General features: G+C 35.9%; 1 protein-coding gene across 1 annotated transcript; it reads left to right on the plus strand.

The window, feature by feature from the left end:
• The first annotated feature begins 25994 nt into the window (after positions 1–25994).
• LOC131856284 (acyltransferase GLAUCE-like) lies at positions 25995–28807 on the plus strand. Its single transcript, XM_059207850.1, has 3 exons — positions 25995–26481; positions 27245–27744; positions 28068–28807. The coding sequence occupies exons 1-3, from the start codon at positions 26029–26031 to the stop codon at positions 28489–28491; spliced, it is 1377 nt and encodes a 458-aa protein (XP_059063833.1). The 5' UTR covers positions 25995–26028; the 3' UTR covers positions 28492–28807.
• Positions 28808–72089: the final 43282 nt, after the last annotated feature.

The raw sequence follows: 72089 nt of genomic DNA on the forward strand, positions 1-72089 counted from the left end.
CCACCATCACTCGCATCACCCTCTACTAGAGGCCTAGCAAACTATATAAGGGTCTGAGTGAGTGAGCTAATCGAGTCTAGAGTTTCAACCTTAATACTCTCCTTCACAATGGAAGGAATAATAACATGCTCCACCATAGGTCTGGCCAAGGGTCTTGGTGGGAGATTTGGGTCCCACTGTGCACCCTCTCTATCATGTGAGGAACCCCCACCTCTACCTTGGAAATCTAGAAAATCAAAATAGTTTGGGATCTCATTAAGGACAAACTCATAGTATAGTTTTCTCAAAAAGTATTGGGGTACCTCATGATTATTGCATGGGGATTGATCAAATACCATCCACCACCTATCCCAAAATATTTTTTTAATCCGTTCATGATGACACCAATGAATAGGTAATCTCCTACATCCAGGGTGTAAAGGTTGGTTCATTCGGGGATCCGTAAAAAGAGCAAACAAGTCAAATTTATTAATTTGGTTTTTCTTCACTGCCGCATATGATAATTTGTCAGCATAAAATTGCTTTTGTTCTTCCTTCTTACTGGACCAAAAATTTATTTTCCCACTCATAGATTGTATGTGAGATACAATAGATTGCAAAGAACTGGCAAGGTTTGTCCTATGGGAGTTTGTTCCAATGGGATCTTTTAGCCTTGTGATTAAACCTTAAAGCTCTTTTTGGCTATTTTCTATTTGACCTAATAGGTTTTCTTGTGTACCTATGGGATGTCTAGGGATTGTAGGAGGTTCTTGATGTGCTTCTTCTTCAGTATTGTCTTCATGAGGAAGTGATTGATGTGCTTCTTCTTCAACATGGTCTTCATGACGAGGTGATTGAGTGTTTTCAACATTTTCTTGTCTAATCTCATTTCCTGATAATGAAAATAAATTTAAATCAATAAACCTAGTTTAATCTTCAAATTAATTAAAAAATGACAATAAGAAAATAAAAATACATACCTCTTTGATCTCTTCGATGGCGTGGTGGCATTTTGATGAGAGATGGACAACTTAGTGCCCAATATCAAGCTTTCACAAAGGGTGAGCGCAAGAAAATGGCACTCGAAATCGCCAAAACGTGGGTTTGGGAATGCAAAATGCATCCAAAATGCGGACATGGGTTTTTTCTAAGTTTTAAATGCTCATAAGGCATGCGCACTATAGGGTGCGTTCCCTATAGTGCGTGCACCTTATGAGCATTTTTTTTTTTTTTTTGAAGTGTGGCACCTTTTTGGTACCACAACTTCATGCACACACACAACACACACACACACACACACACACACATATTCATTGTAATCAACTTTATAGTCTATTGTAACTAAAACAATTTCCTTACGTTTTTTCCAATCTCTTGGCTCATGTATTTATACATTTTGTCAAATTAAAAATTTTAGTATCTATTAGGACTATATTGAGCAAGTTGAATTAATTAAATAATAATCATGTGCAATATGTGTATTTTGTTATTTTAATATATGGAGGTCCTTACAATGAAGGGCCAAGTTCAAATCTCAAAAGGACATCTAATATGGAATTCTAAGTTGTGAATCTTGATCTTCTATAGTGAATCTAAAATAAGTAGATTTTTAAGTTGCGGCTCTTGATCTTGCATAAATGACCTCTATTTTAGTTGCTCCAAAAGAACTAGTATCATTCATCGTTACGCTCCCAAACATTTATATTAATCTATGAATAAAATATTTATAAATAATTATCAATAAAAAATGTGTTAAAATAGAGATAAATCCATTCGAATATGGTGCCTTGGCTCTTAGAACTCTGTAAATCATTGTCTCATGGATGGGTTTGCCAAAAAGTTTCACATAAATGACCATAAAAGGAGAACCAACATTTGTCCCAATTACTGATCAAACTTGTTTGAAGGCTTGAACTCCTCTCCAAATAAAGTACGTGCATGAAGAATACATAAAGCCTTGAACTAAAACTACCTCAAATATGATTAGTTTGTCATTACTAATGTGAAGAAACAAGAAGCTATGGTACACTAAAGTGGCAGTCAACATTACCTTGGAAAAGCATGTCTGCAAGTTTTTTTTGTTGTTAGCGAAAATTATTAATGCCCTAAAAATGAAAGTGGCAAATGGTTGTTAGGATTCCCACAGATATTGAGAGGGGGGGGTGAATTAGTATCTAACTGGTGATATGATTTTCTTAACTTAAAACATGTAGAGCATATTAATACTGTGTAAGAAAGAAGTAATGCAATAAACAGAGATAAAAACAACCACATGAAAAACACACCATAACACAAGGATTTAACGAGGAAACCCGGTGTGGAAAAAACCTCAGTGGGATTTGTGACCCACAATATTCACTTACTGGCCAATAAGAGAATATTACTACTACAAGAGGGGCCTACACATGCAGGAAGTCCAAGTGCCTAGAGCTCATTGCTCAAATACAAAATAGGAAATCTCACTGACTTACAAAATGGATTATATATATCCAGTGTCTTGTACTGCTTCAAAATAGCATCTATAATGCCAAATCCAATACCGGTTTCTGCTTTGCTTCTTACATAAACCCTTAACCTATAATTCACATAATAGGTATGCCTTATTTCGCCTAGTTACATTCCTCTTACTTTTATTAAATGTTCTACAATGATCTCTCTTATATAAGAGTCATTTTACAACTTGCCAAGTAGGCTTACAATGATTTTAAAATAATAAACAAAATATATTAACAACAAAATTCCTATCGACTTCTGTGTCGGTATGCTTCCTTTCACTGCCGGTGCTAGTGGTCTGAGTGCCGGTGTAGAGTCTGATCTTGCTAGTGCCGGTAGAATGCCTTGCCGGTGTCATAGGATTGTAAGGTTGCCATCAATGAAAAAACCTTCAATCACCTACAATGTCTCATTAGAGTGTACATATGCCAACAATGGCATGTTGAAGCACTGCACAAGTTTTGTCGTAGCACTGACACGTGTGGAGGGCGAAATGTTGATGGTGAGTGATTAAGAATAAATTACAATTGCTTCAATAAATAGAGGTCTTGGAGACATCAATAAATAGTTAACAGAAGTGAATCTTATGTAAGGTCATGCAAAATACAAAATCTCAAAAAAGATGAGTTTATTCGAATTGCAGCTCAAACTATAATTGATCTCATGCATGTGAGGAAATTACAATTCTAACATATGATATTTCCATCGTTCATCATGTGGTAGATATAAGGTATGAATTTTTTTAGTAATAAACTCTTCGCAAATAAATATGCAATTTAGTGGGTGGTAGTCAATCTTTGTGTATTATTAGGTCAAGGCTTGTTCCTCCTCTTCCAAGTAAATATTTAGGAAATGCAATGGCTTCAGCCTATGTCAAGGTCATTTTTAGATAATCAGAGGAAGACCCATTTGGTGAGATTGTGAAGGTGAGGATCGATTGACAAATGGGTATTTGAGGTCGTCGATAGATTAGGTGGAATTACATGGTGGAATACCAGTTTTGAAAAATGGATTGCATGTAACAAATTGGAAGAATTTGGGATTTGCAAACATGGAATTGAAAGGAGGTGTAAAGTCTATGCATGTTGGGCTTGTTCTTTCAAGAGGAGCCAAGGTTATACAATTTTTACAACACCCAGAGGATAACTAGGGTTGCAGTTATATATTGGTTTGGAGGCCTCTTACATGGACAAATTTGAGAAACTCATTGAAACTATTTGATCCCATCAACCTTGAGCCTTAGCACTATACTATTTAAAAAACAATTTATGTCTTTGCAAGTACAATTTGGTAAATATTTATAAGTTTATTGGCTTATTTTATAATTTTGACATTATAGCTCACCTACAACCATTTTTAGTAACTATTAAAAAGTGGAAGAAGACATGATTCAAGTGCTTGATTGACGTTACCTAATTCTATTTTGGGCTTATATATTTGGCACCCTCAATAGTATTTGCTCTCTCTTCCTATTTTCCCTTTTTGCCTATGGATAGTGTCGTTGATTGAAGACCATATTGTCAGTATTAATGTCAAGTGTAGATGAGATACATTTTGTGAGATAAGATACATTTTAGTTCTGAAAAATTCCCCCCTCATTTGGCCACTGATTTATTTTTGGATGCATAAATTATTGGAGGGTTCAATAGTTTGCAAAATAGGAACAAAGCCAAAGACAGGTGCCAAATATTATGGTGGGTATTTGGGTTTATATCCACTTTTCCAGAATTGGAACATGTTTGGACTCTCTTACTATAAGATTGTTTATATTTTGTGTTTTTCTGATTATGCTTAAATATTGATGTATAATCATATTAAGACATTCCTTAAAAATGAACTCTATATGCATATATAAAAATATAATTCCATTAATGTAAAATGCATGTTACATATAAACATTGAATCAAAGTAGTTCTTCTACTTATCATGTGAAGTACATATCCTGATAAAATTATGCTTATCAAAAAATGTATTATAATATAATTGTTGATAAATACAATAAAAATTAGATTGGATTTTCAAGTATCTTTATCTTGGATTCTTAAGTTTCCATTAAAAAATGCTATATGTAAATGCATTATCTTCTATCAATAAAGCAAGCATTGAGTTATTTTCATCTTCTTGCATAATGTCTTAATAGCATATTTATGATTATTGCAAGTATTTTGAATTTTGATATCTCTCGGCGAATTTTACATAGTTTTTTTAAAATATAAGTATACTAGTTTATGTATCATATGTAAATAGGATTTGAATGAAGGTTATTTCCCTATTTTTATATGTTGATGCATGTCTATAATATCTATAAAAATGATAGTCCTTTATATATTTCTTTTCATTAAGCTTTCATTTGTATTTGCTTAATTTTCAACAAGGAATTTTGTTTTAGAACAAAGTTTGCATATAAGATTTTGCAAGTTCATAGTCATTACAATAAGTTTTTCAAAAAATGATTTAGTTATTATTATTTTTTATTTATTTTTATTGATATAATATCATTAATAAAAAATAACCATTCAAACTCATTCAAACTATTTGATACCATCAACCCTTAGCCTAGTCCTATAATATTTACGAAACAATTTGTCTTTCCAAACATTAGATATTTATATTTTTATTAGATTATTTATAAATTATTTATTTAAAATAAACTCTACTAGCATGACATAGGGACATGTAAATAGGGTTTGAACAAAAACTATTTTCTTATTTTTAAATGTTTCATGTTTATAATATGCATAAGAAGGGTGGTTTTTAAGATGGAACTTTTTTGTATGAAGTTCTTTTGGTAGATAAATTGTTTATTTGTGTCCATTTAATTTACAACAAAAAGTTTTATTTTAGAATCAAGTTTGAACATTAGATTTTGTATGTTCATAGGCCTTACAATAAAATTTCCAAATTATAATTTGTAATAGATTTTATTTCATTGTTATAGTTTTTTTTTTTAATTTAGATTGATCTAATATCATCAATACAAATATCTTAAGTATAAAAAATTGATTATTAATTTATTTATTTTTGAAATAAAATATTTTGTTATTGTGTCTATATATATGTATATATGCATGTGTGTGTGTGTTGTGTGTATCTATACACACATACATACATATAATTTACACAAAATTTTAAAAATCATTAGTTGGCATCATCTTTTATTTTTTTTTAAATGCTTCTATAAATGTCAAATATAAATAATATGTTAATGGACCCTTGGTTTGCTAGTGAAATTGAATGCTTCTTAATGATACCATGGATCAAATCTTAATAAGTGAAAGACTCTGGCATCTTAGTTAGGATGCTCAACCACTAGATTTTTTTTCCTATCATTGATTCTACAATAATAAGCAATGCAATAATACTTAGTCTGGTCCCGTGAATTTTAAAGTTGTTGGTCCCATGTATTTTGTAGAGTAATTCAACTTAAAAATTTAAGCTCCAAAATTTAAGGAAGTTGGTGGCCTCATGAATATAATATATTTCTATGTGCATAATAAAAACAGGTAAAAATAATTCATTTCCTAATTTAAGGAAGTTGGTGGCCTCATATGAATATAATATCTTTGTATGTGCATAATAAAAACAAGAAGTAAAAATATTCATTTCCTAAAATTTAAGCTCCAAAATTTAAGGAAGTTGGTGGTCTCATGAATATAATATCTTTGTATGTGCATAATAAAAACAAGTTAAAAAAAAATCATTTCCTAAAATTTAAGCTCCAAAATTTAAGGAAGTTGGTTGTCTCATGAATATAATGTCTTTGTATGTGCATAATAAAAACAAGTAAAAATAATTCATTTCCTTCCAAAACTATTTTTCGATAGAAATTAAATTTAGATTTAGATTTTTGACAAGTGACAGATAACATTCCAAGTTGGTGGGGCAATTTCTAACCCCACCCCTTTTTCATCCCCTCATATTTGCGGGCCTAAAAACTAGAAGCTTCTATTTTTTCGGAAAATGTTTCAAATAATCCTGCAACACCATTTTTTTTTTCATGAGACCACCTCTTCCTTAAAAGTAGAACTTAAAGCTTCTATTTTTTATTTTTTAAAAGATTTCAAATAATTGGACAACACTAGTAAACTAAGAAAACATCATTTCAGAGACACCATATGACCCCTTAAGACACCATACAACCCATAACAACACCATATGGTGTCCTAAGGGGTCATAGGATGTCATATGACCCCTTGGGACACCAATGACCCATAAGAACACCATATGGTATTCTAAAGGGTCATATGGTGTTCTATGACGCCTTAGGACACTATTTGGTGTCTTTATAGGTCCTATTGTGTGCTAAGGGATAATATAGTGTCATATGATCCCTTAGGACACCCTATGACCCCTTAGATGTTGTTAGGGGTCATATTGTGTTCTAAGGGTCATATTGTGTCCTAGATTCTATATCTCTTCCTCTCCCTCCCCCCTCCTTATCTCCCTCTATCCCTCTCCCTCTCTCTCTCTCCCCTTCTCCCTTCCTCCATACCCCATCCCTCTCTCTCTCTCTCTCTCTCTCTCTCTCTCTCTCTCTCTCTCTCTCTCTCTCTCTCTCTCTCTCTCTCTCTCTCCTTCTTCCTTCCTCCATACCCCATCCCTCTTTCTCTTCTTCTCTCCCTCCCTCTTTCTCTTTTTTTGTGATTCCTATAGTTAGAATCGAGATCAGTCATATGGTGTCACGTGACCCCTTACGACCAATAACAACACCATATGGTGTCCTAGGGGTCATAGGATGCCATATGACCCCTCGGGACACCAATGACCCATAACAACACCATATGGTGTTCTAAAGGGTCCTATGGTGTTCTATGACCGTGTGCTAAGGGATAATATAGTGTCATATGACCCCTTAGGACACCCTATGACCCCTTAGATGTTGTTAGGGGCCATATTGTGTTCTAAGGGTCATATTGTGTTCTGGATTCGATATCTCTTCCTCTCCCTCCCCCCTCCTTCTTTCTCTCCCTCTCTCCTCCCTCTCCCTCTCCCCCCCTCTCTCTCTCTCCCCTTATCCCTTCCTCCATACCCCATCCCTCTTTCTCTTCTTCTCTTGCTCCCTCTTTCTCTTCTTCTATAATTCCTATAGTCACAATGAAGATCAGTTAAATGGTCTCTTGTGTCCTCTCTCTCTCTCTCCCTCTCTCTCTCTCTCTCCCTCCACCCTACTCTCCCTCTCCCTTCCTCCATACCCCTTCTTCTATCCCGCCCTCCCCCCTCTTCTCTCCCTCTCTTCCCTCCATCTACCTCTCTCACTCTCCTCTCTACCTTCCCCTCCCCCTCTCTTCTCTCTCTCCCTCTCCCTCTCCCTCTCCCTCTCCCTCTCCATCTCTCCCTCTCCCCCTCTCTCCTCCTTCCTTCCTCTCTCCATCCACCCTGCTCTCCCTCTCCCTCTCCTCCATACCCCTTCTTCTCTCCCACCCTCCCCCCCTCTTCTCTCCTCTCTCTCCCTCCCTCTACCTCTCTCTCCTCTCTCTCTACTCTTCCTTCCCCCTCCGTCTCTCTCTCCCTCGCCTTCCCCTCTCTCTCTCTCCCCTCTCTCCTCCCTCTCCCTCCTTCCCTCCCTCTCTCTTACTCTCCCTCCCCCCCCACCCCCCTCTCTCTCTCTCTCTCTCTCTCTCTCTCTCTCCTCTCTCTCTCCTCCCCCTCCTCCCCTCCCCTCCCCCTCTCCTCCACCCTACTTTCCCTCTCCCTTCCTCCATACCCCTTCTTCTCTCCACCCTCCCCCCTCTCTTCTCCCTCTCTCCCTCTCTCCTTCCCTTCTGCCCCCCCTCCTCTCTCCCTCCCCCTACTCTCCCCCCCACCTCTCTCTCTCTCTCTCCTCTCTCCTCTCTCTCTCTCTCCTCTCTCTCCTCTCTCTCTCTCTCTCTCTCTCTCTCTCTCTCTCTCTCTCTTCCTCTCTCTCTCTCTCTCTCGCTCTCTCTCCCACCTTTTCACGCGTATGGGGTACTAGAACTATTAGTTCACTACCCTGCCATAACTTTTTTATGGCAAAGGAGTGCATACATGGTACTTATTACTTGTAAGCACATACGGGGTACTAAGCCCATTACTTGCTAACCTGCGATAACATTTTTTAGGCTTAGGAGCGCATACGTGCTACTTATTAGTCCAGAATGGGAAAAAAGAATATTGTTGGGCTTGCCAACATTTTATGGACTAACAACGTGTACGCGGTTATTAATGTAGTGTGTACACGGTACATAGACATATTTTTAGTTGTTGAAGAGCCTTAATGGCCTCAAAAGAAGTTTTTGAGGTCGTTGAAGGCCCCATTGGAACTGTGTCTGCACTTCTATCACTGTTTTATACATAGAAGTAAGTGAATTTTTTGTTTTTGCATGATTTCAAATGATTGAATTGTTGTTCTTATTAGTTTTGTCAATAGTATTGTGATTGTTTAATAGTTTGATTCCAAAAAAATAGTGATAAGATGCATATTTATGGTTATTTGTTTGTTTATGAAATTTTGTTTACATATATATGTAATATGATTCTATTTAGGACAACCGATATCAACCATGGGAAAGAACAAGCAAGGAATGATGGAACAATGAGAGGCTCAAAAGGAAAGACAAAGGCAGTGTATGAAGAAATTGCATGACATAAGAACAATGTGGGAAGAAGGTATGTCATCCTCAACATCTCAATTTGATTTACCAAATGAATATAATGCACCTAATACAATTGAAGAAGAGACATTTGATTTACCATATGAACCTAATGTAATTGAAGAAGATACCACATTGATAATCAATTAAATGATGAACATATTACACATTCTCAACTTGATGAATTGAATGTACATAATGCACCGATGTTAACACCTCCTTGAATCATTCGTAGGAAACCAAAGTATCTAATTGACATTGATGAGAATATATTAAAGCCTATGCCCAATAAAATGAATGAACGATCTTGTAGGAGAATGGTTAAAAGAATATGGCAAAACTATTTTGAAAACTTAAATCAAACCGCAAGATGTCAATTAATTGTTCAAATGATTAAAAAATTGAATTTTAGAGAGACAATGAAAATTCTAGGCCTAAGATCATCTGAAAGTAACAGTGAAAGAACTATTGTGAGAAATCTATTTGATGCATATCAAGCTATTGGTTCAAAATCATGTACTAAAGATTCTAATGCTACACGACGTGTCATTATATCAACCATAATGAGCAAGAAAATAAAAAAAGATCGTTTGATAAGCAAAACAAGTAAGTCATTAAACATTAGTAGAACAACATTAAGTAAAGCATTAAAGAGGTGGGAAAAAATAGAGGAACCTAACAATAATTCTCTTTGGGCATTTTCAGGTAGGCTACCATGCAAAGACAAGGTTGTTGTTGATGCACTAAAAACATTAATTGAAATTTTTTGGCATGACAACACAAGAGTTTCACCCAACCAAAGAGATGTTGTTAGAAGGTGAATTGGGTCTACAAATTGTGAGCCACATGCCAAACACTATTTGGATATGACTCAAACTAAATTTTATGAAATATTCCTTCAAAAGTTTCCTCAAATAAGAATTTCTCAAAGATTTTTTGAAATGGCAAAACCTTTTTATATTAAGATTAATCATGTATGCACCACGTATTGTTGCAGGGTGTATATTGAATTTTCCATCTATTATGATATTTTTTGTCATATTTGTTCTACTTTACACACTAACGATATTTTGCAGGAATGTAATATACAAGCACCTCCTAAGTCGGTAAGAGAATTTATTTCAACTATGCTATGTAATAGACATGGTGTTTGCATTTATTATAAGATGCCTTGTTTGGAAGGTTCTTGTGCTATATGTGGTGGTTTGCAATATTTACCAAGATGTGTACATTTGGAGAGCACACATGAAATTGGTACGAAACTAGTTTCTTTCAAAAAATACAAGACAGTCACATATGAAGTTAAAGATGGAAAAGATTTGAAGAGATGTGAGCTAGTGAAAAATGATATATGTGTAGCTCAATTTATGAAAATGTTTCAAGAGAAACTAGTTTATGAGTACATAATGCATACACATAGAGCTCGATGGTTAGATGAGTAATTCAAGTTATGTAAGGACACTCTATCATTTATTTCACTGAAAATTATACACTACAACCTCAAAATGAAGTGCAATCCATGTATTATCACTCTACATAAGTTTCTATTTTTGTACACATAACATTCATGCATGTAGATGATAGCACATAGGAGGATAGAAAGGTTGTAAGAGAGTATCACTTCTACATAAGTGATGATCATACTCATTAATTAGAGTTTGTATAAGGATGCTTTAAATTTTTCTATGATAGTTTAAGGGAAAGGAACATATGATACTACCAACACTTAATATGGTCAAATAATTGCACCACACAATTCAAGAATGCAAGGATTTTTTATTGGTTGACAAGGATGCATATGACAAGCAGTGTACAACATTTTGGGAATTTGAAAAAATAGTAGAGGAGCCTCATGCGACCCCACAGGTTCAAACAGATTGACCATATGTGTCCTAGATTTGAAGAAATAGTCCATCAAATTTTGATAATATTTTGGACTCAGGGCACTTGAGAGATCGCCTCGATACTATATGACTCTCGATGTTGCAGTATTTTGGGATGCATGATAGGGGTATGCCTAGTGTAAACCTTCCCACCCAGATGTGCTCATGACATCAGTTTGTGCACATGACGAACCAAATCAATTCTAGCCAATCTTGCAACTTTGCATTGCATGCAACTGACAGTTTTTGCAGTAGGTGAAAAATGCTACCAATTGAAAATGGCTTCGAGTCATCAAAAACTGAGATAGACCATTATAGAGGAGCCTCATGTGACCCCACGGGTTCAAACGGATCGACCATATGTGTCTTGGATTTGAAGAAACCGTCTGTCAAATTTTGACAATTTTTTGGACTCAGGGCACTTGAGAGATCACACCAATATGGTATGACTCTTGACGTTTCGACGCTTTGGGATGCATTACAGGGGCATGCCTAGCATAAACCTACCCACTCAAGTGTGCTCGCGATGTCGGTTTGTATACACGATGAACAAAATTTGACCATTGCGAGCATGAGGGTGCTCTCACACCAAACACATATTGTTGTTTATATTCATATTGTTGATTACATATGAAAATATTCTTTTAAATTTATAAAAGGGCATCCACCAAATACAGCGAATACACAATAAGGAACTGAATACAAGGAGTTTTGTAGGGTTAATTCAACATTTTAGAAATTTTATCAAATCATATTCTACGATTGCAATGTTTTATATCATATATTTTTGTTGTTTATATTCATATTGTTGATTACATATGCAAATATTCATTTAAATTTATAAAAGGACAACCATAAAATACAACGAATACAAAATAATGAACTCATTTATTGGATCAAATATCGACATTTATATATATATAAAAGACATGTCTGCCAAGTCAATACAAGCATTACAAAAATGTGGCATATGTCATGTCTAAATTGATATACAATAAAAATGTAGAATATATCTACATGTATTGGTCATTCTATGACCAAAACTAACACTATATGATCCTAAACTTGTGGTGGATCATCAAAATCAAGCCTCTTTGATGCAGTACACGGCTCTGTAGATGGCTACAAAACCACAATTCAAAAGCCAAGTTAGAATTCTTTTGTAGAAAATAGTTCACAATTAACAACATAACTATGCATTTCACTTTAATTCCTTTGCAATTGAAATGTAGATTACCTCATCGGCTAATCTAGGAGCTAATGTCTTCGCTCTCCTCTCCTTATCACTCTTAGGAGTTTTCTTGAAGACATACTTAAATGGATCCACGTTATGACTGTATCACGAAGGGGTCTATTGTAGATTAAATGTACAATTAATACAATGTACTAACATAAATATATCAAAAACACTTAAAAGATATAATATAGAGAACAATGACATACCCGCGCCTGAGATGCTTCTCCAATGGACTGAGGATGGCTCACCATCGATGTAGAAACTGTCACTATTACCTATACAAAAAATGTTCAAAGATTAAATACAATTAATATAATGATAAGTATTGAGGTTAAAAATAATTAATTTTACATATCAAACAAAAGTGTACCGGATCTTGAGATGCTTCTCTAGTGCACGGAGGAGGGTTCACCATTGATGAAATAGGTATGGATATTTCTTGTATGAAAAAATTATAAGATTATAATATATTACAAGTTCACATGTACGCGTGCATATAATCATGAAATCAAGAAAATAAAGTAGAGATACATACCTCCGCCCTCTCTTGATTTAGGAGCGAATCAAGTGCATTCAACAAATCCACATAGCTCAATGACCGCTATACATGTAAAATAGACAAAAATACACTAATCAATCTACAAACCCCAACTAATACTTGATTTCAACATTTTCAAACAATTGTACATCTAAAAATGTGTTCAATTAACTTCTTCCCACATTTTGGCATCTTTGAGGAATTCTTTTTCTTAGGACAAGCCCTAGATGCAGAGGGGGTACCCTAAAAAAACAAAATTAACATGAGATATTAGTACAAATAATAAATTAAACATAATTTTTAAAATCTAAAATGAAATGACTTGCATATTCCATCAAAACAATACATAAAAAGGGTTGTACAAAATATAATACCGTATAGCCTTGTAGGCCAAAATCAATCGCTGAGAGCGTGGTGTCATCAATCTGGGACATTTCATCCCCTGTCAACACGTACAAACCAAAAATTGGACCAAGGATTAAAGATAGTTAGTATTGATCAATACTAAGAAGGGGGGGGGGGGTGTGAATTAGTATACTAAAAAACACTGTATTTAAATACTTAAACAGTCTAGTGATAAATCGATAGAATAGTTTAACAAACAAACCGGTTAACACACATGCAAACCAAAATGCAAATAAGACATTCACCCACAGGAGCAATAACACCATAACACAAGATATTTGACATGGAAACCCAAATGGGAAAAACCACAGTGAGATGAAACTCACAAGTAACTATCTGCAGAATAGGAACTAGACCGGTTAAGGTCATACAATGTTCTTTACCAGAACAGATCCTGTTAGGAATCTCAATCTATGTTAGGAGATAAGTCTGATCAAAGACTACCTTGCTAAAGGATTTTAGATCCACAGATGTGAACCACCTTGTTAGAGGATTTACAAAAGGCTTTATGGGCCTACTCAGTTAAGGGCTTAAGACTTGTCAAAGATGTGAGTAATCAACAAGTGATGGATCTAGAAAATAGCACAGATTGCTTGGTTAGATCCACTATGGCTCATAGCTAATTCATTTCAACATTACTTCAGTATTTAGTAACTCACACTTAGTTACAACTCACAAAACTTGATCTTCTCAGTTAAAATTGTACTTACAAAAACTCATCAACAACCTTAAACCCTAGCAACAACCTAAAACCCTAGACATGATGTCCTTATAAAGGAATCTGATTTCATGTCAGTCCAATAGGTTTACAATCCAATTGTCTAGGTTCAATGAATCTAGACATACTTGGTAACACGACACAAAAGCACCGCCAGAGTGTCGGCACCATCAAACAATCGATGGATGGTAACTCATCACAAAAAGTCAGTTGGTAACTCATCACAAAGTATTACCGGTTCACACAAAATATCGATTTACACAAACTATCAGTTGTTGGTTTGACAAAAATGAAGACTGGGAAATATGTATTTTACCGCTTTGATCCCTCATACCGCTTGAGATCCACAAACCACTTGGGGTCGACATATCGCTTCAGACCGATAAACACATTCTGCAAAACATTGATAGTCTAAAGACTATAATGCATCATACCGGTTGCAACAAATTTTGGTTGAGCTTTAACTCATACATATAAAAGTGATCTTAATGCAAGTGTGTGTCCATCAATAACAATCACAACATAATCATGAAAAATGCCAACAATCTCCCCCTTTGGCATTGATGGCAACACTTAGGAAAAAAAAAATTGACTTCTAAGTGTTTTACAACAAAATCATGCCATAAGCAAAATTGCTCCCCCTAAGCATATACACTATCCCTTTTCCTAATCAATACAATGTATAACTATTTGCATACAGAGATAGACATAAAGATATTCAGAGCATACATCAAAATTTTAAATACCAGAATACTTCTCCCCCTTTGCCAACAATGACAAAGTACAACTGAACAACCCCTATTTTCATTTGGTATTAAAATAATAAGAGTTTATGACAATAAAGAATAAAACTTGTCAAAAACCAATTTAAAGTCCTACAAAAATTATTTAATAGATAAAGACCAGGACTCAAGTAGGGAGGTGGCTACTTCTTTCTCTGTCTGCATCTGGGAGACCTGCTCCTCCATGGCATATATTGTGCTCATCTCTTGAGTCACCGTTAAGGCATCCAAATTGAGATAACATTTCTGAAGTATTTGTAGGCGTGGGAGTAGAACCAGTTGTAGTTCCTGCAAATCTTGTGATCGGGTGCTGATCTCAAGCTCAATTCTTGTAGACTAGACATGAAACTAGTGAATGGTTTGCCCATAAGCTGTGAAAGAGTCATATGGTGGCTTGAAGGTTCTCATGTATAACTGCAAGTCTGATTGTAGCTTTTTCCTCTGTACAAGCACATCATCACAAAAGAGATGGGGTTGGCAAATCTTACTGAGTAGTAGATTCCCCTCATCTAGAGCATTCCTTATATCTTTTTGTGCTTTTTGAAGATTGGCCCGGAGCTCATTTATCTTCTTCACCAGAGAAATATTCAGAGCTTTCTGATGCTCTTTCTTGGCATTTTCCTCTGCTACCTCTTCTAGGCTCTGCACCTGATCATCCACTCCTGTTCATAGGAGCTTCAGTTGAGCCAATGATGAATCAGTATTGGGGAGGTTTGTACCGGGTATCAAACCGGTAAGAGTTTCCACCGCAGCTTGGATCACATCTTGCTCCTTTTTCCTCCTTATCACTTCCAGGTGTTCTTGAGCAACCTTGATTCTCTGTAGTAGCTCCATTTCACTTGCAGACTGGAGGTCAATAGGACTGGTGAGGTTAGCCAGTTTGGCTTGACTACCGGTTGCCTTGGGAGTCTCCATCTGCATGCTCTTTGCTGCTTCTACTTTCTCTGCTTCTTTTTGCTGCTCCTCTTCCTTATCCTCCTCTTCTTTCTTCTTCTCCACTTCTTTTCTCTTTTCTTCTTCCTTATCCTCCTCTACTTTCTTCTTCTCTACTTCCTTTCGCTTCTCCTCTTCCTTTTCTTCCTCTTCCTTCTTCTTCTCTACTTCCTTTCTTTTCTCCTCTTCCTTATCCTCTTCTTCTTTCTTCTTCTTCGCATCCTCTTTTCTCTTTTCCTCCTCTTTCTATTTCTCCTCATCTTCTTCCTTTTTTTTCTCTGCTTCCTTTCTCTTCTCCTCTTCTTTATCCTCTTCTTCTTTCTTCTTCTTCTCCTCTACCTGCTTCTTTGCTTCCTCCTGTTTGTCCTCTGCTTTCTTTTCTACCTGTTCGGCCTGCTTCTCCTATCCTGTCGCTTCTGATGGTGTGCCCTGAGCAACATCCTCTACATCTAGAGCATCGACAGCAATAGTGTCTATAGGTTCAGTGACCGGGTTTCCTTCATCATCAAACACTTCATCTAGTTTTGTTATTGTCGGTTCTTGCTTAGCCTTCTTCTTGGTTTGAAGCACTTTGTGCATGTGTACCGCGGTTGTCATCCTTTTCAATATCATCAATTCTTCCTTCCAATAACCAGAGTCTTCTTCTTCTAGTGAAGAAGAGTCCTTTGTTTTGGTTGATGACTTCAAACAACTTGGAATTGGACAGGTTGGGAAAGTGTTGGGCAAAAACTTTCTCCCTTATTTCCTGTTCCTTTTCTATGGCAATGTGCCATTTATTGTCTAAGGACTTATACAAAGAATCTGGTGTCTCAGATCTAATTTTTGAAGGCGACCAGTCATTAGCACACAAATACTTAATAATTTCTTGCTCTACTTCTTCCTTTTCTTCATCATTAAAATCATCAAAATGATCTACCAAATCATTTAACAATTTTCTCCTAATATTTTTAATTGTTCTTTGACAATGTGTCAAAGGTTTGTAGGAAGAAATATCAATATTTACTGGTGCAGATGATGTCGGTTCACTCTTTGTCTTTTTCCTTGTTTGCCTTGTCTTCTTAGGTTTTTCCTCAGACACAGTTTCTTCTAAGTCCGGTGAATTGTTCTTAGTCTTCCTCTTCCTCTCGAAGACTTTGGCAGGTGATCGCTTGGTCACTTTGGGACTTGATGGAGTAACCGGTGCCGATGCTGAAGGCATTGCCTTCCCTTTCTTTGCTAAGAGTTCTTTAACCAGTGTCACCCTTTCCAGGTAGGTGTCAGTTCTCTTTGCCTTTGGATCAAGCGGTGAGGCAAGTAGGGTAGAGGCATACCTGTCCAACATATCATACATCACCTCATAGCCCATAGGCTCCACTTCTTCCTGTCTGGTCTCAATGGCCTCCATTATGCATTCATCCACTTTGATGATAAAGAAGATGTCCTCTTCATATTTCTTGACAATGTCATTGGATATCCTCATCCTTAGGCTCATCTTGCTTCTGAACTCATCAAAGTATTTGTTCAGAACTTTAGGGTAGTCGATTCCAACTGCTTGTAGGCTTTCTTTGATTTTCTTGGTAACCAGTTGGTCAGCAGACCACTGAATATCTCCCACTCCTGGGAAGTAACCTTGGAAGTAGAAGAATAATCCTACTAGTAGTTATCCAAACTTGAATTTCAATGCATTATCCTATTTGATTGATTTAAGATTCAACAGGAGTTATCTTTGCATACTAGTGCATAGATCAGACGATGCATCTTCCTTGATCATCCGGTAAGCGACATTTACCACTGTAGCAGTTACACAGTTAATTCTGCTGGCATGGAACGTCTGGTATCCTATCATCATGCATGCATATTTGACGAGGTCATCCTTGATGGAATTGATAGTCATACCTCATGAGTCACTCATTGAACCAGTGAGCTTGGTCATCTCAGTCTTGATGATCTTCCTCAGGGTTGGCACTTCACTGACATTGCAGAAACCAGTGACGGTGTGAATAGCTTGCGGTGTGATATCATGGGTTCTCTCCAGATAAATCTTGTCACCATGCACTTTGCTCAGAATGATTCGAATGTGGTCATCTGTGAAATCCTCTAGGAAGTAAACCACATTATGAAGCTTCTTCTTCTCCAAGATGCTATACTCTGGTTTGATCTTTTTATCCTTCCCACAGAATAGACCTAGCTGAGAGTGGATTGCGAGAGAACCTAGGTCTTCAATTTTACAATCTATATAATCAGAAATGGCTTCTTCCACTATTACTCTAGCAGGAACTTGTGATAGGGCATTGTATTTGGACTTGCATTGAATGAAGTTAACAGAATCGATAGGTACACTAGAGCTAGCATGAGATGCGGAAGCCATGATAGAAATAGAAAACTCGAGAAATACATTTTGGAAATTGATAATTTAGGGCTTGCAGATTCTACTTCACCTCACACTTCGTCGGTTGTAGAATCACCGCTTTGAGTTCTTCTCTTGACCGTTTGCAATTTTCTTCTGAATCTACTTCAGGGTTTCTAAATTTCTTTGGATCGCAACACAAATCACTTTTTCTCCGCTCTGCACTTGAAAAACTTCTTTGCTTGAAAAATGATAGTAAGAAATGATTTGAAAAATTCTTTTAAGCATATTCCTCACCTACTGTAATTAATGCTCCACCATTAGGGCGTAAACCCTAATTTTCCTTTTACCATTTCTGATCTTCTGCCAAATGACGGGTATCACATATCGGTTAAGGTCTTTTACCGATGTAAATCGGGGGTTTGAAACATTTCGCCGTTTGCTCCCCCTAAGCTTTTTTGAAGCTTAGTTTGCCGATTCCGTGATTTCCACACTAGGTGCAGAAACCAATTCTTCTTGCAACATTGTTGGTTTCTTCTTCCAGGTTTTGTTCATATCCGCTTGAATGGTTTCAACATCAATTTTTCCTTCCAGAGTGACTGGTATATCATCCAATATACTCTTTCTACTTCTACAAAATCTTGTTGAATGACCCGGTTTGTTGCAATGATAGCAAACCATTCCAGGTGCTCTCCAAGGTCCATTATTCATGTTTCCATTCTTCCTTGTACATGTTGCTGCAGTGTGACCATGACCATGGCAAATCCAATAGTTTGCTCTCCATCCAGTTGCCGGTTGATAGCCATTGCTACCTGACTAATGATAATAGGTATTAAACTGGTTGGGTTTCCAGTTCATAAAAGATTCCAGACCAATTCCTTGAGTCCTCTGAGGGTATCTTCCAGTGTTGTTCATAACAGACCTGCATTCAAATGCTCTATGCCCAAACTTGTTGCATGCATAACAATTACCATTGAACTTATTGGATCTAGGTACATTTTTTATGGAGTAAGGAAAATTATTATAGGCTTTGCTCCTACATACATTGGCAGTATGTCCTTCTTTAAGATAGTTAAAGCAAACAGGTTTGAATTTTTGCTTACCTTTACCTTTGAATGTCGGTTGCTTCTTTGATGCTTCAGCATTTGCACCTGAGGTCTCTCCTTCCTCATGACCAGAGAAACCAAGTCCATTGGTATTCTTTACCAGTTTGGTCGACTCAAGCTTTTTCTCTAGCTTGATAGTACTCTTGTTGAACTTAGCAAGTATTTCCTTTGACTCAGAGAGTTCTTTGGAAATAGTAGCATTTGTCTCCATCAAATTTGCATTCTCAGAGATGGCTACATTCAGTTCATCTTGTACTTCTTCTTTTTCCATTCTACTCTCATGAAGGTGAGCAGTAAGTGCACTGATCTCTTGCTTCAACTTGGAGATCTCATGATCTTTGTCCTTCACCAGATCTTCAGCTTTCCTCCGGTTCTCAAGCTCTTGACACATTCGGATAGTCAGTCCTTCCAACTCCTTTCTCAGGTTGGAGTTTGATTCATTCAACTTTTCTACTTCTTGAATTAGGGCTTCCATATCCGCTTCATCAGAAGAACTATTTTCAGATAACTCCATCAGTTTTTCAGCATGTTCTCTCCTTTTTGCCTGAGAGGCCTTATATTTTACCATGAGTTCATCATAGGCTTGCTTAGACTGAATGAGCTGGTGAGTAAGTTCCCTCACAATGTATTCCCCCATATCTCTTCCCAAGTAGTTAAACTTATAGAAAGATTGGCTCTGATACCAATTGATGAATACTAAGAGGGGGGGGTTAATTAGTATACCGAAAAACATTGTATTTAAATACTTAAATAGTCTAGTGATAAACTAGTAGAATAGTTTAACAGACAAACCGGTTAACATACATGCAAACCAAAATGCAAATAAGACATTCACCCACAGAAGCAATAACACCATAACACAAGATATTTGACATGGAAACCCAAATGGGAAAAACCACGGTGAGATGAAACTCATAAGTAACTATCTGCAGAATAGGAACCAAACCGGTTAAGGTCATACAAATGTTCTTTACTAGAACAGATCCTGTTAGGAATCTCAATCTCTATTAGAAGATAAGTCCGATCAAAGACTACCTTGCTAGAGGATTTTAGATCCACAGATGTGAACCACCTTGTTAGAGGATTTACAAAAGGCTTTATGGGCCTACCCGGTTAAGGGCTTCAGACTTGTCAAAGATGTGAGTAATCAACAAGTGATTGATCTAGCAAATAGCATAGATTGCTTGGTTAGATCCACTATGGCTCATAGCTAATGCATTTTAGCATTACTTCAGTCTTCAGTAACTCACACTTAGTTACAGCTCACAAAACTTGATCTTCTCAGTTAAAATCATACTTACAAAAAATCATCAACCACCTTAAACCCTAACAACAACCTAAAACCCTAGACGTGATGTCCTTATAAAGGAATCTGATTTCATGTCAGTCCAATAGGTTTACAATCCAATTTCCTAGGTTCAATGAATCTAGACATACTTGGTAACACGACACAAAAAGCACCACCAGAGTGTCGGCACCGTCAAACAATCGATGGATGGTAACTCATCACAAAAAGCCGGTTGGTAACTCATCACAAAGTATTACTGGTTTATACAAAATACTGATTTACACAAAATACCGGTTGCCAGTTTGACAAAAATGAAGACTGGGAAATATGTGTTTTGCCGCTTTGATCACTTGTACCGCTTGAGATCCATGAACCGCTTGGGGTCAACATACCGCTTCAGACCGGTAAACACATTCTGCAAAACATCGATAGTCTAAAGACTATAATACATCATACCGGTTGCAACAAATTCTGGTTGAGCTTTAACTCATACATATAAAAGTGATCTTAATTGAAGTGTGTGTCCATCAATGACAATCACAACATAATCATAAAAAAATGCCAACAAGTATAGCTTGTATATTTTTGAATTCAAAGTGTACTATTCTATTTTAACATGTTACAAAATACCTCAGGCATCGAAGTTGCAGCTATAGAAACTGAGAGAGGAGTATGGGATACCACTGCTACATCCTGAAATGCATATTATTTGTCTCAATTTAAATTGATGTATAAATGAAAATTCATTTATGTAATTACAAATTTAAAGTGACTGATAAATAAAATGCTATGAATTCAAATAAACACACTTGTGTTTGTCACTCATGGGCAAACATTGTGTCCATCAACTCATCTGTCAGTGCAAAATCCTCAGTCATGTGGGCCTGACATCTACTCCTATAAATAGTGCACAGATGAGATGAGGATCCATCTGCACTAACTGCATCAACTATCCCTGAGCAACTAACACACATATGCTAGATTAGCTCTATGTCGCCACCTAATGGCTCATCATCCAATACAATAGGATGTGCTAATGACGTCCCATGCTGGATGATGGCACCAATCAACACTATGGCCACCTAAAGAGTCTGTAGCTCCATCGACTCTTTCAACTCTACTGGGACAGCCTGATGCACCTTGGGTTTGGGTGCTATGGGGCAGCGACTCTCCGCAGGTAATTGCCTATGGGCTCTAGGTCTATCTTGGGTAGAGCCACCACCTCTACCATGGAACTCTCTCATGTCAAAATAATTTGGGTGCACATTGAGCACAAACTCACAATATACTTTTCTCAAAAAATATAATGGCACCTCATAATTATTACAAGGTGGATCATCAAAGACCATCCACCACCTCTACCAAAAAAGATTCTTCATCTACACATTGGTACACCAATGTATGGGAAACCTCTTTGCAGTAAGAGGTAATGACTGACTAGTTTTGGGATCAACGAAAAGGGCACATATTTGTTGTTTAGTAATATTTTTGTTTTTTACTCCATCGTCTGATAGCCCATTAGCATAGAATTGATGACACCTATCCCTAAAGCTTCCCCATTTGGTAATTTGTGTGGAAATAGCTATGGCACCACTAGCTAAAGTTTCTAGGCTAGTGGTGAGGTATTGATGATGCTCAAGTTTAGAAGTTTTCAATTTAACAATTAGTCTATTGATTTTAGACGTATTTTGGCCTAACTGATTAATTAATTGCTCTTGTGTTTAGGGTGTGCGGTCAAAAGGAGTAATTGGGGGTTGTTCTTGTGTGTTTTTAGGAGGTGCATTTAGTTGTTCTTGTGGGTTTTTAGGAGGTGCATTTGGTTGTTATTGTGGGTTTTTAGGAGGTGCATTTGGTTGTTCTTGTTGTGGATTAGAAGAATCTAATTTTTGAAACAAAAAGTGAAAAAACCTAATGAAAATTAATGAAATTAAATTCAAAATGTAAAACAAATTGAACAAACGGGAAAGAAAGACAAAAATAAACAAAAACTAACCTTGATCCATAGCTTGGAGGACAAATATAGCACCCCGTTCATGGTTTAGGAGAGGAAATGAAAAAAAATGAAGTAAAAATGCTCTATTCACGGGTAAATGAGACCTAGTTTTTTTTAAAAACCTTCTTTTAACAGGAACCACGTACGTGGTTATATTTGGATTATTAGTGCATATGCACTCATTTTCCTATGAGCAGCGTGTACATGCTCTTTTTCCTAGGCGGAGCGCGTACATGCTCATTTTCCTAGGCATAGCTCGTACGCGCTCATTTTCCTAAAAGCAGCGCATACGCGCTACCTTCTCTAGGCTCAAGAAGAACAAACCTAAAAGCATATGCGTGAATTTCAAATTTTAGAACCGCGTACGCACTGCTTGTTTTTCCATGTTTTTTTTGGGTGGTGTCCACTTTTCTGACCACCATCTTTGTGCACATACCCAAAGAAGCTTAAGTCTTTGCTTAAACTCATATGTCGATAGTTGACTCCAAAAGAACTTTGACCAAAGTTTATGTTGATCTCCTAGTATATTACTACTAATTGAATAATTATATTTTCACTTTCTTCCATATCTTAGCATCGTTACAATAGCATCTTAGATTGTAGATACATTAAGTTGCACCAGATTCTAACCTTGCCAATTTTGACTCGCTAGACATCCCCATGTAGGGTCGTTAGTTATTTGTGTCATGAAGAACTCCGAGAAAGCATAAATGTCCTGCGGTTGGGTAGTAAAGTGCTCTAGAAATGTTCTCACCCATAGTGTGCTCGTGGGAAATAGATGTCGAGAGCTCCTATTAGGATGATTATCGGCTATACACACACACACACACACACACACACACATTGTAATCAACTTTATAGTCTATTGTAACTAAAATAATTTCCTTCCGTTTTTTTTCCAATCTCTTGGCCCATGTATTTATACATTTTGTCAAATTAAAATTTTTATTATCTATTAAGAGTATATTGAGCAAGTTGAATTAATTAAATATTAATCATGTGTAATATGTGTATTTTGTTATTTTAATAATATGGAGGTCCTTATAATGAAGGGCCAAGTTCAAATTTTAAAAGAACATCTAATATGGAATTCTAAGTTGTGAATCTTGACCTTTCATAGTGAATCTAAAATAAGTAGATTTTTAAGTTGTGACTCTTGATCTTGCATAAATGACCTCTATTTTATTTGTTCCAAAAGAACTAGTATCATTCATCGTTACACTCCCAAACATTTATGTTAATCTATGAACAAAGTATTAATAAATAATTATCAATAAAAAATATGTTAAAATGAAGATAACTCCATTCAAATATGGTGCCTTGGCTCTTAGAACTCTGTAAATCATTGTCTCATGGATGGGTTTGCCAAAAAGTTCCACATAAATTACCGTAAAAGGAGAACCAACATTTGTCCCAATTACTGATCGAACTTGTTTGAAGGCTTGAACTCCTCTCCAAATAAAGTATGTGCATGAAGAATACGTAAGGCCTTCTAAAACTACCTCGAATATGATTATTTTGTCATTACTAATGTGAAGAAACAAGAAGCTATGGTACACTAAAGTGGCAGTCAACATTACCTCGGAAAAGCATGTCTGCAAGTTTTTTTTGTTGTGAATAGGGGTTGAATGAAGGTTATTTCCCTATTTTTATATGTTGATGTATGTCTATAATATCTATAAAAATGATAGTCCTTTATATGAAACTTATTTGTATGAATTTCTTTTGATTAAGCTTTCATTTGTGTTTGCTTAATTTTCAACAATGAGTTTTGTTTTAGAACAAAGTTTGCATATAAGATTTTGCAAGTTCATAGTCATTACAATAAGTTTTTCAAAAAATGATTTAGTTATTATTATTATTATTATTTATTGATATAATATCATTAATAAAAAATACCCATTGAAACTCATTCAAAGTTTTTGATACCATAAATTTTTAGCCTGGTCCTATAATATTTACAAAACAATTTGTCTTTCCAAATATTAGATATTTATATGTTAATTAGATTTGTTTATAAATTATTTATTTAAAATAAACTCTATTAGCATGACATAGGGACATGTAAATAGGGTTTGAACAAAAACTATTTTCTTATTTTTAAATGTTTCATGTTTATAATATCCATAAGAAGGGTGGTTTTGAAGATGGTTCTTTTTTGTATGAAGTTCTTTGGGTAGGTAAATTGTTTATTTGTGTCCATTTAATTTAAGTTTTATTTTAGAACCAAGTTTGAACATAAGATTTTGTATGTTCATAGTCCTTACAATAAAATTTCTAAATTATAATTTGTAATAGATTTTATTTAATTGTTATATTTTGTTTTATTTAGATTGATATAATATCATCAATAAAAATATCTTAAGTATAAAAAATTGATTATTAATTTTTTTTAAATGAAATAAAATATTTTTTATTGTGTGTATATATATGTATATATGCATGTGTGTGTGTGTTGTGTGTATCTATACACACACACATACATACATACATATAATTTACACAAAAATTTTAAAATCACTAGTTGGCATCATCTTTTATTTCTTTTTAAATGCTTTTATAAATGTCGAATATAAATAATATGTTAATGGGCCCTTGGTTTGCTAGTGAAATTGAATGCTTCTTAATGAATTTTAAAGTTGTTGGTCCCATGAATTTTGCAAAGTAGTTCAGCGTAAAAATTTAAGCTCCAAAATTTAAAGAAGTTGGTGGTCTCATGAATATAATATCTATCTTTGTATGTGCATAATAAAAACATGTAAAAATAATTCATTTCCTAAAATTTAATGAAGTTGGTGGTCTCATGAATATAATATCTTTGTATGTGCATAATAAAAACAAGTAAAAATAATTCATTTCCTTCCAAAACTATTTTTTGATAGAAATTAAATTTAGATTTTTGACAAGTGACAAATAACATTCCAAGTTGGTTTGACAAGTGAGAGATAACATTTAGCCCCACCCCTTTTTCACCCCTCATATTTGGTGGCCTAAAAACTAGAAGCTTCTATTTTTTCGGAAAATGTTTCAAATAATCCGGCAACACCATTTTTTTTTCATGAGACCACCTCTTCCTTAAAAGTAGAACTTAAAGCTTCTATTTTTTATTTTTTTAAGATTTCAAATAATTGGATAGCCCCACCCCTTTTTCACCCCCTCATATTTGCGAGCCTAAAAACTAGAAGCTTCTATTTTTTAGGAAAATGTTTCAAATAATCCAGCAACACCTTTTTTTTTTTTTCATGAGACCACCTCTTCTTTAAAAGTAGAACTTAAAGCTTCTATTTTTTATTTTTTTAAGATTTCAAATAATTGGATAGCCCCACCCCTTTTTCACCCCCTCATATTTGCGAGCCTAAAAACTAGAAGCTTCTATTTTTTAGGAAAATGTTTCAAATAATCCAGCAACACCTTTTTTTTTTTTTTCATGAGACCACCTCTTCCTTAAAAGTAGAACTTAAAAGCTTCTATTTTTAATTTTTTTAAAGATTTCCACCGTTTGTGCCGCTAGAGGTTATTAAAGTTGTCCAATTCATCATCCGAAATCAGGTAGACATCATTGTTGCTGACACCATTGTCGGAAAAGCATAAGTGTCAATTTAATGCAAAACATAATGCATTTGTCCTGTATCTGACCTAATTCATCAACTCAATTTAATTATTGTGCTCACTGAAATGCAGATATATACAGATGAATGTTGTGAGTGGAGATAATTATCACATCATCTCTTACAAGATGGCACCATCTACTGTCTCTTCAGTATCTGATCTTCGAGTTGAAAGGAAGAGTTGTAAAGTTGTATATCCAGAGAAGATCAAAGAGAGAAGGGCATTGTTTTTGAGTAACATGGATCAACAAGTTGTGCATTATGTTCAGAAATATGTGCACTTTTTCTCTGCTCCATCACTAATTCCATTTGACATAATATTTGGTGTACACGAAGAAGCTCTCAGTAAAACTATGGTTGCTTATGATTTCATGTGTGGGAGACTCATGTTTAATTCAGAGCAAGGGAGGTTTGAGATCGACTGTAATGCTGCAGGAGTTCCTCTTGCCATCTGTGTAAGTGAGCTCAGTTTACAAGAGTTGGGGAATCTCGCCATACCAAATCCTGCCTTCTCACAACTTTGCCTACCCTCAGATTCTTCAAACCCAACACTAGGAGATGGGCCTCTCGTATCATTTCAGGTAAAATGGTGTCATAACTTATATTGCATGTTTGGTTAATGACATATTTGTAATAAATTATATTAGTAAAAGTGAAATTATTCTTGAGAAGAGTTTATGAGTTTGATTGAAAATTAATTTTGATAAGATTAGTAATTGGATAGTAAATCTAAAGAACACATGACCCACTTTTTTTTTTAATGTATAATTGTTCTTTTCATTTAGTGGTCTATTATAATTAATAATATATGTACTAACGTACATAATATGTATTACAAGTTCAAGTGGTTGAGCTTAATTAATTGAAGTATTGAGTTTTCGGAGTGGAGGTTGGAATTTAAATTCCAAAAGGACATGAAAATTTAAATTGTGACTTTTGGTCTTCTGAAGTGTTTCTAAAATAAGTGAATTTCTAAGTTGTGACTCTTGGTCTTCCATAGCGTTTTTAGAAAAATTGGATTTCTAGTGTGACATTTGATCTTACCATAAATGATTTCTATTGTTGATCTACCATAAATGATTTCTAGTGTGACTGTTCCAAATGGACTAATATTAGTCTCATTATTGTATTCATCTTATCTTATTTTCTCAACATAACTTTCACAGCTAACCTTATCCTGCTGCAATCAGAGAATTCATGATGTATTTGCTTAGAAATTAATAGATTGAACCTGTATTCATCATAACTCTTTTTGTGAGTTACTTCTCGACAAAAAATTGTATTAATCAATGAACAAAATATTTGTAAAAGATTATGATAATAAAAATATGTATTGGAATGCAGGTCACTCGATTCAAATGTGGCGCCTTTGCTCTTGGAAGCTCTGTAAATCATTGTCTCATGGATGGGTTTTCCATACAAGGGTTTGCAAGAAATTTCACACATATGGCTATAAAAGGAGAACCAGCATTTATCCCAATCACTGATCGAACTTGTTTGAAGGCTCGAACTCCTCTCCAAATAAAGTACGAGCATGAAGAGTACGTAAGGCCTTCTGAAACTACCCCAGATAAGATTATTTCTTCATTACTGATGCGAAGAAACAAGGAGCTGTGGTACACTAAAGTGGCAGCCAACAAAGCCTCGGAAAAGCATATCTATAAGCTGTTCTCATTATCAGGGAAAATGATAAATGCCTTGAAAATGAAAGCGGCAGATGGCATGGTGAAGCACTGCACAAGTTTTGTTGCAGCACTGGCACACGTGTGGAGGGCAAGGGCTGCTGCAATGGGAAACTTGAAACCAGATGATGTTTCCACCGTTCACTATGTCGCAGATATAAGGTATAATTATCTTCATTGATAAGTTATCTTATTTAGCTGTTTTTTGAATTTGATTGTATATATTTTTTTATCATCGTTTTGGATCACATTCAATGATCTATCACGATTGTTTTGGATCACATTCTTTGATTCATAATTAAAGTATGTTAGGAGATATATGATACATTCTGACAATAGATTATAGATCTGAAACGTGGATGCAAAAAGATATACACAGTCAAATCCAAAAGCAACTAAATAATACAGTTATGAATTGTAAAAATCTGATAAAATGATAAACTTTTTACCGATAATAGATGTAATCAATCTTTGTGTATTGTCAGGTCAAGGCTCGTTCCCCCTCTCCCAAGAGAATATGTGGGGAATGCAATGGCTCCAGCCTATGCTAAGGCCACTTTTAGACAATTAGAAGAAGAGCCATTTGGGGAGACTGTGAAGAAGTTGCAAGAAGGTGTTGATAGATTGATAGATGAGTACTTGAGGTCGTCAATAGATTGGCTGGAATTATATGACGGAGTGCCAGTTCTGGAAAATGGGTTTCATGTAACAAATTGGAAGAATTTGGGATTTGCAGACATGGAATTGAGAGGAGGTATTAAGTCTTTGCATTCTGGGCCTGTGCTCTCAGGAGGGGCCAAGGTTGTACGATTCCTAGGACACCCTGAGGATAACCAAGGGATGCAGCTGTATATTGGTCTGGAGGCCTCTCACATGAACAAATTTGAGAAACTCATTGAAACTATTTGATCCCATCAATCCTAAGCCTAGCACTATAATATTTACAAAGACATAAGTAAACAATTTATGTCTTTGGAAGTAGAATTTAATAAATATTTATATTTACAAAGACATAAATAAACAATTTATGTCTTTGGAAGTAAAATTTGATAAATATTTATAAGTTAATATTGACTTGTTTTATAATTATATTTATATAATATGTAAACTCTCTCATCGGTATAATGTCATATGTAAATAGGGATTGAATGAAGGTTATTTCTCTATTTTTAAAATGTGATCTATGTCTGTAATATTAATAAGAAGGACAGTTCTTTATATGGAATTTATTTGTATGAATTTCTTTGGGTAAATCTTTTATTTGTGTTCATTTACTTTCAACAAAAAGTGTTGTTTTAGAATATAGTTTGGATATAAGATTTTGCATGTTCATAGTTCTTACAATAAGTTTTTTAACAGATCTTGTTTAACTATATTATATTTATTTTTTAATTTCTACTAATATGATATCATTAATAAAAAAATACAAAAATAGGTTATTAACAAATTTTTAAAAATGAAAAAATATTTTTTGATTTCATATATATATATATATATATATATATATATATTTTACTATATCTTTAACCTATATCTAAGAAGATGTACAAAGAATCTCAATTTTTGTGAAGTGATTTTTTTTATATCATTGTCAAACAATTAAAGTGAATACTCAATATACTCCTCGTAATCAAGCTAATATCTCGTGCCAACTTTATTCAAAGCACTTAATTTTATCAAGTGCATGTGTGAGTTGTACTTCCTTGTTGTATATTAAAGAGCTAGAGTTACAAGTAGACCAAATGTCTATTTGTCAATCCATCTCTTTTGACCATGGCTCGAATCCTATGTCAATTTTTCTTTTTCCAAATTTTAGTAAAATTCACATAGCCACACATATTTGAGAACACCAATAATAAGATTATTAATGTTAATTGTGGTCATTTGACATTATTTCTTAAAATATGGAAAAAAATAAAAATAAAAAATTAATTTGGTGTCCGAGTGATATAGAGTATCCTCTAAATTTATGGGAGGAGTTTGCCTCCTTAACTCTTATGCATACACATTTGAATATATTATATGATCTTTTTGCATTTGACCAATTTTATACTAATTTTTATGACAAATTTTACACTATTTTAATATTTATCTACTCAAAAAATGAAAAGAATAGTAAATTTCAAATGTAGATGCACAAAAATAATCAAGCATATTCATTCAAACTTTTATTATTAGAATCTACCTAAATCATAAATTTTGATTAATTCTTCCAACCCTAGTCATAAAATATAAATTCCAATTTTAATAATTTTTAATTAATTGTAACTAAATATTTTTTAGTAAAAATGGGTAATAAATCATTTCCATGATTACCATTGAGTTAGCAAGAAGAATTAAATGCTCTACTTATTCTCTAGATCATTGGGATTTAATCAATGTTGCAAAGGGATTGAATAAAGATTTTGTTTTGAATGAAATTAATTATTTACATTTCTTTTGTTGGATGTTTAGTTACAGATACCTATTTTGTTTTTGTATGGGTAGGATTTCAAAATATATAGGAGCGTGGAGAGATGTTGATTCACAAAATGCAATGAATAGGTGTCCATAGTAATTAGTCCAAATTACATCCTAATATTGTCATTCCCTACCAATATATTTTTTATAGGCTCAATAGTTGATACTAAGATGTTTGTGCAATAGAAGAAGATAGTAGCATTTGTATCCTCTAGTTCATTCTATAAATTATAAGAGAGTTGATGGTAGATGAGGGTGATAGTTCTGATACTTAATGTAAGTATAGATCCAATAGCCAACAAGATGAGAAGGGGGGGGGTGAATCATACAAACTTAATCTTCCATAAAAACATCAGATTCAACCTCAGTAACACATACTTCAGTAATATAACCAAAACTGTTAAACATGCAAACTCAAAAGCATAGAAACATCATAAACCTCATAACACCAGATTTAACGTGGAAACCCAAATACGGAAAAACCACTGTGGGATTTCGGACCCACTAAGAAATATACTCTTCTAGAGTATGCTCGGTTAAAAGCAAATCTTGTTAAAGATTACAAACACATTGCTAGATGTGACCCGGTTAAGGGATTTCCCTCAGATCTGTTAGGATCTTCACCTTGTTAGAAGTGACCTTGTTAAAGGATTTCAAACACTCAATTAGAATGTCACCTTGCTAGAGGGTTTTACAAATAAGACTGTTAAGTCCACTCGGTTAAGAGATTTTTTGTCACTTTCACAAAATAACAGTAATAAAAATCTATCTGCAACTTCACATCTAAAATGTTAAAGAAAATTCTTATTTGTTCAATACAATCTAGACATAGAACTAATCTTGTCCATCTACTGGGCTTCTATACTCTGTTATTCAAACAGATCTTCAAGCTTTCGTGCTCGGTAATCACTATGTAGCATCCTTGTGCATACACTTGCCTGCATGCATTGTTTATCAACAGTTTCCTATTTATAAACAATTAGCTAACCGCTTAATCTCCTTGATCACATTTCCCATGATCAATCATAGCCATCAGATCTTCGATCTTGTCCAGGTTCAATGCATCTTTTGATCTGAAAACGTTTTACCTCGCCTAGGAACTTGCATATATTTCTTGGAACTTGTGCCGGGGTATTGCGGTTCAATTTGCACTGTAGATCTTCATGTCAACTTTCCTTTGCCATAGATTCATTAACAAACTATATTTACGGCATACCAATCATTCAATCAGTTCCAGCTCATCAGCTTCCTTCATTAAATAACACATGTAAACTTTTAATGCATTCTATTATAGCTCGGTTACAACTCGGTAACAACTCGGTAAATACTAAACTTCACTTGGTAGACATTCCGCCTTCATTAACTGATAGCGATAACCTTAGGGTTTACTGACTAGGTTCTTTGCTTGATAACATAGTATAGTATTAACCTTTACAATTTACAACATATGTATGATGTCAAAATAATCTAAACATCATGATCTCATCATTGTTTGACTCGGTAATAGTTGCCCATTTAATACCTTATTCATCATAATCTTTCCTGTGCCTTTTACCGACATCTTTATATTCTTCAAATCATACTTCTCAAGATATGGCAACATCATACTGAATTAGAAAATCAATTTCTTGACATCAATGACAAAATAATAATATCAAGACAGTAAATATCCTTAATCAGTTATATCCATAATCTTCAACAATCTTCTCAATGTCTGTTATCATGCTATATTGCCAACAGAGGGGAGAGGCGGGTAATAGTGGAGGTGAAGTAAATGAAAGAGATGACTCCCCCTTGCCACCAACAATTTCAAGAATAAGATTACGTTTTTGAAAAGGGAAAACAAATTGTCAAGGGACTCATCCCACAAAAAAGAGTGAGATGAAGATGTAGAAGTGGCAGAAACCCTATATAATCTATTGTCATCAACGAGGAGAGAAGAAGAGATCATTACCTAACGAAATTTGTAAGTTGAACACTCACCTTTCTAATGTTTTTACTATTTGCAGCCCCAATAGAAGTCAAAAAATGAATCCTGGCCTTGAGCAAATGATTCATAAGATGCCAATGTAATACAACTTGCATACCTATATTCTAAAAAAATCATATAAAGTACACTGAGAGATATTATAAAAAATCAAGAATTTATGTCCTTAATCACATGATTTTATAGAAGTAAGTTTTCTCATGACTTATTTAATAACAAGTGCCAACAACATGTGCTTTTAGCTTGCAAGCTAAAAACATTGTCTTAAATAAATTTGAAACTTTGTCATGTTATTTCTATCCAAATAGTTTAAGTAGAATCTTTAAAAAAATTAATGTGTATATTAGAAAACCTCGACAATTCTCTTCAAGCTTCATAATAGATATATCTCTCAACATATTATAACACTTTATATTTTAAAATGATATTATTTATTATATTATATAGGTAAGATAAAATTTTGAGTTTGTGATTAATGATATTTTTATAATTAGCATATAGAGTACAAAATGTACCTTAGCTTAAATTGTATTTGTTTCTATTGTCATGTGAATCCTGTAGCAATTAATTAAAATGTTAATGTATAAAATTAAATTTTAAGAGGCTCATATGATAAGTTCTAAGAATAATGGTAAAAAATAAATGTAATGTAATGCATATTTAAAATCAATGTGTTGATTTTGTAATAATGAATCAATTTTGTTTCACATAGAGATTTGATATGTAACATTTGTTATGTAATTTTCTCTATGTGAGTATTAAGAGTTGATGATAGTTTCAAATATCTTAGAAAAATTATACAAATTTCATGCAATGATTAGATGTAAAATTAAATTATTCATGCTACTTATTATAATAATTGAAATTTAGATAAAAATTTCTTTCAGCCTAAAAAATCATAAATAAAATTTAATTAAGGAATAGAAAGTATTTGAAAACATTTTGGATGCATTCCAGTGTATCATTCAATATCTATAAGAAAGAGGTTATCATTCCTCTTGTTGCCAAAACCTACCATAAATATAATCAAGGGAAGGTTAAAGGCTTATATCTCAGTCTAAATTATATATTAGAAAAAAGAAAATATAACTTACAAAGAAAAACCTATCTTTGCACCTATAACTTACAAATAGAAACCTCGTTATTAGCCTTCAAAATATTACAAATATTGCAGCTATATTATGCAAAATTCACCAAAACTTACTAGTATATATATATATATATATATATATATATATATATATATATATATATATATATATATATATATATATATATATATATATATATATATCTATGTATGTATGTATGTATGTATGTATGTATGTATGCAACAACGACAAACTGTCTTCTTAAGGGCACTTGATCTACATCATATGAGTTGATAAGGAAAGAAAAAAAAATTAAAAACAATTTGTTTCACTGTGTAGACAACAGTTTTTATAAAGAATAAAATCAAAACTAAAACAAAGTTGTTTATTAAAAAAGCATAGATATCCAATCTCATCTCCAGCGTGCTCTTGATCTACAATGCATCATTCATCATTATTTTCAATCTTCCTCCAAATGATCAATGGAGGTGAGTTTCAATTGATTTCTAAAGGTAAAAAAAGTCGTTAATCGAAGAGTTTTGGTAAAGATATACAAAAAAAGTTCAAATAAAGGACTAAACTATAACTCCACTTGCTCATATTAAACTAAGTCATGGATGTTGGATCTCTATGTGTTTTTTTATGGCATGAAACACACGATTCTTTGTTATGGAAATGGCAAAAGTGCTTGACTGTTAATCTCTGTGACTTAGCGACTGGTGAGGTGGCATCCAGGTGGAAGTTGAGGTGGCGCTCGGGTCGATCATGTGGAAAAATAGAAGATAACACGTGGTGACACTGTGGCATAAGTTATGTACACATTAATCCTTCTCGAGGTGCAAGGAGAGAGGGGAAGAGGGAGAGAATAGGAGAGAGAGAGAGAGAGAGAGAGAGAGAGAGAGAGAGAGAGAGAGAGAGAGAGAGAGAGAGAGAGAGAGAGAGAGAGAGAGAGAGAGAGAGAAAGAATGGGAGAGAGAGAGGGGGGAGGGAGGGAGGTAGATAATGGGAGAGAGAGGGGGGGAGAGAGGGAGATAATGGGAGAGAGAGACACCAGAGAGAGAGAGAGAGAGAGAGAGAGAGAGAGAGAGGGTGAGAGGGAGAGAGAATTAAAAGAGAAAGAGAAAGTGAGTGGGAGGGAGAGAGGGAAAGAGAAAGATATTTGAGAAAAATAGAAAGGGAGGGGGAGGGAGAGGATGGGAGAGAATGGGAGAGAGAGACACCCAAGAGAGAAGAGAGAGATATAAAGATAGAGGGTGAGAGGGAAAGAGTTAGAGAGAGAGAGAGAGAGACTTGAGAGGGTAAGAGAAAGGGATGGGGAGGGAGAGAGAGGGTGGGAGGGAAATGGGGATTGGGAGGGAGAGAGGGAAAAATAGTTAGAAGGATAGAGAGAGAGACTTGAGAGAGAAAGAGAGATAGACCTGAGAGAGAAAGAGAAATGGAGGGGGAGGGAGAGAATGGAAAAAATTAGATAGAGACACCTAAGAGAGAGAGAGAGAGAGAGAGAGAGAGAGAGAGAGAGAGAGAGAGAGAGAAAGGGATGGGGAGGGAGAGAGGTAAATAATGGGATAAAGATAGCTGAGAGAGGGGGAGTGGGGGAGATATCTAGAGAGACTTGAGAGGTGGATGGAGGGATTGTGAGAGAGAGAGATGGAGAAAAATAGAGGGAGAGGGAGAGAATGGACAGAATTGGAAAGAGACACTTGAGATAGGGAGAAAGGGAGGGAAAAAGAGTTAGAGGGAAAGAGATAGATACACATGAGAGAGACAGAGGGGGGGGCAAAGGGAGGGTGAGGTGGAAAGGAGAGAGGGAGAGAAAAATTGGAAGGGAAAGAGAGAGATAGACCTGAGAAAGAAAGAGAAAGGGATGGGAAGGGAGAGAGGGAAACAATGGGATAAAGACACCTAAGCGAGGGGGAGATAAAAATAGAGGGAGTGGGGGAGATATAAAGAGACTTGAGAGGTGGATGGGGGATAATGAGAGAGAGAGAGAGGTGGAGAGAATGGACAAAATCAGACAAAGACACTTGAGAGAGAGAGAGAGAGAGAGAGAGAGAGAGAGAGAGAGAGAGAGAGAGATGGGGAGGGAGAGAGAAAGGGATGGGGAGGGAGAGATGAAAATAATGGGATAGAGACACCTAAGAGAGGGGGGGGAGAGAAATATGGAGTGGGGGAGATATAGAGAGACTTGAGAGGTGGATGGAGGAATTGTGAGAGAAAGAGAGAAGGAAGGGGACTGAGAGAGAGAAAGAGAGACATAGGGAGAGACTTGAGAGGGAGAGAGGGAAGGAGAGAGAGACTTTAGAGATAAAGAGAGTTAGAGGCAAAGAGAGATAGATGTCAGAGAGAAAGAGAAAGGGAGGGGGAGGGAGAGAATGGACAAAATGAGACAAAGTGATAGGGAGATTGCTAGGTAAGTGCTCAAAAAGGCCAATTTACTCAAGACGTTCAAGTTTTTACCAAAAAACTTGTTTGAGACTGCTGAATGAGTTTACAAAATCAGTCTTGTGGTTATAGTGCCAAGAACTTCATGGTTCACTTGACTAACAAACCCCCCTTTAGGTGATGGCTCACACCCATGCTCAATCTACTCAAATTACTCACTCCACCCAACTACTAATTCTCAACCCCTTCTCTTTTGGCATTCAACACACTGTTTCAGAGTGCATCTAGGAGACTCCAACATGGACATGTGGGGGCAGCAAAGCTTTGTTCAAGGTTTGATAGTCAAACTTAGTTTTAGGCTCATAGTCTTTGGCTTGCTCAAATGCACCAACCAAAAGATCACAATCTCCAATTGAGGCTATGCACTTTCCAAGGTTCCAAATGACACTTATCTCACTATTTAGAATTTTTCACCTAATGTTTCACAAGCCCCCAACTCCTCCTTACAATCGGGTTTGAGCATTTTATCAAAAACTGTCACTTGTGTGCTACGCAGTCAACAGGGCTACTAGCCCGTGGAGGGCTAATTGGCCATTTTTTGTTCACCCTGCCCTACAATGGGATTCTTCACCATGGAAGATTATTTGGAAGGTTTTGGATAGGTCATAGCAAGTTTATTTACATGGTTTTAGGTTCCATCAACTTAGCTTGATGACTATCCACAAAATTGGGCTTAAAAGTAGGGTTTTGGAGGGTTTTTGAGGTGTAATCACTGGGTTTGCATTCTTATGCACCACTACAAGTGCCTAGATCTTCACAAGACCTTGAAAATGTCTTCAACATGTTTCCCCTACCTTTTCCTTACAAGTATTTTCCAAACACTTGGCAAACAAGTGAAAAATTGGTAAAATTGTCACTGTGACAATCAAAACACTGCCCTTTTATTAGTCAACAGTGATCACACCTTTGGACCTACACAATGATAAATGTGAAGGGGAAATATAACTCATAGAGGTCTGAAAGATGCTAAAGAAGCTCCCTATTACATAGACTTCATGGTTTAAGGCTTGGATTATGCTTTGAAGCATTCCTTGAGCATTTTTACAAACACAATTTCCAAAAACAGTGAACTCACTGATTTGCTTTCAAAAGAGAATGATTAAATGAAACAAGATATTCTAACACACCAAGATGGTATTAAACATCCTTGGCCACATTTCCAGACCTCTGTCCCATTCATTTGTTCACTCCAAATTGCTTTTGGGTGCAATTCTTGAGTTTTTGTTCATGTTACTAGCCAAGCAACCAACACTTGCCTAGTATTCGCTCAAGTTCTTCTTCCAACCACACTTTTGGCACAAAATAGATCATATTTACATTATATACATGATTTCCAACTTGACTAAATCCATTATGTGGGATCCTAGACCTGGATTAGTCAAGTGGTGACATTTTAGAGCTTCAAACCCTTGACAGGGCAACAAGCACACAGTTTGAAAGTAATTTTGTACAATCCAATTTTCAAAAGAAACAAATACAAAAATAAACTGGAGAGAATCATACAATTTTTATGCACACCTCCCAAAGGTACAGTACGGACTGTTACATAAAGGAGAGAAAAACCAGTCGTAAAAGCCAAAATTTCATGATTTTATTCAAAAGCTCTTGATTATACAATCACCAACCCTTTCCAAGGAAAAGAGAGGCCTTTTTATAGTTTTTCCAGTTGGTTATCAAGCCTTATTATGTACATGAGGCTTCCATAACTCCATTTTGCAAGAAAAGTAAAAAAAATGACAACTTTTTACAACTTTTCAAGCCAAATGACAACATTTCTTTGCTCCAAGATGCATTTTTGACAACCTAACCTTATAAACTTGTCTAAAAAACTTTCATATGAATAAAAAACACTTATCTAACATGTTTCTATGCTTTGGAAATCATTAGAAGACCTTTTTGGCAATTTTGCACATTTTTGCCAAAAAATGTCAATTCAAAGCCTGAAAGGCAAAACTTGATCTCTTGAGCCCAAAATGAGATCAAAAACCACTAAAAATGACACATAACAACATAAAACAACATAATCAACCTAACACAAGAAATTACCAACACAAGTAAGCAAAAAATACTCAAAAATGGGAGTTTTACTCAACTAGGTGCTCCTGCACCATACTCCCCCAAAGACAAAGAAGTCATGTGACTCCTTGAGGAAGCAAAGAAGAAGGTATGCCAACTTTCTGAAAGTCATATTTTGGTATCCATGTGGCCTCTGAGATAGGCTTTGTCCTTCCATTTAATGAGATGCTCCATGTAGGTTTGATTCCTTGTCTTTTTTAGAATCTTGGAGTCTAGAACCTGTTCTTATTGGGGAAAAGAAAGAGAAGGGAGAGATAGATCAGAAAGGGATTGTGCAACATCTAAAACTCTTTGAATCTCCTCAGGTGGCTTCCCTTTGAAAGCAATCAGATCTGCAACATTAAAAATGGGGGACAAAGAAATATTATTAGGCAAATCAACTTTGTAAGCATTAGACCCATACTTAGCCAAGATCTTGCAAGGGCCTATTCTCCTCATCTGAAGTTTGCTTGGAACTCCCTTTTTTAGCCTTTCCTTGTTCAAATTAACCATCACATAATCACCTATGAAAAACTGAACATCTCTCTTTTTAGCATCCACTCTTACCTTGACTTTTTGAGAGGTATCTTGGAGAGCTTGTCTCACTTGCTCATGAACCTCCTTCATGGATTGAGCCATGTCATCTACTGTTCCACTCTTATGCTGCAAGTTAGTGATATCCCTCAACTCCATTATACCCCTTGGATGCATACCATAAACAACTTCAAATGGACTTTTACCTGTAGACTGATTAACATTGTCATTGTAGGCATATTCTACTTGATGAATGAGATGATCCCAACTCTGCCCATATTCCTTTGTCAAGCACCTAAGCATGTTTCCAAGAGACCTGTTCACAACTTCCGTTTGGCCATCAATTTGTGGATGATAAGCTGAACCAAAAGAGCAACTAGTACCCAATCTCTTCCACAATGTTTTCCAGAAATGACCAAGAAACTTAACATCCCTATCTGAAACAATGCTAGTAGGCAAACCATGAATTCTAACAACTTCTTTGAAAAAAAAATAAGCAATATGACTTGCATCATGTGTTTTCTTATAAGGGATGAAGTGAGCCATTTTGCTGAATCTGTCAACTACTACAAAGATGCTATCAAATCTTGCTTGCGTTCTAGGTAATCCTACCACAAAAATCCATACTAATGCAATCCCAAGGCCTATGTGGAATGGGAAGAGGTTGATATAAACCAGCATTAGAAGAATTACCTTTTGCTTTTTTGACATACCAAGCACTGCTCAACATACCTCCTGATGTCCCTCTGCATCTTAGGCCAATAATAAAACCTTTGAACCAGCTCTAAGGTCTTGTTGAGACTTAAATGTCCACTTAAACACCCATTGTGCTTCTCTTTAATGAGGTTCTCTCTCATAGAACCTTTTGGAACACACAACTATCCACCCCTGAATAACAAACCATCCTGCAAAGTGAAATCAGCATATCTACCATGGAAATTGTAGTCACATAAATCTGTCCAATTTAATTAAATGAATATTTCCTATTTATTTGATTGAAAATCCACTAGCCATCAGTTAATTAAATTAATATTTAATTAATTCATCTTCAAACATTCTCCTATTAATTAAATAAATTATTCAATTTATTTTAATTAATTCATTATATCAAATTCACAATCAATTAAATGAATACATCATATTTATTTCATTTAATCCCCCTTTTTCCTCTTTTAAATAAATTAAATAAAATATTTATTTAAATCATTTATCCCCCTCACTTGCATTTTCCTACAAATGCAACTTGCACACATTTATTGAAATAAACTAATTTATTTTAAATAAAGATCCTATTTTCCCTCACCCACCAAATCCAATTGCATTCCTAAAGCCCCTTCTAGATTCTTCTAAGCCCTTCCTAATTAACCTAATCCATCCCCTAATTATTGTCACATTCCTAAGCAACTTTAAGTCACTTCTCAAAGACTCCAAAGTCTTTTGAAAAGCATTTAATGCTTTGTGTGTTCAACAATTTAACCTCCAAAGTCTTCCAAAACCACTAATGACTCTTACATGACCATTAATGGCTCTTACATAACCATTTATGGTTATTTCAACTTGCACTCATGTGTCTCCTCAAGAATTTATTGCTTTGACCATGTTTATCCTTTTTACCTTTGCACAAGAATTTATCCATTGGATAAAAAGCTTTATTCTTTGAATAAAGAATTTATTCACTCAACCCAACCTTGACCCTAACCCCCAAGTTGACTCTCAAGTCATGTCAAGCATTTAATGCTTATTCCCTCTCCTCCTCAACCTATCTCACATTCACACTTGTCATCCTGGGATTGGGTTGAAAGCCCTCTTATGGATTTGATATCTTTCAATCCTGACCCTTGTTGAGATTACTCAATCTCAACCATCCATTGCTCCATTTCACCTATAAATAGAGCTCACATTCCTCATTTTCAAATCCTCAAGCATCCTCAAGCCTCAAGCATCCTGAAAACTTGTATGCATTTAAGCTATAGGCATTTTGAGAGAGCATTTTAGTGTAATCAACTAATATCTTGTCATTTTGGATAAAATAAATCATTTTAGTATCAATAGCTTAGTATTAGCTTCTTTATTTACATTTAGAGCAAATACTTCAATCTCAAACCTCCATAAGCATCCATAGTGCGAAAAGCTGCTGAGAGCTACACTATTTTGGAACTTGGAGAGGAGAGGAACAAAGGAGAAGAAACCAAGAGCATGTTAGGAGGCATTTGGAGATGCCTCATCCTATTGACCTTCTTAGTTAGATATTTTATCATGCTTTTGATATCTCTTTTGATATGCTTGTGTGTAGGAAAGTATTTTGTTTGTGATTTCTGACACTAGCAGTTTGCCTTTTTCTTCTTGTTTGTGTTTGGTTATCATTGACTAACCTTCCCTTTTTGCAGAGCATCAAAAATTATTCTTAAAATCTTGACAAACTTTATAAGCTTCAACAAAATCATCATCAGTAGGATACGTGTCTTTGAAACTATCAATACCAATACTCTTAACTTGAATCTCATGAATAGTTAACAACCTTCTACTCAAAGCATCAGCTACTTTATTCAACTGACCCTTCTTATGCTTAAGAGTAAAAGTGTAAGCTTGTAATTATTCTATCCATTTAACATGCCTATGATTTAGTTTATCCTGTGAATTCAAGAAACTTAGTGCCTGATTATCTGTGTATACAACAAACTCCTTAGGAAGAAGATAGTGTCTCCATTTCCTAAGTGCTTGTACTAATGCATAGAGTTCTAGATCATAGTAAGAGTACTTTTTCTTTTCATCATTCAACTTCTCACTAAAGAATGCAACTGGTCTATTTTCTTGACTTAAAACAACTCCTAAAACAATATTACTAGCATCACATTCAATAGTTAAAAGTTTGTCAAAACTAGGTAAAATGAGCACTGGTTGAGTAGCTACTTTAGTTTTCAATAATTCAAACCCCTTATTGGCTGCACTTGTCCACTGAAATTTTACCTTTACACCCCCTTTGATGGTGTCTAACATTGGAGCACAAATCTCACTGAATCCCCTAATGAACTTTTGTAAAACTGTGTCAAACCATGGAAGCTTCTAACATCACTGGTTGTCTTAGGAGTTGGCCAACTGGTTATTGCTGCAACTTTAGATTGATCCATTTTCAGATTGCCTCCTAATACAACAAAACCAAGATAGACCAATTCTTGCCTCAAAAAATCACATTTTTCTAGATTAATGGTTAGTTGTTCTTCAGATAACTGTCTCAAAACAATAGCTAAATGCTTCAAATGCTCTTCCTTAGTGTTACTGAAAATAAGAATATCATGTAAATACACAACAACAAACTTGCCAATGAAATCATGTAAAACTTCATTCATGAGTCTCATGAATGTGCTAGGATCATTAGAGAGTCCAAATGGCATGACAATCCCCTCATAGAGACCCTCATTTGTTTTGAAAGTTATCTTACACTCATCACCTTCTTTGATTCTTATCTGATGGTAACCACTCTTCAAGTCAATCTTATTGAAATATTGTGCACCCCCCAAACAATCCATCAAATCCTCTATCCTGGGTATGGGAAACTTGTATCTAATGGTGATCTTGTTTATGGCTCGAGAATCTATACAAAGTCTCCATGTTCCACCCTTCTTAGGTGCCAACACTATAGGTACTGCACAAGGGACTAATGTTTTTCCTAATCAGCCCTTGGTCTAAGAGTTCTTGTATTTCTCTTGCTACCTCTTTGTTTTGTTCAAGGGTCATCTTGTAGGTTGCCTTATTGGGCAAAGAGGCTCTAGGTATGAAATCAATCTAATGGCTAATGGCTCTAGGAGGTGGTAAGGCTGCAGTTGTACCATCACTAATTATGTCTTTGAATTTGTCTAGGATTTGCTACACCTCATATGGTATCTCAACTTTCTTTTCTACATTTTCTCCCTTGGGTTTCACTATGAGTGCAATTCCTACTCCTTCACCTTCTTCTAGTGTTTTTTATGAACTCTTTCTCATTCACTAATAAGATGTTAGGTACTTTGTTGTTGCTCTCTCCTTCTTCAATGAGGGATTGAATCTAATAGGTTACTCCATTCTTTATGAAATGAGTAGGAGTTTCTTTCCCCATCATGGTGTGCTTTTCGGTCAAACTGTCATAGTCTACCCAATAGTAGGTGGCAAGCATCCATAGGAAGGATGTCACATAGGATCCTATCTACATATCCACCTATTTGGAAATCTACCCAGGCTTGCTCATTTACTAACACATGTTGTCCCTTATTCAACCATGTGACTTTGTATGGCTCCCTGTGTTGTATCTTAGGTAGTTTCAATTTGCTTACTGCTTCCTCTGATATGATGTTATCTATGGATCCTGAATCTATGATCACCTTACACACCTTTCCCATGATTTTACACTTAATCCTAAACAATGCTCTTCTCTATGAGACCTCTGTACTATGTGGCTTCTTCATTAACACTCCGCATCTTCTGAAGCTAGGTTGTTCAATGCTGAAGTTCTGGTATTTCCTCCATCTTCCTGAACATAGTTTACCCTCTTTTCACCACCATAGCATGAACTAGGCTTCTCTGGGCATCTATAGGCAGGGTGGTCCAACTTTTGGCAGTTATAACACTTAATGGTTGAGAAGTAGGACCCTTGCCCTGGTCCATTAGATCTACCCCTACTCGGGTTGCTTGATCCCCTACCCCTATAGTTGGGTTTGCTCTGAGAATCCCCACTTTGCTCAATAAGTTTAGACTCTCCCTAGGATCATTGATCTATGCTCCTTCCCCCAAAACTGCCTCTATGGCCTCTACCATCTCTTCCCCTACCTCTTCCTCTAGTGTTTTGTTCTTGCTTTCTACTACCTTTCTCTTCCACCTTAAGTAACCAATTGATAGAACTTGTGTACTATTTGTGGGCATAACAAGCTCATCTCTTCCTGGATGTTCCATCTTAACCCATTCAAGTACCTTTCCACTTTTATGCTCTCATCCTCCACTACTCTGGATCTCATGCATAATTTTTGAAACTCTTCAGTGTAGCTATTGACATCTAGGTCTTTTTGTCTCAAATTTTGTCTTTTCCAGTGAAGTTGTATTTCATAGTCTTCAGGAGGGTAGGTTTCTTTGATTTTGGCTACCATTTCTTTCCAAGTGGCTAGTGGTTTCTTACCTTCTTTCACCCTTTCCTCTTGGATGAACTTCCACCAAGTTAAGGCTACCCCTCTCAACCTTGATTTTGCCACCTTAACCTTTTGTACTTCAGTCACTCCATCACATTCAAAATGGTTTTCTAGCCCTTCAATCCACTCTATTAGAGCATCTCGATCCATCTTCCCACTGAAAAGAGCCACTCCCTCTAAGGTTTTACCACTCATAGCTCTCAAGGCTTTCAAGAATGGTTCTTGCTCAATGACAGGGTCGGGCATGGGGACTTCATCCTCTATAGCCATCATTTTACCCTGATCTCCAACCTTATCATGGACTTCTTCAGTTTTGACTTCTACTTCAGCTAGTTTCATTGCTAGTTGACCTAATCTCTCTCTGAGTACCCTATTTTCCTCTTCTTGGTCTTCAACCTTCTTGGCCAACTCTTCATTAGTCACCATGTTTGCCTAATGTTCCTTTCCTCCTGAATCTTTTGTTGGCTCTGATACCACTATGATAGGGAGATTGCTAGGTAAGTGCTAAAAAAAGGCCAATTTACTCAAGAGGTTCAATTTGTTACCCAAAAATTTGTTTGAGACTGTTGAATGAGTTTAAAAAATCAGTCTTGTGGTTATAGTGCCAAGCACTTCATGGTTCGCTTGCCTAACAAACTACCCTTTAGGTGATGGCTCACACCCATGCTCAATCTACTCAAATTACTCACTCCACCCAACTACTCATTCTCAACCCCTACTCTTTTGGCATTCAACACACTATTTCAGATTGCATCTGGGAGACTCCAACATGGACATGTGGGGGCAGTAAATCTTTGTTCAAGGTTTGATAGTCAAACTTAGTTTTAGGCTCATAGCCTTTGCTTGCTCAAATGCACCAACCAAAAGATCAAAATCTCCAATTGAGGCTATGCACTATCCAAGGTTCCAACTGACACTTATCTCACTATTTAGGATTGTTCACCTAAGTTTTCACAAGCCCCCAACTCCTCCTTACAATCGGGTTTGAGCATTTTATCAAAAACTGTCATTTGTGTGTTATGCAGTCAACAGGTGCTACTAGCCCTTGGAGGGCTAATTGGCCATTTTTTGTTCACTCTGCCCTATGATGGGATTCTTGACCATGGAAGATGATTTGGAAGGTGTTGGATAGGTCATAGCAAGGTGATTTACATGGTTTTTAGGTTCCATCAAATTAGCTTGATGACTGTCCACAAAATTGGGCTTTAAAAGTAGGGTTTTGGAGGGTTTTGAGGTGTAATCACTCGGTTTGCATTCTTATGCACCACTAAAAGTGCCTAGATATTCACAAGACCTTTAAATGTCTTCAACATGTTTCCCCTACCTCTGACTTACAAGTATTTTTCCAAACACTTGGCAAACAAGTGAAAAATCAGTAAAATTGTCACTGTGACAATCAAAACGCTGCCCTTTTACCAGTCAACAGTGATCACACCTTTGGACCTGCACAAGGATAAATGTGAAGGGGAAATATACCTCAAAGAATTCTTCAAGATGCTAAAGAAGTTTCCTATTACATAGCCTTCATGTTTTAAGGCTTGGATTATGCTTTGAAGCATTCCTTGAGCATTTTTACAAACACAATTTCCAAAAATAGTGAACTCACTGTTTTGCTTTCAAAAGAGAATGATTAAATGAAACAAGCTATTATAACACACCAAGATGGTATTAAACATCCTTGGCCATATTTCCAGACCTCTATCCCATTCATTTGTTCACTCCAAATTGCTTTTGGGTGCAAATCTTGAGTTTTGTTCATGTTACTAGCCAAGCAACCAACACTTGCCTAGTATTCATTCAAGTTCTTCTTCCAACCACACTTTTGGCACAAAATAAAGCATATGTATAGTATATACATGATTTCCAACTTGACTAAATTCATAATGTGGGATCCTAGACCTGGATTAGTCAAGTGGTGACATTTTAGAGCTTCAAACCCTTGACAGGGTTGCAAGCACACAGTTTGAAAGTAATTTTGTACAATCCAATTTCCATAAGAAACCAATACAACAATCAACTGGAGAGCGTCATACAATTTTTATTCATACCTCCCAAAGGCACAGTACAGACTGTTACATAAAGGAGAGAAAAACCAGTGATAAAAAGCCAAAATTTCATGATTTTATTCAAAAGCTCTTGATTATACAATCACCAACCCTTTCCAAGGAAAAGGGGTTCCTTTTATAGTTTTTCTAGTTGGTTATCAAGCTTTAGTATGGACATGAGGCTTCCATAACTCCATTTTGCAAAGAAAAGTAAAAAAAATGACAACTTTTACAACTTTTCAAGCCAAATGACAACATTTCTTGCTCCAAGATGCATTTTTGACAACCTAACCTTATCAACTTGTCTAAACAACTTTCATATGCCTAAAAACACTTATCTAACATGTTTCAATTCTTTGGGAAAGCATTAGAAGACCTTTTTGGCAATTTTGCACATTTTTGCCAAAAATTGTCAACGCAAAGCCTGAAAGCCAAAACTTGATCTCTTGAGCCCAAAATGAGATCAGAACCTCTAAATATGACACATAACAACCTAAAACAACATAATCAACCTAGCACAAGACATTACAAACTGCTAAACATGACACATAACAACCTAAAACAACATAATCAACCTAACACAAGACATTAAAAACAAGTAAACAAAAATACTAAAAATGGGAGTTTTACTCAACTAGGTGCTCCTGCACCACAGAGACACCTGAGAGAGAGAGAGAGAGAGGAGAGAGGAGAGAGAGAGAGAGGAGAGAGAGAGAGAGAGAGAGAGAGAGAGAGAGAGAGAGAGGAGGAGAGAGAGGAGAGAGAGAGAGAGATTGATATATAGGAGGAGAGGTAGGTAGGAGGGGATGGAGGGAAGAATAGAGATAGGGAAAGATAGAGAGTGAGAAAAAGAGAAAGGGGGGTGGGGAGGGGCGAGACTTGAGAGGGAAAGAGGGAGAGGGGTGGAGAGAGGGGAAAGAGAGAATAAGAGAGGGATGGAGGGAGATATAAATGAAGAATAGATATAAGGAGATAGAGAGAGTGAGAAAAAGAGAAAGGGAGTGGGAGGGAGGGGGAGGGAGAGAGAGAGAGAGAGGAGAGAGAGAGAGAAGAGGGGGGGGGGGAGAGAGAGATATTGAAAAATAAAGGGAGGGAGGGAGAGAGAAATGAAGAATAGAGATAAAGAGGGAGATATAGGAGGAGAGGGAGGAAGAATGGATATAGGGAGGAAGAATAGAGATAGAGAGATATAGGAAGGGAGTAAGGAAGAATAGAGATAGGGGGGATAGAGGGAGACACTTGAGAAGGAAATATGAAAGAGAAAGGAGAGAGGGAAAGAGGGGAGAGAGGGAGAGAGATTGAGAAGAAAGGGAGGGAAAGAGAAAGGAAGAATATAGATAGGGAGATAGAGAGAGCGAGAAAAAGAGAAAGGGAGTGGGAGGGAGAGACTTGAGAAGGAAAGAGTGAAAGGGAAAGGGAGAGAGGGGAATGTGTGTGTGTGTGTGTGTGTGTGAGAGAGAGAGAGAGAGAGAGAGAGGGAAAGGGAGGGAGGGAGGGAGAGAGAAATAAATAATAGAGATAGAGAGGGAGATATAAGAGGGAGGAATAATAGAGATAGGGAGATATAGGAGAGGAGGGGGGAAGAATAGATATAGGGAGATAGAGAGAGTGAGAAAAAGAGAAAGGGAGTGGAAGGGAAAGACTTGATAGAGAGAGAGAGAGAGAGGGATGGGGGAGGGAGAGAGAGATAGGGTGGAGGGAAATAATGGGGAGGGAGAGAGCGAGACAGGGTGAGAGAGAGGGGGAGGGAAGAGATAGGATGGGAGAGGGAGAAAGAGAGATGGGGTATGGAAACAATGGAAGTCATAGAGGGAGAGGGAAGAGATAGGATGCAGGAGGGAGAGAGAGAAAGAGAGGGTGAGAGGGAGAGGGAGAGGGAAGATATAGGATGGGGGAGGGAGAAAGAGAGAGTGAGAAAGAGTGATAATGAGAAAGGGAGAGAGAGGGAGGGAAAGGGGAGAGAGATACACCTAAGAGAGGAGGAGAGTGAGATAGAGAGATAGAGATAGAGAGGAGAGAGAGAAGAGAGAGAGAGAGAGGAGAGAGAGAGAGAGAGGGAGAGGGAGAGAATGGAGAGAATGGAAAGAATGGGGAGAGACACTTAAGAGAGAGGGCAAGATAGAGAGATAGAGAAAGTCAAAGGGATAGGGAAAGAGATAGGGAGAGACAAAAGTAGAGAGAGAGACATAAAGAGGTAAATAGAAGGAGAGGTAGAGATAGAGGGCAATAGGGAGAATGAGAGAGAGAGAGGGAAATGATGGGATGGAGACATGAAAGAGAGGGGGGAGAGAGAGGGGGGATGGGGGAGGGAAAGGATGGGATAGAGACACCTAAGAGAGGGGGAGAGAGAGATAGGGAGTGGAGGAGATAGAGAGACCTGAGAGGTGGATGGAGAGATTATGAGAGATACCTAGGAGGTGGAGGCAGGGAAGGTGAGAGAGATACCTAAGAGGTGGAGGGAGGGATGGTGAGAGAGAGAGAGAGAGAGAGAGAGAGAGAGAGAGAGAGAGAGAGAGAGAGAGAGAGAGAGAGAGAGAGAGAGAGAGAGAGAGAGAGAGAGAGCCTGAGTGGGAGGGAGGAATGGATGGAAGGAAATTACAAGAGACTAGAGAGAGGGGTGAAGAGAGGGAGAGAGTGAGAAAGAGAGAGAGAGGGGGGGGAGAAGAGAAGGAAAGAATCAGAGAGAGATACACCTAAGAGAAGAGAGTGAGATAGAGAAATAGAGGTTGAGAGGGAGAGACTTAAGAGATAAAGAATGAGAGAGGAAGAGAGATGGAGAGAGATTTAGAATGTGTGTGTGTGTGTGTGTGTGTGTGTGTGTGTGTGTGTGTGTGAGAGAGAGAGAGAGAGAGAGAGAGAGAGAGAGTTAAGTGAAAAGGAGAAAGGGAGGGGGAGGGAGAGAATGAGAGAGAGATACACTTGAGAGAGGAGAGTGAGATAGAGAGATAGAGAAAGAGTGAGATAGAGAGGTAGGGGTTAAGGAAGAGAGAGGGAGAATGCATGGAAGAGACTAGAGAGATAATGCTAATATGCGCATGTTGATTACTGAAATTTGACTGTCTAAAATTTATATGAATACTCAAAAAACTAGAATCTACATTATAACTCCTAGAGATCTGGAATCACTCTCAAACATCCTGATTAAAGATACACTTTATATTTAAATGTTATATTTTATGTATATATTCCAAGGAAGAGAACACTTTTTTCTTTGTAACATGAGAAAATTCTATTAAATTTTGTAGACATCCAAATTTGACCACTTAATTAAATGAATACTTAGTATTTATTTGATTATTTAACCATCGATCAATAATTAATTAATTTAATATTTAATTAATTCATCCTAAACCTCTTCTCCTATTAATTAAATAAATTATTCAATTTATTTAATTTAATTCATTTAACCATGTTCTAACAATTAATTAAATAAATAAAGAATATTTGTTTAATTAATCTCTCTCACATTTAAATAAATAAATATTTATTTAAATCTCTAAAACCCTCCCACTTGCATTCTCCTACAAATGCAAGTTGCACAATTTTAGTTGAAATAAATGAATTTTATTTTAATTAAAATCCCTTTTATCCTCACCCACTTGCTCACTAACTTCCTTCTAGACTCTTCTAACCCCCTTCTAGACTCTTCTAACCCCTTCTAATTAGCATAATCCCCCTCTTTAATCATTTTCACATTCCCAAACAAAGGTCGCTTCTCAAAAATGCCTCAAAGTCTTTGAAATGCATTAAAGGCTTTAATTTTTCAACAAGTTAACCCCCAAAGTCTTTCAAAGCCTTTATGGCTCTTACATAACCATTAATGGTTAACTCAACCTCCCCACATGGTTAGATACTTTCTCTCTAACTCAACCCTCATTTAACTCATGGGTCTCTTCAAGCATTCATTGCTTTGACCATGGTTATCTCCATTAACTCTTGCACAAGAGTTTATCCATTAGATAAAATCTTTATCCACTAACTCAAGTCTAACTGAACCCTCCTTGGGTAACCCTCATGTCTCCTCAGGCATTAAATTCTCCTTCTCTCTCCTCTCAAGCCATCTCATGTTGACACTTGTCATCATAGGATTGGGTTGAAATCCATCACATGGATCCCAAACCTATCATTCTTGACCCTTCACAAGCCCACTCAATCTTATCCATTCAATCAACATTTTTCCCTATAAAAGGACCTCATTCCCCAAGAAAAAAAATAAAGGAGAGAGCATTAAAGCATTGCTACTATAGTTAAATTCACATAGGCATTAATTAGGAGCTTTCTCATAGAAAACCTTTTACACTTGCATAAGAATTTGTTTTTCATTTACAACCATCTTGAATTCTCATATGGCATCCATGGATAGTGCTAAAAGCTAAGAGCCACACTCATTTGGGACTTGGAGAGGAGAGGAACAAGGAAGAGCCAACATCATCAAGCATAGGGGGGAGTATTAGAGTTGTCTAGTTATTTATTTTCCTATTTGCTTTGTTACTAATCTTTCTTGATATGCTTTTGAAATGGATTCATTTTCATGTTTTGCTTATGGTTGAAAGTTTACTAACATTATTTCTTTATTGTCCACTAATCCCATTTTCATCGCATCAAATTCACTTGGCATGCGCCAAATAAATTTTTGGATATTTTTCATTTGGCGCACGCCAAATTTGGAGTGCGCCAAACTTTCTACCTTGGAAAACACCAAGCCTTTATCTTGAATTTTCTTTGGGCATCCAACCCAAAGGCTTGGACACCCTTCTCAGGCTTGAGATGTGTTTTCCAACAAATATTGAAAAAATTTTACTTTTTTATTCGTGCTCTTCGTCAGGTTTGCATGTATTTCAATAAAATTAAAATAAACATCATACAATTGTCAATCTTTCTCTTAGCTATCCAACCATATTAATTCTTTTCAAATTTTGATAATGTTAAGGTCTTCTTCCATAATTTCTTTTGTTAGTGTGTCTGTTTTTTGTCAAAAACCAACATGTTGTATTTCGGCCATAGATTTTTACTCGTTTATCGAATTTTGAAAAAATATACATTTTTAGAAACTAGACTCCATTCTACACAATTTTAAAAAATAATAATTTTTTATTAGTTTTCACAAATTTTTAGGGGGAGCACGCTTAAATTTCACTAAATAATTAGTGTCCACTTCAAAAATTAGTAAAAATCATATATTCATTAAAAAATTAGCCAAAAAATCTAGCATAAACTACATAGTGTTAGCTAATTTCTCACAAGAGCAATTTTAAAAATTCCAAAAAAAAGTTGACGTTTTAGGGGGAGCACACCAGGTGCTATGTTATTTTTTCTGAAAAAACAACACCAATTTGTGTGCTCCCCCTTTTTGAAACCCTTAATCTCCACCATTTAAAAAAAAAATAATAGTTTAGAAAGTAGACTCGGAGCACTACAGCTCTTGTTCTTACTGGATCCTCATATTTTGAGTGTAACTATCTTCATTTTCTCGTCGAAGTTCGAACTTTGCTAGTTTAAGGAAGAAAAAAAAAGTGGCATCTTAAGACCCCTTTTTGGTCCCCCATCTTTGTGCACTTACCCATAGATGTATGGAGATAGAGATAAAGGGGGAAATAGTAAGAGAGAAAGAAGGTGAAAAAGACAAGTAATAGACAAAAAGGTTTAGACCTTAGAAAGAGGGAGAAAGATAGGGAGGGGGAAAATAGAGAGATAAAACTGATAGAGATATGGAGGGAGAAACGAGGAGTGTATGTGCATACACATTATAAAGAGTAGGAGTAGAGAGATAAAAAAGGGAGTGATGGGGAGAGAGGAAGAGAGGTTGAGATAAGATAGAAAGAAGGAGAGAGTGATATATAGTGATAGAAAGATATGGAGATAGGGGTAAAAAGGAGAAATAGTAGATGGAAGGAGATAGAAGGAGATAGAAAAGGGGAGAGGGAGACATAGAGATAGAAAGGGGGAACCGATGAGAGAGGGGGAGATAGAAAGATAAAGATATAGGAAGTGATATATGAAGAGGTAGAGAGGGACATAGAAAGAGAGTAGGAGAGATGAAGGAAGAGGAGTGAGATAAAGATATAGGAAGTGATATATGAAGAGGTAGAGAGGGACATAGAAAGAGAGTAGGAGAGATGAAGGAAGAGGAGTGTATAAGATCTAGAGAATGAGAGATAGAGATAAAGATAGAGATAGAGAGGGAGAGGGAGAGGGAGAGGGAGATGGACAAATAAAGAGTATTTTTGTGTGAGTGAGAGATATATAGAAGTAGAGATAAGGAGGGAGGAATATGGAATGTGTGTGAGTGAAAGAGATATAGAGATACATATAGAGGGTGAAAAATATATAAATATAAATAGTAAGGGAGAGAGAGAGAAAGAGAATAGAAAAGTAGAGATGTATAAAAAGAGGGAGCGAGAGGGGGAGAGGGAGAGATACAGAGATAGATATAGTGGGAAGGATAGAGGGGGAAAAGGGAGATATACAGGGAGAGGTAAGGAGATATAGATAGTGTAGAGAGAGATATAGAAGGAGACAATAATCAAATGACATGTTACCCTTAGTATAACTCTCTAAGGACAAAACTATCTATAAATTATTGGTATGAAATGACTAATCAATAGTTAGTTTCTCTCTTTTACTCTCTTGTTCTAAATGTTTAATTGAGATTTTATGTTAGAATTTATTTTATTATATAAATCAAAATAAATTTCAAATATTTAATTACTCTACAATATACAAAATTTTAATAAGACAAAAAATACAAGTTAGATTAATCATATTCTAATATATTTTAAATATTATTTGTAATTCCATAAAAAGACGTAAATAATTAAAATTAAATTTTAACTTAATAAATAAATAATCTTGAAAAAAGAAGAAGTAGAAGAATTAAAAATAAAATAAAATAAATATAATATCTAATAAAAGAAGGTAACATTAAAAATATCTTCATCAAATAAAATGATAATAAAAGAAATATTTTAATTCAAAATATTATTATTCTACAATAACTAACATTTTGATAGGACAACTTTTAGAACGAGAATGGTGTCGTGTTATGCTCTGGATGTTAGGGTTTTTCCTCAACAGCATCCCGATGTGGAAGCGTTTTTGCCCAGAAGGCACGGATCATGGGCTCCAGTGGCTCGACGGGGCTGCTCTCATTGCGAAGACTGTAGTCATCTCATTTTGTGGCAAGAAGATTGATGTTGTTTTTCCTCGCTTTTGTCATTTAGCTGGTGCAAACAAGGGTTTTAGTTATGTGAATCATGGTCAGGTGTTTCGACCCCGAGGAGGGTTTCATGAAGGGAAAGGAGGGACAAAGAAGACTGAGTTGGGAAATGTTTTGGGTGGGAGTATTGTTCCGTCTATGCCCCTTTCGATGGTGTAGTCTCCTCAGCTTGAGCAATCGGCAAAACCGCTTTCTTTGAGCTCTGGGCCAGAGAACGTTGTAACTATCATAGTTAATCTGACAAAGGAGGTGGAGCAGGAGGTGGTTCACAATAAGATGGTTTTTTATGGGTTAGGGCTTATTGGGCATTTCAGAGGTCTATGGTCAAGCCTTTAAGATCTTCATAAGTGGATCTTTATCCAATGAGAGCCCATTTTAGATGGGTGTGTTCAGATTTACCCCTATGCTTGAGATTTTTTTTTGTTGTTTTTTAGAATGAGTTGGATAGAAACAAGATTTTGTGTCACAATCAATGGTGATGAGAGGACAATTGTTCATTAATGTTGAAACCTTGGCATTCGGCTTTCAATCCATTATCTTAATATTTTGATCAAGTGCCCCTATGGGTGAGACTTCCCAATCTTCCCATGCAGTTTTGGTTTGACTCATGTTTTGAGGCAGTTGGTAACTCTCTTGGTAGCTTCTTGATGGCTAATGAAGGTTCTCTTAATCTGTTGTACATCACCTTTTCCCATATTTTGGTGCAGATGGATGTGTCTAAGGAACTTCCTTCAAAGATTTCAATCAAAACTTTGAAAGGAAGTTGGGTCCAGCTTGTAGACTTTGAAGGGGTTCCCTTTCGGTGCAAGATATGCCTTAAGATTGGACATAATGCTACTTTTTGCGACAAGTTTAGGATAGAGAAAAATCCAACTTGGTGGAAAGAGGCATCTTCTTAGCATTATATAGTGGAGAAGAGTGTAGAGCACAACACCACTAAGGGTTTGAAGGGTGACAATGAAAAGGTGTTGGAGGCTAAGGAAAGTGAAAGTCTAGCTATGAGTAGGGAGGTTATAGAGGGATTTGTAGCTAGTTGTGGAGTTGGAGTGAAAGAGGATGGTGACAACGCTTGTTGGGAGGAACAAGCAAGGAAGAAGTTTATTTAAGAACCGAGGGCAAATACCAACATAGAGACAGAGATAGGGTGTGTCTCAGGGGGGTTTACTGAAAAAAAAAATTGCAAAAATAAGAGGAAGGAGAGAAGAATGGGCTGGATGTTTCTAAGGTGATATTGTTGGATAATGAAAGACAAGATGGATGGATTGAGGTTAAGAGGAAGAGAGATGAGAGAATGAGGAAGGAGAGCATCAACATGCTCCTTTGGGCTCAAGAGTTAGGGGGATGTGAATCAAATCTGTAATTTATGGTCTCATATGGGATCAACTATTGTGGGGAGGTGGCTCCCTGATTATAGCCCCACCTGGTTCAGGCCAGTTTAAAACCTGATTCTTTAATGAAATCAATCACAACTACCGATCAAAAAAAAATTGATAAGACAAATAATTATAAATTAAATTAATTTTAATAAAAAAATTTAATTATTATTTGTAATTTCATAAAAAGACATAAATAACTAAAATAAATTTTACACTTAATGAAAACTAATCATTAAAAGAAAAAGGAGAAGATAAATTAGAATAAAACTAATTACTTTTTTTTATATTTTTTTTCTTTGTAGAAACTTAGAAATATATTAAAGAAGAAGTAGAAAATTAAAGAAATTAAAAAAAAAAAAGAATATCTAATAAAAGAAGATAACATTAAAAATATCTTCATCAAATAAAATAGAAATAAAAGAAATATTTTAATTCAAAATATGATTATTCTATAATAATTAACATTTTGATAAGATAGATAATTATAAATTAAATTAATTTTAATTATTATTTGCAATTTCATAAAAAGACATAAAGAGTTAAAATAAATTTTACACTTAATGAAAACTAATCAGAAGAAGATGAATTAGAATAAAGCTAATTACTTTTTTTAAAAAAAATTTCCTTTGTAAAAACTTAAAAATATATTTATTTTAATACTTTTTCTTTTTTTGGGGGAAACTTAGAAAACAAGAGAATATTTTAATAAAATAAATAATATTATTAAAATTCTTATTAGATTTTTTTCTTTATGAATATTTTTTTCTAATTAATAATATTAAAATGTATATATTTTTTAGTTTTTTATCATAAAATATTTCTTTTTTAAAATTAATATAAATTTAAATATACAAATGATATTAAAATTTCATAGTATTGTATCCTTTTACTCAATTTTGAATCGATCATTTCACAAAGTGAGTGGTTTACTTCAAATAGGCAATGCCTTTGGCATAATAATATAATATTCTTTTAAATGAAATAATGAACAAATATGATATCTTCAACACCTAAAATTGTCCTTTAGTGAAATAAATATTTGTTTTTTATTTAATTATTATTTTAATTCATTTAATTAATTCACTAAGCCTCCTCTTTCTAAATTAAATAAATATTTAATATTTATTTAATCTCACTTCCTTTCTTAAATTAAATAAATATTTTTATTTAATTTATCGAGCCCTTTCCTCTATTAATTAAATAAATAATTTTATTTATTTAATTAATTCACTTACCTTTTTTTATTTAAATTCTAGCCCTCCAACTTGTTCACATGGATCACAATTTAAAATTGTGGGCATGTGACAAGTATCAATCGTCTCTTCATTCACATTGTGTTTTCTCCAAAGTCAACCCACCTCTTAATCTCTTCACTTCATCTTTACCTACCTATTCATTCATTCCTCATAAACTGACATCATCATAAACAAACATCATCACGATCACATTCATTCCTCTTTGAGCTCTTGTGCAAGTGCAACACAAATCTAAGAGCAACAATATCAATTACAAGATCATGGAGGATAGAAGAATAATGGAGGCAAGCTTATCATGGATGTAAAGATATAATCTTTGTTTGTTTTATGGCTTATTTGCATTGCATGATAGTTCTCTATTGAGTTTTGTTGAATTAGTTTGTAGATCTAGGTTTAGTGGTTGGCTTAGTTACGGTTTACAAATAGATTCAAAATTTGACAAATTCGACATAAACATGCGTACTTTACCTATATTCTTCTAAAGATAGTTATGCTAGTTAATTACATTGAAGGCATATTATACTCACATATGGATGCAAAAATCTTCATCAATAAAAACTATAAACAATTAATTTGATATGTTTGTCACACTTAAATGCATAAAAAGTTCTAAAAAGTATTATTTTTTAATTTAATTTAATTTATTTTTTCTTCTCATGCACTTAATTAACAAATTTTTAATTATCAAATGCTAATTATATCTTCACTTACATGCTAATTACATCTCCACTTGCACCTCTCAACTACCACTCACTATGAACTTAACTAATGAATCAATTTGTCTATCTCCATCATTCAATCAATTAACTTCATAATTATCTCAATCTAATATTATTTATTATGAGAATTGAAAGTGTCCCTACATAAAGTCTTTTTTCTAAAAATAAAGATAAGAAACAATGTAAAATAAAAATATAATAATACTAATTTGATAATATAAAAATAATAATATATTAAAACATATTAATATAATCATATCTTAATAATAATTTAATATGATAATATAATAATATTAATATTAATTATAATAATAATTTAATATTAATTATAATATAATAATATAGTAGATTTTTAAAATAGAATAATGAACAAATACCAATATTCCTATTTTTAATCTTTGAATTTCTCCCATTTATATATTTTATTACATCGAGAGGCATAACCTACAATGGCATCATATAGGGGTCATCACCAGTAACGGTGTAAGAAAAAGAAGTGTTTTATAGTCCTATCAATTATGCATGCAGAAGTGAAGATTATCCCGAGTTGTAACTGTTCCAAGCTGTCACAGATTTCTTAACGCCAGCCACAGGAAGCAACACCATTGAAACTCCAATGAGAAGGAAGATAAAATGAACTGTAAAGAATATGGAACGGTGACTGTAACACTATTAATTGAATTTAGATTTGAGGAGAGGCATTTCACTTTTAGCTCACATTTGAACAGGTATAATGAACAATTTCTTTTACATTTTGCTTTTACCAGGAATAATGGACGTGTTTTTTCTATTCAGTAATGATTAATCCAGATTTTATTTTTCACTACCCCACAAGGTGCAGGTTTCTTCATCTATGGATCAAGTAGGAGGAGGAAAGGATTCTGAGAAGGTTTCAGATCTATTATTAGCAGTCTACGTATGTTGGAAACAGGTATATGGCAGATGCCTGTCTGTGAATGTTATGCTCAATATTGGTTCAGTCATCGTGCAGTCTGATTGTGCTTGAATGTTCTCCATTTGCAAGACAATTTCTATATACTACCTTACCTCTTCCACGTGCTTGGTGAAATGTATTGGCTTCAGGATTCCCCTTAATTTAATGAACAAATATGTTCATAATGTATCAAAGTCATAAATAAATTGTCTTTTGTAAGAGTAGACTCAAAAAATCTTAACGATTTACAGTTTATCTTAACCAGAAAATTAGCCTGATTTGTGCATTTAAACTTGGGGTGGGGAGTGATGATTATATTATATATTCTATCATCAAGATCAAAGGTTTCTATGATAATATCTAATAAAACCTTCTTTTATAGAGCACATTAAAAATCAATTATTAAACGATAAGAGCCAGTATGCATAGGGTATAGGTTTTGATTCCTAGTTCATCATGATTTTTTTGGTCTCAAAATATCCTTCAAGTAGTTTACTTTACACACAGTTCAAAGCAAAAGACCCAACAACGCTGCTCTTAGACCCCAGTATCCTTGCCCGTGCCATATAAACTTTTTTTGTGCAGATCAAATCTAATGGGCTATGCACTAGCTATTTAGATCCATTCATGGAATGGTATTCCAAAGAGGCATATAAAATGGGTACTGCATTTGAGAACAATTTGGTTGTAGAGAGTATTTACGCATCATTTTTTTTTAATCTTAATACCTGAATCACTAATAATATAGTGAGTTACATTTTGATCTAAAAGAGTTAAACATTTTAATGGCAGATTTGAACACACTCTGGGATGCCAAATCGAGCAGATTGTTTTCCTAGATTATTTTCCTAGATTGTTTTCTTCTTGGATTCAACAATACTCTTTCCACTGGAAATTTGAAATCGGAGACAATGATAATTCTATAATGCTACAACTTCACATAAATTTCATTGATTCTGCCATATGTTATTTGGCATTTAATATGCATGATTCTAGATCTGACATAATAATAATAATGAATTATGGATGCTTCTAATATGTATGTGTAGTCACATAAATCTGTCCATTTTGATTAAATGAATATTTCCTATTTATTTAATTAAAAATCCACTAGCCATCAGTTAATTAAATTAATATTTAATTAATCCATCTTCAAACATTCTCCTATTAATTAAATAAACTATTTAATTTATTTTAATTAATTTATTCAACCAAATTCACACTCAATTAAATGAATAAATTCTATTTATTCAATTTAATCCTCTTTCTTCTTTTAAATAAATTAAATAAAACATTTATTTAAATCATTATTCCCCCCCACTTGCATTTTCCTACAAATGCAAGTTGCAACCACAAGTTGAAATAAATTAATTTTATTTTAATTAAAAACCTATTTTCCCTCACCCACCAAACCCACTTGCACTCCTAACCCCCCTTCTAGATTCTTCTAATCCTAATAAGTTAACCTAATCCATCCCCTAATTATTGCCACATTCCTAAGCAACTTGGAGTCACTTCTCAAGAACTTCAAAGTCTTTGAAAATCATTTAATGTTTTGTGTGTTCAACAATTTAACCTCTAAAGTCTTCCAAACCACTTATGGCTCTTACATGACCATTTATGGTTAACCCCTAACTCAACCCTCATGTGACTCATGTGTCTCCTCAAGCATTTATTGCTTTGACCATGGTTATCCCTTTTACCTTTGCACAAGATTTTATCCATTGGATAAAAGCTTTATTCTTTGAATAAAGAATTTATTCACTCAACCCAACCTTGACCTTAACTCCCAAGTTAACCTTCAGGTCATGTCAAGCATTTAATGCTTATTCCCTTTCCTCTCAACCTATCTCATATTGACACTTGTCATCCTAGAATTGGGTTGAAAGCCATCACATGGATTGAATATCATTCAATCCTGACCCTTGTTGAGATTACTCAATCTCAACCATCCATTGCTCCATTTTTCCTATAAATAGAGCCCATTTCTTCATAATCTAGATCCTGAAAACTTGTATGCATTTAATCTATAGGCATTTATAGAGAGCATTTAGCATCATATTCACTTTTTTGGTTTAAAATCAATTAGTTAATTAGATAAATCTCTTATTTTAGCTTTTATTCACACTTGCATAACATAAGTCATAATCATCTACAATCTTGAACCTCCATAAGCATCCATAGTGCAAAAAGTTGCCAAGAGCTACACTAATTTGGAACTTGGAGAGGAGAGGAACAAAGGAGAAGGAGCTAAGAGCATGTTAAAACGCATTTGGAAATGCCTTGTTGTATTTACTTCCATAGTTAAATATTTTATCATGTTTTTAGTGTCTCTTTTGATATGCCTGCTTAGATTAGTTTTTGGTTGATTAACACTAACAATTTCTTATGTTTTGTGTGTTATACAACCATAGGTTTTAGTCTAACCATTGCCCCATTTTGCAGAGCATCATTTGGTGAACCCGACATGAATCAAACACCCAACAACATTTTTTTTGTTTTCAAAACTGACTTTTGATTGTTTAGCTTAACACACAGGTTGCGCTTTGGCGCTTTTGCTCGCGTTTTAGCGCTATTACAATTTGATATTCTAGCGCTATTGTCTCAAATTTAGCGCTATTCTCCGTATATTAGCGCTTTTGAGTCTTAAGTAGCACATTTGTCCATGTTTTAGCGTATTTGTTTTTGCTATTAACATTTTTAGTTTAGTGCTTTTGTCCACATTTTAGTGCATTTGTGTTAAGTAGCGCTTCTATTTTCACACAGAGTAGCACTATTGTAACTGAACATTGTAAAAAAGGCCATGTAATCAATAAAATAAATTTTCTTAGGCTTGTGGAAGCCCCCCATAGGGTCGGATTTTAATAACTTTTTGCTTCATGTGCAGGTTTTAAACTAACCCCGTTTGTTATTTAAAATCAAAAACTTTCATTTGGTGCTCTAAAACTGAACAACACAAATTTCATTCCTTGCAAGTTAGGATCCATTTTGTTTTGGTGCTCTAAAACTGAAAAACACAAATTTCATTCCTTGCAAGTTAGGATCCATTTTGTTTTGGTGCTCTAAAACTGAACAACACAAAAAAAATTTCATTACAAGTTAGGGATACACTTTATTTTGGTGCTTGAAACAAGACAAGACAAATTTTATTTCTTGCCTCAAACTAAAATTCACAATCAACACTTCATTTTGTGCAAGTTAAAAAGAATCCCAAATTTGTCAAAGTTATTCTCAAAAGGATTTACTTCATGCAAACGTGTTTTTCATTAAGTTGACCAGGATTTTAAAAATTCTAGTTTATTGAAACATATTGCCTTTGAAGTTAAAAAGAGCATCATGATTGTTGGAGAAACATCTCCAATTAGATAGAAAATCATTGTCATGTCAAGTAAAAAGAACAAGTGCATTTCATGTTTGGCACACTTGTGCAAAAGTGTTTGTCGAGTGGTCCTACTTCTAACACACACTATCCTTTCCCTTGGCTCTCGTGGTCCTAGGTGCAAGAGAAAAGTGTTAGTAACACTCACATTTTATCTTTTTAAGAGAGGCCTGCCAAGGGATCAATCACTCTTGGGAACGACCTTGCGCGGTAAATCCTTCGAGCCGCTATAGAAATCAGGTGAGAGCGAAAGCTATAGCCTTGGGTATAGTTGTTCCTACAGTGTAACTTTCCGAAAGGACAAATAGGCCCCACCACAAGTTACAAGGCTCTTAAGTGAGTCACTACAAAATGAACTTATGTCCAAAGACACCAAAAATTACTAAACACCTTTATGTAGAAGCCCACTCGTTCTATTGATTGAGGATATTTGTGATAAATTCAATGTAAGAGCATAGATGGTTTTGCTCCCAAGATACTCACGTTACATATTTCCTTGAGTAGAAACATAGCTTTTTGAAAAGTCACTTGTGGCTTGATGAAAGTGGTGACTCCCCCGTCATAGGGATCATCTATTTGTTATGCTTGCGCAAGACTTAGTATATCACATCCTTACCTGCCACGGTGAGATTCATAAGATATGTAGTACCAAAGTCGAAGAAATATCAAGATGTGGGATGAAATTATCGCAACTGGCCATTTGACCTAAGGGATAAAGAGTGTTTGAACTGTTTTTATTTAAGTCAAGACCAGTGCAAATTGAGTCGACTTCAGGCTTTGGAAAAACACCTAAAATACATTTGAAGGAAAGGTTCATAAAAAGTTCAAAGGATTGGGTTGATCTAGACCCACACCTATTTGTGCCTTTTGAGGTGACATTCTTGTGTTTGTGTGCTTGCTTTGTTTTCTTGTCAAAGAAAAATTAGAAATCAGTTCCAAAAACAAGTATTCATCCAACACAACATTTTCAAATACCAACAAAAAGATCAAAAACAAAGAGCAACAACAAAAGCATCAAGCTGTATGACCATTCTTCACATCTTGAGAAAGAAGAATCTTCATCAACATGTCAACTTGAAAAGAAGACCATTGAGCTCAAAGGCTTTAATCAAAAGGAGGAAATTCTTCTATCTTAATAGACAAATCTTTGTCTCTCATAGGGCCTTCTTACACCATATGCATCTTTATCTTCAAGGGAAATCAAACGAATTTAATCAAGAATCATTGAACCGCAAAGCTTTTATTCAATACAGAGCTTTGAGTTATCACAAAAAAAAAGGAGGTAAGATCAATCCTGCCTTCTTTCCCAACATTTGTATCACCTATAACTCAGCTAGGGTAGAATCACCAACCCCTAAGCAAAAAGAGGAAGATTTTGTTCCTTTTGTAACACAAAGTTTCTATTGAAGTCAAATAGTTCATCCATTATCCCATTCACACATCATCAATACATTTCAACTCTCAAAACATCAAGAGGTTTTTATCCTAAGTTCTCTTTAGATATTGCTTGAATCAAACACAATATATCACTTTTTTAGAGTGTCTCTACATCTAGGATAAGCTCATCCTAAAGAGGCATTTCTAAGAAGGTTAAAACTATTCTATGAGTGAATCCTCTCATTACGAGGTAGTCGAGTCTGTAACACATTTCAGATTTATCTAAACCTTATCACATCACACTTTGTCAAAAACAACAAGCAATTCAAGAAATAACTTTGGTAACATCTACCTTTAGTGCTAAGAGATCCATATGCAAAGCACTTCACCAAACATCAATCTTTCATTCCATCACCAACTCATCATCATTTTCATCAAACTTCAACAAAAACTTGTAGACAAAATGGCTCATACCATATCAAGATCTAGACAACCAGAAATTGAAGACGAAGAGGAGGAAAATATCAATGAGTTCCAAGAAGCCCTTGGAGGAAATATAAATGATGAAAATCCAGACACTCCTACTCCAGCAGCAATAGAAAGGGCACAACACAACCCTCTCTTTAATAGACTTTTTGATGAAATACTCAGGAGCAATGTTGATGCTCACTTTTTAAGACTTCCTCAAGAAGGGGCTAAACTACCCTCTGACTTTGATGTAGCACAACTAAGACAAGCATCAGAATGCCAAAGTCATAATGAGGATGAAAGAGGTCGAGAACACATCAGATACAACCTTCACCAAGGTAATCTCCCTCCTCCTCCTCCTCCAAATGAAATAGACATGTAGCGGCAACAAGTCAAAAATCTCACCCAACAACTTCATAGTGGTGTAAAAAACAAATCAATTTTCACTCAATGGCATTTGTCCCTATCCCTTTGATAGGAATCTACATATGCCACCTTTTTCATGAGGGTTTGAAACACCCAAGTTTAAAAAGTATAGAGAAAAAGGAGATCCTCGTGATCATGTTCGAGAATTCCATCTAGCTTGCCTCGAAGTGGCATACGAGGACACATACCTAATGTGACTTTTTCCCCAAATCTTGGGAGGAACAAGTACATCATGGTTTTCTTGATTACCAGGTGGCATTAGGACCTTTGAAGAGTTAGTCTAGAAATTCTTGGCACATTACTCACACAACATTGAATAGGATATCACAATGGCTGATCTATGTATCACTAAACAAAAACCAGGTGAGCTATTTTCAGTCTTTCTACAATGATGGCATCAAATGTCTAGCAGGCGTTCTCTTCAGTTACCTGAACAAGAACTAGTGGAAATATTTATTTCCAACTTAAATGACGAAAAGGAATTTCACCTAGACGTAAAAGACACAGATTCTTTCAATGACATGATCACAAAAGGCTTAAAATGTGAGCGGGCTCTCATAAAAAATGGGCTTATCAAGATATATAATGAGCCAAAAGATGGCCCTCTCCCATGCTTCAATAGTGACAAGCCTAACGTCTGGAACAAAAACAAAAACATTGTCAACGACGGGGTTGTGGATGCAAGAACTATCAAAAGTGCACAACCTATGGTTTGATTTGTAGGACAGAACCCCCCACCCAAGAATAACACAGTTGCTCCTCCAAATCAAGGACACAATACATCTCAAGAGGAACCTAGACAACGTCAACAAAATTTTAAACCAAAACGAACATAGACTCCCTTAGGGGAACCCATCGAAAAAGTCTTACGTCAGTTGGTTTCTAAAAATATGGTAACCTTGCCCAAAACATCAAATTATGAACCTCAAGTCAAACCTTCATGGTGGAGGGATACTGAGCATTGTGATTTCCATCAAGGGAAAGGACATAAGACAAGCAATTGTCATAGATTAAAAGATCTTATTCAGGATCTTATTGACCGAGGTGAAATTGAAATTGAAGGACATGACCCAAAGACAACAAATAATGATCATCTCATGTTTAAAAATCCACTTCCATCACATGATCAAAGGGGTCCTTCCACTTTAGTGAGAAATACAGATACCACCAATTATACACAAGCCGCATATAATTACATTGTGAATCACCTATACAATGCTAGTGAACAAATTGCAACTATTACCATAAAAAATCCCAGCTCCACTTGCAATGTTGTTACACGTCATGGTAAGATTACCATAAAAGCAGCTCCACAAGGCACCCCATCTATCCCAAAGCATTATAACCTTGTGGAACAGTTAGAAAAAATGCCCGCACTGATATCTATCTTAGAGATATTACGCCTATCTCCATCTCATAAAATAATATTAGATCAAGCTCTCCAAGAGGCATCAGTCCCGACAAACCTCAATACAGATCAATTCCAAGCTATGGTTAGAAATATAAGCTCATCACCTTGTCTCACTTTTTCTGAAGTGACAACACATCCTTCCAGCAACCTCATAACGCCTCACTCCACATTGAAGGGTTTATCAACCAGCATAGGATAAAGCGAGTCTTGATCGACAATGGAGCAGGCCTGAATATCTGTACACTACAATTAGTCACAACACTGGGATATGCAATTGAATCAGTAGATCCCCACAAGAAGATAACAATCAAATCCTATGATGATGCAGAGCGTTCATCCAAAGGAGTAGTGGTGCTATCGATCCAAGTGGGCCCAGTGGTGAAGCACATCATATGCCAGGTTTTGGACCTTCCTCTACCATACAATTTTTTGTTAGGAAGACCTTGGATACATGCCATGCAAGTTGTCTCATCCACCTACCATCAGTGCATCAAGTTCTCGCATAATGGTATAGAAATCACAATCCTAGGCGATGCAAACCCCTTTGCATATTGTCATAATATAAGTCATCAACCAGAGATTACCATTCCCAACAATAGAGAAGCCATCTCATCCACATCATACATAAGTCTAGCCTCTCTTTCCAGTTCAAACACCACTATACCCAAGCAAGAGAAGCTCAAGATGAAAATAGCAAAGGAAGGCCCTAGGGAATACAATTTGAGCCAACTCTTTTGTGTGGGACAAATGCCTACTTCTCCTAGAACTCATGGCAAACCTCAATGATTACTTCAAACACCATTGGTCAAGCCAACATGTACTTTGATGCCATTCATCCTTGGAAAGAGTCAAGAAGAAGAGACTAGAGATGAGGACTTAGTAGAATGGATCTATAAAGATCCCATCACCATCGATATTCCGCAAGCTAAATTTCCCACAGATTAATATGGCAAAGGCCTTCTCATTATGCAAAGAATGGGTTATAATGGGAAAAGTGCTTTGGGACCTTGCAAGCAAGGAAGACATGAACCGCTGCAGCCGGAATTAAAGCCCAAGGATAATACAGGCTTAGGTTTTCAAAAGTAGATCCTTCCTAAGCTCAAATTCAAAGGAAAACCCAGCCAACCTCTATATCGCCCTATTACAAAGAGGTCACCATTGGTTATAAAAGTTGCATCAAAAACCATAGCAACTACCCCATTGAGGCTAAAAATCCCTGTAAAACCATCTGCAACACCAATCATCCCACCAATCAAACTAGCAATCCCATCAGCAGCAACAATAACATCAATAGCACCATTAGTAGTAGCAACTATATCAGAACCCACAACAGTATCTACGACATTAGTAGTTCTAGCAGATGCAGCAGAGTCAATACTACCAATACTCCCTGTATCGGATTCATTGATCCGCATAATCCTTCATGTAGAACTGATCATTTCATCTACAAAGGTACATCAACCGATCACACCTACAGTATTTAACTCAAAGGATATCCCAGTATGGTACAGTAACCAGTTACTGGAAAGTGACTTAGAAACTAACTCACATGAGTGGGAATTTGATTCCATACAGCTTAATACTTCAGATGAGGAAGACACATCACCACCTCCACCCCGCAAAGACATCCTTGTTTATGGAGAAGCATAGATAAAGACCTCTTGGGTTCCTGAGCTGGAAACATCTTCCACAGACCCTACGTCACATCCTACGCCTAATTCTGACAGGGAGAGTACCATCAATGACCTTCACCATAACATCTTAACCCTCACTAATACATCTAACAAACTTAATCTAATTGATGAAGTAATTCCCATTATCCATCCTGAACTCAATGAATGGAACCAGCCTAATCCCCCATGTCTTGACCATTTCCAAAACGATGAGGCGATCATTGACTTTTTGGAACTATGGGATAAAATACCAAGCAGGGATCACAAAGCTGGATTCGCCATTGAACTTAATAGTGCAACATACTTCGGGGTAGATGCCAAACCTTTCAGCTATAAAAATATAACAATAAAACATGGATCTTCCAGTGAAAACCACACTGTGGCACTGTTTGATCCCACAAAAGTAAAAAGAAAGAGCGTATCCAATGGTGAAAACCTCTCTGAGGTGTCCGAGGATGAAAGGTTTGACATTCTCCCTTCTAGTACATAGCAGGAAAGATCAACAATTCTCATTGAAGAGACAAAAGAATACAACGTGGGGACTCCTGAAACATCTCACCGCATACATCTGGCATCTCTTTTAACTCCAGAGGAACAACCTAAGTTTGTAGAGTTCTTCCAGAAGCATCAGATCAACTTCGCATGGTCATATGCAGACATGTCTGGGTTGATCTTGATTTAGTCATGCATCACCTCACCATAGCAGAGGGAGCCAAACCTATCAAGCAAAAACTTCGTAAAATGCATCCTCAGATTGCAGTTCTAGTCAAAGCAGAACTTAAAAAACTCCTAGATGTTGGTTTCATTAGATCAATTGAATATGCAAATTGGATATCCAATATTGTGCCTGTTGAAAAACCAAATGGGGGCATCCGTATCTGTACTGACTTTAGAGATCTAAACAAGGCATGTCCTAAAGACAACTTCCCCCTACCAAACATCGACATAATAGTAGACCTAACAGTAGGATATGCCATGCTTTCACTCATGGATGGCTTTTCAGGATACAATCAGATAAAGATCGCACCAGAGGATCAACATAAGACGACCTTCACATGTCCATGGGGAACATACTATTGGAATGTAATGCCTTTTGGTCTAAAGAATGCAAGAGCGACCTATCAACAGGCAATGACCACCATCTTCCATGACATGATGCATACCATAATGGAATATTATGTTGATGACTTATTGGCAAAATCACTCACAAGAGAAGGTCATCTGGACATATTACAGAAAACCTTTGATAGATTGGAACAATATCATGTTCGACTCAACCCAAGGAAATGTGTCTTTGGAGTAACTTCTAGGAAGCTTCTAGGATATATTGTCTCAAGCAAAGGCATTGAGGTCGATCCCACAAAAGTCAAAGCAATCATGGACATGCCACCACCAAAGAATATTAGTCAGCTAAGGACATTACAAGGGCTCCTACAATCCATCCAAAGATTCATTGCACAACTGGCAGATAAGTGTCACCTGTTTACATACCTATTACATAAGAACATCTACTTTCAATGGGATACTACATGCAGCAAGCATTCCAGATTCTTAAAGACTATCTCATGAATACACCATTGTTGATCCCACCAGATCTAAGCAGACCTCTATTACTCTATATATCAGCAATAAGTACAGCATCGGGTGTACTATTGGCACAACATAATGCAAAAGGGAAAGAGTGTGTTGTTTACTACATCTCTCGCACACTGGTTGGCCATGAACTCAATTACACACCTATTGAGCGATCTTGCCTAGTAGTAATCTTGGCAGCCACTAAGTTGAGACACTATCTATTGACACATAAAGTACAATTCACTGCAAAGATTGATCCACTAAAGTACTTACTCAGCAAAGCAGCATTGACAGGCCGCTTGGCCAAATGGGTAATGATTCTAAGTGAATTTGACATCGAGTATGTGGACCATAAAGCTATCAAAGGACAAGTTATTGTAGATCAATTGGCTAATGTGTTGGCATTTTTGATGATTGATGTTGTGATTGTCATTAATGGACACACACTTTCTATGAGATCACTTTTTTGTGTAAGATAAAGCTCAACCGGTATTTGTTCCAACTGGTATGATGTATTATAATCTTTAGAAAGTGTTTACTGGTCTGAAGTGGTATGAAGACCCCAAGCGGTTTGAGGATCTCAAGAGGTATGAAGGAACAAAGTGGCACAACTCATATTTCCCAGTCTTCATTTTATCAAACCAGCAACCAGAATTTTTCTTAAATCGGTATTCTGTATGAACCAGTAATACTCTTTGATGAGCTACCAACCGGCATTTTGTGATGAGTTATCATCCATCAATTGTTTGATGGTGCCGACACTTTGGCGGTGCTTTTTGTGTCCTATTACCAAATATGTCTAGATGCATTGAACCTAGGAAATTATACTGTAATCCTATTGGACCGACATGAAATCAAGTTCCTTTATAAGGACATCATGTCTAGGGTTTTAGGGGGTTGCTGGGGTTTAAGGTGGTTGATGAGTTTTTGTGAGTGTGAACATAGCAGAGAAGTTCGGGTCTGTGATAAGAGGCAGAGAGTGAATGTGTTGAAGACTGAAGTAATGCTGGAATGCATTAGAAATGAGCTATCAAGGATCTAACCAAGCAATCTGTGTTGTTTTCTAGATCACTCACATCTTTGACAAGTCTGAAGCCCTTAATTGGGTAGGGCCAAAAAGCCTATTGTAAATCCTTTAACAAGGTGGTTCACATCTGTGGATCTAAAATCCTCTAGCAAGGTAGTCTTTAACCAGACTTATCTCCTAACAGAGATTGAGATTCCTAACAGGATCTGTTCTGGTAAAGAACATTGTATGACCTTAACCAGTCTGACCTTAACTGGTCTGGTTCCTATTCTGCAGATAGTTACTTGTGAGTTTCATCTCACTGTGGTTTTTCCCATTTAGGTTTCCACGTCAAATATCTTGTGTTATGGTGTTATTTCTCCTATGGGTGAATGTCTTATTTTCTATTTGGTTTGCATGTGTTAACCAGTTTGTTTGTTAAACTATTTTACCATTTTATCACTAGACTCTTTAAGTGTTTAAATACAGTGTTTTTTGGTATACTAATTCACCCCCCTCTTAGTATTCATCAATTGGTATCAGAGCCTATCTTTCTATAAGTCTAACCACTTGGAAAGAGACATGGGGGAATACACTGTGAGGGAACTTACTCATCAGCTCACTTAGTCTGAGCAAGCCCATGATGATCTTATGGTAAAATATAAGGCCTCTCAGGCAAAAAGAAGAGAGCATGTTGAAAAACTGATGGAGCTATCTGAAAATAGTTCTTTTGATGAAGTGGATATGGAAGCCCTAATTCAAGAAGTACAAAAGCTGACTGAATCAAATTCCAACCTGAGAAAGGAGTTGGAAGGACTGACTATCCGAATGTGTCAAGAGCTTGAGAACTAGAGGAAAACTGAAGATCTAGTTAAGGACAAAGATCATGAGATCTCTAAGTTGAAGCAAGAGATCAGTGCACTTACTGCTCACCTTCATGAGAGAAGAATGGAAAAAGAAGAAGTACAAGGTGAACTGAACATAGCCATCTTTGAGAATGCAAACTTGATGGAGACAAATGCTGCTATTTCCAAAGAACTCTCTGAGTCCAAGGAAATACTTGCTAAGTTCAACAAGAGTACTGTTAAGCTAGAGAAAAAGCTTGAATTGGCCAAACCTGTCAAGAATACTGATGGACTTGGTTACTCTGGTCATGAGCAAGGTGACACCTCTGGTGCAAATGTTGAAGCATCGAAGAAGCAACCAACATTCAAAGATAAAGGTAAGCAAAAGTTTAAACCTGTTTGCTTTAACTGTCTTAAAGAAGGACATACTGCCAATGTGTGTAGGAGCAAAGCCTACAATAATTTTCCTTACTTTATAAATAATGTACCTAGATCCAATAAGTTCAATGGTAATTTTTATGCATGCAACAATTTTGGGCATAGAGCATCTGAATGCAGGTCTACTATGAACAACACTAGAAGATATCCTCAGAGGACTCAAGGAGTTGGTCTGGAACCTTTTGTGAACCAGAATCACAACTGGTTTAATGCCTTTAATCATCAGTCAGGAAGTGGTGGCTATCAAGCGGCAACCGAATGGAGAGCAAACTATTGGATTTGCCACGGTCATGGTCACACTGTTGTAACATGTAGAAGGAACAATGGAAACATGAATAATGTACCTTGGAGAGCACCTGGAATGGTTTGCTATCATTGCAACAAACCAGGTCATTTAGCAAGATTCTGCAGAAGTAGATAGAGTATATCGGATGATATACCAGTCACTCCGGAAGGAAAAATTGACGTTAAAACCATTCAAGTGGATATGAACAAAACCTGGAAGAAGAAACTAGTGGTGTTGCAAGAAGAACCGATTTCTGCACCTAGTGTGGAAATCACGGAACCGACAAACTAACCATCAGAAAAGCTTAGGGGGAGAAAAGAGTGAAATGTTTTGAACCCCCGGTTTACATCGGAAAAAGACCTTAACCGATATGTGATACCTATCATTTGGCAAAAGACCAGAAATGGTAATAGGCAAATTAGGGTTTACGCCCTAATGGTGGAGCATTTATTACGGTAGGTGAGGAATATGTTTAAAGGGAATTTTTAAATCATTTCTCACTATATTTTTTCGAGCGAAGAAGTTTTTCAAGTGTAGAGTGAAGAAAAAGTGATTTGTGTTGCAATTCAAAGAAATTTTGAAACCCTGAAGACGATTCAGAAGCAAATATCAAACAGTCTAGAGAAGAACTCAAAGTGGTGATTAAACAACCGACAAAGTGTGAGGCGAAGTGAAATTAACAAGCCCTAAATTCTCGATTTCCAAAAGGTATTTCTCGAGTTTTCTATTTTATCATGGCTTCCACGTCTCATGATAGTTCTAGTGCAACTGTTGATTCTATGGACTTCATTAAGCGAAAGTCAAAATACAATGCCCTGTCTCAAGTACCAACTGGTGTTATAGTAGAAGAAGGGATTTTTGATTACATAGACTGCAAAATCAAAGACCTAGGGTCTCTCGCAATCCATTCTCAGCTAGGTCTATTGTGTGGGAAGGATAAAAAGATCAAACCGGAGTATAGCATCTTGGAGAAGAAGAAGCTTCACAATGCGGTTTACTTCCTAGAGGATTTCACATATGACCACATTCAAATCATTCTGAGCAAAGTTCATGGTGACAAGATGTATCTTGAGAGAACACATGATATCACACCGCAAGCAATTCATGTTGTCACTAGTTTTTGCAATATAGGGGAAGTGCCAACCCTAAGGAAGGTCAGCAAGACTGAAATGTCCAAGCTCACCAGTTCAGTGAGTGACTCATGTGGTATGACCGTCAACTCAATCAAGGACGATCTGGTCAAGTATGTTTGCATGGTGATAGGTTACCAGACGTTCTCTGCCAGTAGAATTAATTATGTCTCTTCTGCAGCAGTAAATGCCGCTTACAGGATGATCAAGGAGGATGCATCATTTGATCTATGCACTTGTATGCAAAGACAACTCATGCTGAATCTTAAGTCGATCAGACATGACAATGCACTGAGATTCAAGTTTGAACAACTACTAGTTGGGTTGTTCTTTTACTTTCAAGGCTACTTTCTAGGAGTAGGAGACATTCAGTGGTCTGTCGATCAACCGGTGACAAAACAAATAAAGGAAAGTCTACAAGCAGTTGGAACCAGCTATCCGGAAGTATTGAACAAATACTTTGATGAGTTCAGGCACAAGATGAGCCAAAGGATAAGGATATCTGGTGATATAGTCAAGAAGTATGAGGAAGACATATGATTCACCATTAAAGCTGATGTGTGCATAATGGAGGCGGTTGAGCCTAGACAAGAAGAAATGGAGCCTATGGGCTATGAGGTAATGTATGATATGCTAGATGGGTATGCTTCTACCCTACTTGCCTCGCCCCTTGATCCTAAGGCAAAGAGAACCAGAACTTATTTAGAAAGGGTTACACATGTTGAAGAACCCTCAGCAAAGAAAGGAAAGGCAGTGCCTTTAGCATCGGCACCGGTTACTACAGCTAGTCCCAAAGTGACCAAGTGGTCACCTGCAAAGAAGAAACCAGAAGCAACGCCTACCAAAGTCTTCAAGAGGAAGAGGAAGACAAATAATAGCTCACCGGACTCAGAAGAAACTATGTCTGAAGAAAAGCCCAAGAAGACAAGGCAAACAAGGAAAAAGACAAAGAATGAAGTAGCATCATCTTCACTGGTAAATATTGATATTTCTTCCTACAAACCTTTGACACATTGTCAAAGAACTATCAAGAATATTAGGAGAAAGTTATTGAGTGATTTATTAGATTATTTTGATGATTTCAATGATGAAGAAAAAGAAGAAGTTGAATAGGAAATTATTAAGTATCTGTGTACTAATGACTGGTCGCCTTCAGAAATTAGATCTGAGACACTGGATTCTTTGTATAAATCTTTAGACAATAAATGGCGTATTGCCATAGAGA

This window comes from Cryptomeria japonica, chromosome 7 (assembly GCF_030272615.1).
Source record: "Cryptomeria japonica chromosome 7, Sugi_1.0, whole genome shotgun sequence".
In the NCBI taxonomy this organism is placed as follows: Eukaryota; Viridiplantae; Streptophyta; class Pinopsida; order Cupressales; family Cupressaceae; genus Cryptomeria; species Cryptomeria japonica.

Excerpts from the sequence above, each read along its gene's own strand:
- LOC131856284 (XM_059207850.1), top strand. The coding sequence starts at position 26,029 with ATGGCACCATCTACTGTCTCTTCAGTATCTGATCTTCGAGTTGAAAGG. Across the intron at positions 26,482-27,244 it reads GGCCTCTCGTATCATTTCAG|GTCACTCGATTCAAATGTGG; the intron begins GTAAAATGGTGT and ends ATTGGAATGCAG. Across the intron at positions 27,745-28,067 it reads CACTATGTCGCAGATATAAG|GTCAAGGCTCGTTCCCCCTC; the intron begins GTATAATTATCT and ends GTGTATTGTCAG.